General features: G+C 41.9%; 1 long non-coding RNA gene across 1 annotated transcript; it reads left to right on the top strand.

Moving 5' to 3' along the window:
* Positions 1-13,077: 13,077 nt before the first annotated feature.
* On the top strand, positions 13,078-66,838 carry LOC140689666 (uncharacterized). Its single transcript, XR_012064683.1, has 3 exons — positions 13,078-13,217; positions 36,101-36,325; positions 66,628-66,838. It is a non-coding gene; the product is annotated as an uncharacterized lncRNA (long non-coding RNA).
* Positions 66,839-72,089: the final 5,251 nt, after the last annotated feature.

The following is a 72,089-nucleotide window of genomic DNA, read 5'->3' as shown; positions in this document are numbered from 1 at the left end:
AATTTTCAATGTACAAATCTTGTAAATTTTTCTTAAATGTATCTCTCATTTTATTTTTAATGCTGTTGTAAATGGAAAGGCTGAGTTTCTTATGAGTGGGACTATATATCAATCTTCTTATTTCTAGTATTTTACAGCAAATACCCTAGGTTTATATTTGCTACATAAATCTATCCACAACTATTCCCCTCCCCGTGTTATAAGAAACCAAGACCCAAGGTAAGCTACCTGAACCCCTATGTGGAAGTGAGAAATGAGATCTTTGGGTGGGGCTTTGTTCAGATGATAATTAGAGCTTATTCAGGATGGCTTCTTCTTAATTCCTTTTAAACAACCCTTTTGGTGTATTTAGACAGATACATTAATAACATGCCCTTTTGATGTTCAGAGGAGCTAAGACTATCATTTTAAAATAATTTCTAGTGAGAGTGTTGTACTTGAAACCTAATTTGCATCAATCTTTGAAGATTTATGTTTCAGGAGCTTTGACTAAAGAACACCTGTCTTTATTCAATAATGACAACTAAATGCTCAAGCAACATGTAAGTGTTTGAGCAAACTGCCCCTGCCTCGCAGTGCTGGGTGGCTGCAGCTGTAAATGGAGTCAGCGCTTACCTCTCCCAGTACGCTTGTGCTGATCTGCTCAAAGGGATTCGTCCAAATGTTTGTCAGTAGTCTGTTGGACAACGTAATAAAACATTGATTGAAGGTTTCTGGAATGGAATCTATTCTTATTAATATTAAGTAAGGACATATTGAGTGCTTACTGTATGATGGAATTGTCCCTCAGCCTCACATGAATATTATTTCTCTTAAAACCTCACATATTTCCTTGTTATTCTCACTTTACATATAAGGAGACTGAGAATTATGTCTTCTCTCTTTTGTGGGGAGCTCATTATCAATGATGGTAAGTTGTAAGGAAAAAGATATTGATTCATCCTGAGAAAACATTTATATGAGAGTCAGCAATGAAGAAGATGAACACTGAAGAAGGTGATGATTTTTCGAGTGAGACAAGCCCTGGGTTGTACGGATTCAGCATCCCTGTTCTGGACACGTCACTTGTAGAAATGCGTGGAGGGTGAGGCTGGGCAGCCGCGCAGGGAACGCGGATGCCGGGTCATTCAGCTGTGCTCAGGCCCAGTGGGGCTTTCTCCTAAGGGCAGTGGACCGTCATTGACAGATTTTATGTTGGGCAGTGGGGTGCTCTCGTAGTTCACTTTTGTCTTGTAGAGTGCTTGGAAACATTTAGAAGGCTTGGCAGGAGGTGATGTGATGAGTCAGAGTAGGGTGGCTGTGAGGTGTAGCAGTGTTCAATTTTCAGCCGGTTTTCAGTCCCAGGCTTGTGGCTTAGTAGCCGTGTCACTTTGGATGACGCACTCAAGGAAGTGAAACAATTTATCTAATAAATTAAATCAGTGATGTACCCAATTCCCAGGACTGTTGTGGAGATTCATTGAGATAATGTGTGCACAGCGTGCAGCGTTGTCTCCAGCGCAGATTCAGTGCTGAATGAGTGCCAGTGAGTACCTGGTATGTCAGGTGAGGGTGGTGGGACTCGGTGACTTAGGATATCTGTGCCCTGAAGGAAGGGTCCATTCACATCTGTGAATGATGGGCCTGATTTGGGAAACGCAGGGAGACTTTACCCCCCGACTAGGTACCCTGGGCAGGACGGCTATGTGAGGAGCACCGTGAAGCCAGCTCTTTGCTGGTGGAGTTGGAGGTGCCATTGAGACATCTAAGTGCAGTGTCACGAGCTCAAAGAGGAGGTCTGGGCCCGGGCTGTGCACTTTCCTATAATCTCAACCCCTGAGGATGGCAAAATATTAATCACTGAACGTGAAGACATACTTTACAGGACAAATGAATAGTAGTAGCATCTCTGTCATCAAAGCTCACGTCTCTTTATTCATCATTCACTTTGATAATTGGGTGCTTACAGAGCTGAGCCCACCATCCGTGGGCTCAGGCTCCACAGGAAAGAGCTGGTGAGTCTCCCTCTTTTCCAGAAGAATACACATTTAGCTGGTAGACTTCTGTACCTCGCCAGACTTAGGATATGAGTTTGTTGGTTTAATTCTGTTTTCTGTTGACCATGTCCTGACAGGAGAGACATTTTACCTCATGGTTATGTTTCAATTAGCTGTTACTGAGAATTGCTGATCTGATCCATAGTGTATGTATTATATTAACTTTGTAGTGTAGTTATCATTTTTCTGTCTTTGCCCTTTAATTTTGTTTGCCCCTTCAATGTTCTATAGTATTTGGGGCTTTATTTTTTTTTAATTAAGAAATGTCTGTTAACAGTTAAGAGAAAAAAAGCAAAGAAAAAATACACATGAGAGCTAAATTTAGAAAATGTGTAGTTTGTTTTCTGTCTTTGCAATGGAGGTTTCTAGAAACTCATGAAAACCTTCATTACACAAGTTCCTTAAAATGTAGATTAACAAATAAAACCTTCCTTACTCATCTATCAAGCTGCACAGCTAATTGTCAAGAAATTGAGGGGAAATCCTCAGAAGCCAAGACAAACGAGAAAGCAGGGATTCTAGGAGATACGTAAGCCTTAGAAGCCCTGGGGTGCCAGTTGGCTCCTGAACTGAATTTCAGTTGCCTTGACAGGAGTGCAGGAGGGGAGCCCCAGGCCTCTCACACTGGGAGTTGGATGGCTGATCATATTATCGGCCAAGCCCTTACCGAGAATCTTGGTTTACTAAAGGGTGAAATAGGAAAAAAATAATTCCTCAAGGCAAGAAAGTAAGGAAAGTCAATTAAGTTGGAAGAGTGAAAAAATAAGAAATCCAAAGTAAGCATTTAATTTAAAGCTGTTCTGCCATGAGAGTGACCCCAGCCTCCTGGCAGAAAAGCAGAGCTACTCCTTGATTGAGAAGTTGTGTTATGAATGAATCAGTGAACAGCCATTCCGAAAAAGGCCTCCAGAGACTAGTGGATCAAGATACTGGACCGCAAACACATCTCTTCCAAGGTCTCATTTAAATAACCAGAAAGGATTTAAAGGAAAGTAGCCATAATCATAGTTCTATTTATTGACATTACTATATGCTAGGAATTCAGAGGTGACTATGTAGTTGTCTCCTGTTTTATGGACTTTACTTTCTTTTTGGGGAGACAAAGTGACATAGTTGGGTATCTTGGTGGAGGGAGGTATTAGTCTGTTGCAATTAGCCAGGGGAGCAGATTAGGAAAACAGTGAAGGGTGGGTGATATTTTTAGCTGAGGACAGTCTTGTTCACTTGGCTTTTAATTGCAGGCTCAATGAGCTGTCACTGTAGGGAATAGATCTTACGGAGGATGGACTTAGCTCAGGCCTCTTTGGAATGGACAAGTGAACCTGGAGAAAGACAGTCAAATCTGTGCAGACATTAAAATTCACTTGAACGTGCTCCATCCCTGAGCCAAAGATAGGACAAATATGCAGCACTTCTTGAGGACAGAGTAGTGGTTTTTAAGGTTCTCCAAGAATGAATCCCAGGGAACCGGGATGGCCAGTGGTCAATCTGAGATTTTGGTCTTTGAATGGTGTACCCACCAAGGGTATTGGCCTTTTATATGTTTCCATTTCTCTTTAATACATGTCTGTTGATGAGGACGTGGGCACAAGTGTTTGACACCTTGTCGAGGTGACTTTGGTTACCTGCCTAGAAGCACGGGAACAGTTGTGGCTGCGTCATACATCTTGCAGCCCATCCGTTTCCCCGTCTCCATGATCACGGCAGAGTGGTTCCTTGTTGACCTGTCCATCTCCTCTGTGACATCATAAACCATGAAAATACCGGAGCATATTAACTTGGCTTTGTTAAAATCAAAGAACAGATCAAATATGAAGTAAGATTTGCCCTTTCCTATTTCAGTAGTGCCATGGAGAAGGCAGTTTGTACAGCTTTTTGTAGTGTCCTGAAGGCTTTCTCTCTCAGCTTCTGGACGACTCTGTTAAAAATCCTTCATAGCTGTCTGGCCTGCTGGAAAAGCACTCCGCCTGTTTTGCCCTGAAGATGTGTTCTGTTTATAACTCATCTCTACTCCTTGGAAAACAACTCAATAAAACTCAGTTGGTTTTCCACGAGCCATGGGCAGTGGTAAGGTATACCATGTTATTATTTTATAAAATAAGAACAATAGTAATTATAATAATTAATAATAATAATAAAAATAAAAATAATAATAAAAATAAAAGAAGTCTTAAAACAGCACTGAGCACATTGGAGAGAGTCAGTAAGTGCTTTCGGGCTTAAATCAAAAGTGATGACTCAGTGATTCCATGGCTGCTGTATTTGCTAAGCTAGTTACTTCTTTGCTACATTACACATATTTTTTTAACTGAAAAATAAATACAAGCAAGTGGTTAAAAAAAATCAGAGTACAAAAATACACACGTGAAAAAATTTTCCCTCACCCTCTGTTCTTTCAGCCCTCTCTGGAGATGCCACTGTTTACTATCCTTTGGATGCTTTTCCAGATATGCTTTGCACATTCCCACCTATGTATGTAAATTCCTTTAACGTTTTACTTATTTTTAACTTAAAGGGATTTAAATCCTCAAGTGGCTTCTGTCCGGGTAATAGAACAGAACAAATCTGACTCCATATTAGATCTGTTCCTTTGACTTTAACCATGTGCTGTGTCTCCTGGGCTTCATCTTACTTGTAAAACAATGTTGCTTAGAGCCTAAAATATACAGAAGAGCCTATTCGGAAGGCTCTGAACTTTAAGGATATTTAACACTTTTTCATTCATTAAAAGATAACAAATTGCAGAACAGAAAATAACGTTTGTTTTGTTGGAGGTTTACAGGGATCTGATCCAGGCAGATAGCTGCAAGAACAAAAGAATCTAAAAAAAGGAATTCCTACACCAAGAAGTTTGCAACAACCAAGCACATAGGAAAGGAGCCTGAATTGGGACTTGGGGAGATGATTTTCCATGACATTAGTTTGCCATCTAGGTCTACAGAAATTTGCTATTCCATGCCCCAACACCTGGTCTCCCAACTCATTGGCCTGTCCTGCACTAAGGAGAATGAATTTGGAGTTGGTAACACTCCTATCTACCTAGAAAGCTGGGCACTGGAGCTGAGTGTTACGGAAACAGGCCAGCCATGAAACAAACACCACTCGGATTGTTGGAGTACTCAAATGTATTATGCTGGCGGGCTCAGACGGGCTTCGGTTCTGAAGTTCTGAGCACCTGCAAGACGTTCACATGAGGATTTAAAGGCTTAATTACAAGTAAGGGGGTATTAGCCAATAAGGCTCAAAGAACAAAAAGCAAGGAATCTGCATACTGGAGCTTATCAACTTGTAATAAATCACATTACTGACACTTGTTGAGCTTGGATTTATGTCTTAGCTTGTTAGACCAATAAACTGACACTAAACTTCAGATTTAGGAGTTAGCCCAGCAGAATTTAGATCAGTAAACCGACACTTATCACACTTAGATTTGTGACTTAGCTTGTTAGCCCAGCTGGACTTTTCCTTCACATGAGGACAGCTCTCCCACACCCAGGGAACAACTATGAGCCCTTGATGATTCCACTAGGGTGGGGTGTGGTTTACCCAAGAGGGATGGGGACTCTGCACCAACACTCAGGTAGTCTGCTCTGTCTGGGGCTCTGATCTTGTACCACCCCGCTCCCTGCCAGCCCACCTGTGACAGTGGAGCTAAGGCTGAGATCGTGCCTGCCTGTTTCCCGGCGTGTAAAAGGGGAATATATACTCTTCCCAAGGTAGTTCTGAGCGACAACACCTGCGGGTGCTTGGTTCCCTGAGCAACAGGAAACACAGCTCCGCGTGGGGCAACGGGTGTGATACCCGTAGGGGTTCGGCAGAAGTATCGGATGGCGAGCTGGATCAGGGTGGTAAAACTTGAGCTGCGGGCCTTGAAGGGTTACAGAAGGGTACAGAGGCAGGTCTGCAGCCTCCTTTGGGGTGCCCCAGAGGTAAATCTTTTTCTCTCCATCTCCGCTATGACCCTCCCCTCTCCAGATCCCTCCCTTCTCTCTGCTCTTCCTGTCCATCTGTCTCCCTCCACTTTTCCCCTCCTCTCAACCTGCTCCCATCTTCTCCCTCCCTCGCTGTCCCACCTTCTCTCGCAGAACCCAGAGCGGATCGCTGGCCCTCCTGCGCATGCACAGTCGTTGCCAGCTGGTAAGCTGGTTGAAAGCTCCATCTTCGAGCTGGGGATCGGCCCAAAGGCTTCTCAGTTCTGTTGTCCGGTGGGCTTTTGGCTCCTGCCTGGGCCGGGGCCTCTGGCTGTGGAAGTGCAAGGAGGGGGGATCTCAAGAAAGGGTTCAGGCGGCTGAGGGAGGGCGGTCCGCCTGTTACAGCACCCCAGGGAGCCAGTCAGCATCTGTTCAGTTGAATTGCTAGGGCCAGGCCCCCAGGGCACCACCTGCCCTGGAGCCCCGGCCACAGCTGTCCAGGGCCAGGTGTGCACCTGCCGCCTCTCACCCAGCCGGGTTAACCTCAGTCCGCGGCTGACGTGCACTTCACCTCTCCCACCCAGGAGTCCTCTCCTCCCTGGCTGCCTGTCCTCGGCTGCCTGCCCGGCCCCGCCCCTGGGCGGGCTGCGTCCAGGGCACGAGGTGTCTGCGGACCCAGACGGGGCTGGGGCTGGGGCTGGAGCTGGGGCTGGCCTCCGAGCGGGGCTGCAGCCCACGTTTCCAAACCCACCCCCCCGCTTTCCCTGCCCCGCGACCCTGGGGCTGCACTGCTCTCCCTTTCCCGCTCCCTGAGGACCAGCTCAGTGGCGTGGGCACTGCTCCCTGGGCTGAGAGCCTCAGGCAGTGACGCCCAGCTTCTCCTGGTGGAGTCGAGAAAAGGGAGCATCAGTGCTGAGCGAGCTTCTGTCTCCTTCCTCAATGTTTCCGAGGAAGGTAAGTACCTTGAACACTTTCAGGTGTTATGATGGCGGTGCTTGTTGATGTCACGTGTTTTTATAGTGAGCAGGATTACAGTGGTGAAAGCAGGGCTTGGTTCAATTAAAAATGAGCTGAAGGCATGAGGCAGTGTCATCCTCCTTCCTTCCCTCTCCCAGGGTGAAACGTGTGACCATCGATTTTAAAAAGATAGTTACATTCCCTAAAGAGCCAAGCCCAGTTTGAGTGTGTTAAAAGGAACAGCACCACCAGAGGAGTTGGAGATCCAGGGACATTGCAGTCCTAAAGAGCTCCTGGCACAGTTTGGTTTGTTTTGGTTTTTTGTTTTTCTTAAATTGTGGGGCAGACAAGTGGTATAAAGGGAAAAATAACTGTCAAGAAATATTTTTTCATATAACAGCTTTATTGTGCTATTGTTCACACACCATGAAGTCCATCCGTTTAAATGGTACAATTCAGCAGCTTTTAGCTTATTCACAGTGGTGCAACCATTATTATTCCAGAACGTTTTCTTCACTTCAGAAAGACCAGTGGAAATGAATGACCTATCCACCGCTCCCCAGTGGTGGTTCTTAAGAAGTTTCTTGGCTGTTCCTGACCATAAATTAACTTGTTACATTCCATGAAAAATCTGGTAGGAATTTTAATCAGAATTGCAATGAATCTGTCTGTCAAAACAGGAAGAATTAATGTCTTTATGGCATAAACTTCTTCTACCCATGAATATATCTGGGACCATATCTTTTCATCTGTCCAGAGCCAGGCCCATGGGAAGTCCTCACTACTTTTTGGGCTTGTGAATGATGAGGTTCTATACATCGTTAGTTGCAACTGTAGCCTTTCACAGAAAAGAAAATTAACCTCAGTGAAGCCAAGTGATTCTCTGATGGTCAGAAAGAGTGACAGTCAGTGCTGGAGTGATCCAGTGGACTTGGTGCTTGGAACCAGAAAGCTCCACCACCTACAGCTAAGGGGATTTGAGTGTTCCTTTATTTTTTCTTAATGGCGTTGCTTTTATTTTTACTTATTTTTTTAAATTATTTTTTATTGAAGTGTAGTCAGTTTACAATGTTAGTTTCAGGTGTACAGCAGAGATTCAGTTATAAACATATGCATATGTATATACATATGTTTTAGATTGTTTTTAGTACAACTCATTACAAGTAATTGAATATAGCTCCCTATGCTATATAGTAGGTCCTTGTCATTTATTTTATATTTATTACTGTGTATCTGTTAATCCTCCCATTCCTGCCTGCTAAGCACAGTTTGCTTTCTATGTCCATGAGTCCATTTCAAGGAGAACCATTTTTCCTAGTAATATATGCTCTTTGACTGCTTTCAGTTTCAGTAATTCCATCTTACCTGTGGGCACTTTTCTTCTGGTGGACTTTATGTGGTTTGCACATGTGGTAATAGAGCTCTGTATTTGGGAGAACTCCAGGCCTCGTGTAGTCCCTGGTACAGAGTGCCCACTGAGTTGATGCTTGAACTGGGATAAAAGCACAGTAAATGTTGGAATTTCCATTATGGTTGAGAATTCCAGGTTTCTATAACCTGTTTATCCCACCTTAATATTGGCTGCAACCATACTGGGTAATTTGGTGGAATTTCATAGTATGGTGGTGTAGAGACAGGGCCTTTTATGCTTCTTCTCTTTCCTTTTTCTAACACTCATTCTCCTTTGCCTCCCAGATCCTCCCCCAGAAGTGCCCAGGGCTGGCTTGGTGCTGCACTGAGGGAATATTTGTTAATAAGGCCCTTTCCTCATCTCTTCTCAGTCTCCATTTCTTTCTCTGCACAATGATGGCTTAGACTAGATTAAGTGCTTTCAGTTTCTTTTAAAGCCATGGTCCCTTTGAGAAACAGAAAATGCAAATCTCTCCTCTCAACACAACCCTTTAGACTTTGATAATTTCTCCAAGGAGTGACATAGCTCTTTGTGGAAAATTGATGTGATTGTGATTCCAGGTGGCACAGAAAAGACTTCAGAGATTTATTGCAGGGAGAGGGCAGGAAAGGGGCAGTATGTCACACTTTCTAGTGTGAGCATTGGAGCAGGGTCTTGGATTTAAATATGGTGTCTGATGTGGCCTCTCTCTAATCTTGTACAATGTGATAAACTTCTCTACCTCAGTTTCTTAATGTGTCAAGTTGGGGTGATAATATTTTAGGGATTTTGTGAAACATTATACACAGAATCCATTTTTGTCTCGGTAGAAACAAGAGCTGCTAGGGATTCAGGGATTTGTTTAAAAAAAAAAATCTTGTCCATAGCACTGTGTCGGTGTGTATTTTGAAGTTCCTGGAGGGTGAGGGTTGAGTCTAAAGTCCATCGTGGGACAGGTGGCCCATAGTTCTCTTTGCCCCAGATTGCCCCCTCCTCCCCAGTCCTCTTCATCAGTCCAGGATGAAGTTCCCTAGTAGATTTACACAGAGGTCTTGTGGAAATGGCTTTTCATTTTATTGTTTCACCAAGGAGGGCTGCCTTCATGATCTCTGTGGTCAGGTTTGAAGGGCTGCCATAATGATGTCTGGTCAGGTGAAGGCTATGCAATTGGAAGTTTCTATTTAATAAAAAGTAAAAAATTACAAGTAGAAAATTAGAACAAGGGTGGTGACATGGGCTCTTGGATGTGGGCACTGTTAGCTTTCTTAGCTTCAGGTGCAGTGGCCTATTGCCACGAGGACCCATCCTTGTGCTCTGAAGTTGGAGGTACCATGGGTTCAGTGGGAATATTAATTGAGTGTATCTCATGGGCTGGGCATTGTCCCATTTGTACTGTGTGTCCCTTATTTGAGACAGTGAGCTCACTTAACCTCAATAACCTCTTTAAAAAATTAAACATTTTATTTTGAGATGTAATGTAGATTCACATGTGGTTGTAAGAGATTATATGGAGAGGGCCTATAGACACTTTGCCCAGTTTTCCTGAATGGTTCCATCGTGCAAAGTCGGGGTACAATTCATTACTGACTCACTAACAATTTGAGGTTTGTGTTATTGCCCTCATTTCTATTCATGATTAAACTGGCACTTAGAGAATCACTCAGGACTGCCAGGTCACCCACATGTTTAATGTAGAGACAGATGGAACGTGAGCTTGGGATTTGCAGGCAGTACCATTATGATGGTCTGTGGCAGGGAGCAGCATTCACTTTGCTTGTTTATTCATTCATTCAACAAACATTTATTGAGTAACCTCTGAGGGTCAGATGCTTTCATAGGGTTATCTGACTCTTCAGCAGTACTGAGAATCAGGTAATTTTTTTTTAATCTTAGAAAATTAGCTCTTAGAATTTATAATCCCCCCAAAGGAAATATAGATCATAACAGAGCTATAGTAAATTTGCACAGTCACCTCTTTTTATGCAGGTGGTACCCTAGGCATTTTACATTTGAAAACTTCCATAATCCAGATATATTCTTGTAAGGCAAGGATTTTTTTTTTACATTTTTTATTGATTCATAATCATTTTACAGTGTTGTGTCAAATTCCAGTGTTCAGCATGTTCAGCACAATTTTTCAGTCAGCAAGGATTTTTTTAATTGAAGTAAAGTCAAGTTTACAATGTTGTGTCAATTGAATTGTGTTTTTTGAATTTTGAATTAAAATATATTTTTTGAGGAGGGTAATTAGGTGTATTTAGTTGTTTCATTTTTTAAAATTAGATAGTGGGGTTTGAACCCAGGACCTCGTACATGCTAAGCACGTGCTCTACCACTGAACTGTACCTTCCTCCCCAAGGCAAATTTTCTTATCCATTATTATGAAGCTTAGGGATTCAAATTAATTGGATAGAAATCTAGATCTTTTGATCCTACTCTAGTCCTTTTCTTTATCTTCTGCTGGAGAGTGTTGGGGAAAACAAAGCCTTTGTTCATTTCTTTATTCAGCATTTTTGAGCAGTGACTTTGCATCAGGGACTTGCTCGGTGCTTGGAAACAGAAAATAAGAAATGACCTTTCTCTGCAGGGGCAGGAAGCCGAGGCCAAATCTGGGTAATGTGATCCGAGCTATGGTAGCCATGAGCAGACTCTGAGGACAAACTGTATCCCCGGATTTGCTTTGGATTCCCTTGCCTTCTGGCTGGTACACACCAGGTCACTGCAACCCAGTGAGGCCAGCAACCCACAGCACAGTATGTACCTCAATCTCCTCTCCCCTCTCAGCAGGACCTGCAACATGAGCATCCCTGACTACGTGCAGTGTGCTGAGGACCACCAGACACTTCCCGTAGTGGTCCAACCCATGGGGATGATTTCAGAGGAGAATTTCTTTTGCATCTATAAGCGAATCTCCTTGGTAAGCCGTATCAGCCCGTGCGGCTCCCAGTGGGCACTCTGTATCCACTACAGGCACCACTGTGCGCCCGAGAATGGTTGGAGCGGCTTCCAGACACACCGCAAGGTCGTGGGCCTTGTCACCATTACCGACTGTCTCTCGGCCAAGACCTTCGAGAAGCTCAACGTGCAGAGGAGCTGTATGGCACCGCGCTTAATGACTCTCAGCTCTTGGTCTCTGTGCTGCATGGGGAGGTAACCGAGCAGCCACGCACCGACTTGTCCTTCAAACTACGAGGACTGCAGGGTGGTGGAGAAGAGGATCGAGGACTTCACTGAGTCACTCTAGATCTTGCCCAAGTCCAAGAGGCTGGATAGGACCCCTAAGAAGTCTGGGGACAAGAACCCCCTCCTCTGCATCCCGTTTGAGAAGGAGGACATCATGGGACTGGACACAGACAGCAGGTAAGTTTACCTGGAGGCCAGTCCACCCTGGCTGTGTTCCGGATTGCTTCCCTACATTCAGAAAGGGATCAGCAAGGAAGAAGGCTGTCTTGTAGCCAAGGATGGAGGGAGGTGAAGCCCGCCAGTTTACAGACATTTCAAAGTGAATCCGCCTTTATTTCAGAGAGTTCCTTTTAGGGTTAGTGTGGACACTTAATCCCGCTTTTCAGCCAGGACCATGGTGGGACCCCTGGAGTTGCTGTCCAATAGATTAGCCACAGCCACTGATGCTAGGAGCGCTGGGGAGGAGGCTGGTCTGAGCTGAGATGTGCTGTAGGTCAAATGCTCATCAGACTGTGAGGCTTGTTTAGTAAAAGTATATAAACTATCTCGTCACTTCCTATATTGTTTACATGTCAAAATGATACTATTTTACATACAGTAGATTAAGTAAGATCTATTCTTAAAATCAGTTTCTAATATTTGTTTTTTGTTTGTTGGTTTGTTTCTTTGTTTACAGTTTTAAATGTGTCCACTGGGAAACTTCATTTACACGGCTCTCATTTCATTTCTGTTGGGCAGCCTGTCCTGAGACAGTCTTATCCCTTTGTTTATAGATGAGATGCTGAATCCCGAGAGACAGAACGGGGTGATGGCTGAGCTGAGGCTGGAGCCAGTGTCTCCTGACACCGAGGCCCAGCACCTGTTCGGCTCAGGCCCTCTCTTCCTGCCCTACAGCTAGCATGCAACCTTAGGACATCAGAAACACTGCCAGGGACTTCCAAATGAACTCCTTACGAAGGGAAAGGCTTATCATGGAATATGGGACAGAGCAGGGAAATGTTCATCATCACTTTGTCCCTGTGATTAAGTCAACGGCCCCACTTTGCCTTGGAAGTACAGACGAGCTCTTCTTGGTTGCCTACCCCACCAACTTCAGCTCTGATTCCCCGTGTATCTATCGTGCTATTCCTCGGGCAGAAGAGGGTGAGATGCCTTTGCTGACAGGTGGTCCCCCTTTGCTGGGGAGAGTGAGGGAAACTGTGTCCCCCCGGCCTACGGCCTCGGGCCTTGAGTCTGGAGAGCGCTCATGGCGGTCCCACAGGTGACGGTCCGAGAAATTGGCACGTGCTGCCGGGCCCGCTGTGAAAGCAGTGCTCTGTGATTCTTGAACTTACCTAAGATCAAATCCTACTTTCTGGTTGTTGGTAAGTTGGAGGAGAAAATGCTAGAGAATTGATAAAAGAATGTCCAGACCAGCCCTGTCAGTGAGAGGCACATTGTACCCGTGTTCCTCCTGAGAGAGCCCAACTAGCAAGCTCTAGATGAATTTCCTGTTCCTCCCGGACATCCCTCTATGGCTTAAGGAAGGGGCAAGGCATGTCGTGGCCATGATCTGTACTTGTCCTCACAGGGCCCTGTGATCTACACGCCCGCACTCCCCTTCTGCTTCTTGGAAATGAGCTGTCATGTTTAGGATCCTGGGTACTGCTGGTGGCATAGCTGCCAGCACTGTGCTACACCGAGGCTGGTTCCGTTCTCTTCACATGTCACCTCCTGCTGAGGCCCCAGGCATCAGTCAAGGTAGGTGCAATGGTACAACGTAAGCAGCGACCACCTTCTCCCCCTGGATAGGCTGGTGGGTGAGCAGTGGAAGCCTGGAGCCCTGCCCCAGCCCCCAAGCCAGTGCCTTTTCTTTTGTCATAGGAGGCACTGGTGACATTTTTGCTCAGCAACTGCTTGGCTGTAAGTCTGCAGACCCACCAGAGATTGCCAGCTTGATTTTGATTTTTGAAGTCTGCCCTTGGGATTTGGCAGAGTAGCTGGATGTGTGCTTAGCCCATAGTGGTTGATATTGTCACCACTGTTTACCCAGAATCTCGTGTACCAGGCATGGCTCTTGGCGTCAAATACAGCAGCGCATTAAACCTCCCTCCTTGTGGGTCTGTCTGTTCTGGTTCCATAAGAGCTTAGCCAGTTTCTTAACGTCAGTGAGATAACGCAGCCAGTGAGCTCGGGTCAAGCACATTCTCCTCCAGTCACTTTTACTCCATTGTAGCTTTTACTATTCCACAGTCATTAATTTTTTAAACAATGCTTTGGTGCAGGAGCAGAGCCTAATTCTCTCCTGCTACTCTTGGTGGAAGTGAGTAAAACTGTCCAGCCTGAAATGCGACCACAATTTGTAGCTCAAAAGCTGCCTAGATGCATGTAGGTGGAGTTTTGGTTTGGGGCGCTGACCACGTCCCCCGGCAGCATCGCTTCCCTCAGGCCCCTGCCTTCCCTGGATCAGGAGGTGAGGGTGGGTCTCACCGTCCCTGCGTCCCTGGCCTCACACACTCACGTAAATTCTTGTACATGCTGTAAAAATCATTTTTGTTTTTGTGTGTTTCTAATTTTCTCTTGTTCCTCTTTTCCTTTTTCTTTATTTCTTTTTCTCTTGTACTGCCCAGTGAGCATGTTGTTGCATCTGAAAATGTGGGCTGTTCACACCCTGCATTGGAAATAGCCAGATTGCCCTCCGTACTGTCTCCATCTCTTTAAAAAGCAAAAACTTAATGACTGCCTTGATCCATGTATTATCCTAGTCATCGTTTTATTTTCTAGATTTTGGAATTTTTGCTTTGTTAGCCCATCACCCACTGGAGTTTGATACCTGTTAAAATCCTTACTTTGAGGAACCTGTTTGATCCTCCTTATATTTGGTGACAAATGTGCCCTTATTAAATTTGTTTGAGTGTTTTGAAGAAGTGAGATGTGAATTGATTTAGGTGGTTGCTGAGGGATTCTTTTCATGGAGTATTTAAACTTGGAAAGTCAAATTCTGCAGGATCTTGCTCGATTCCTGCTTTTATACAAACGTGCTCAGCACGTGGTTCCTGGCTGTCGCTGTGTGACATGCGTGATGGCGCTGCCTGGCTGGCGGTCCCTGGTGGGGAATGGGCCGGCTCGGGGGTGAGCTGCTGCAGGGGACGCTGTTGGAGGAAGCAGTCATCGTTTTGTTATATATATATATATTTTTGCATTCAACTTCCCCGTGCCATTTATTTTACTTTGCCTTCAAAAAGGGGCAGAATTGGGTCTAAAATCCATGCCACTCTTTTGTTCCCTTTACGAGGCTGGTTCTTCTGAGTATCAGGACTACAAAGCCTTCTCCTTAGTAGCTGGCTCACCTGGATCTGGTGGACACAAGGACCGCTAAAGGGGACCGTAGCTTCCTCTCTGCTTCAGCCAGTGGGCATTCAGAGCCAGGTCTGTGGTTTGCCTCAGCAGCTGTGCAGGCCTCCCTGCCCCGGCCTTTACTTTTAACCCATGGTGGCCGTAAGTAGCTGTCTCCGTGTCTGTTGCAGCTGACGTCCACCACTGTCGGCCTTGTTGTTAGTTTGCGGTAGTGAGCCCCCAACACCCCAGTCAAACATGAAGGAAGATGCTTTGGCTGACCTAGGACCTTGTATTCTCACTCCTACCCTGGTACATCTCACCCAGGGGAAGAGTTTCACCACCACCATCCTGCTGTCCATGAGGCCTTGTTTCTCCTTTCATGCTCTGGTCCAAATGTGGACACTTCATATTTCACTGAATTTCTCTCGCTTGAGACAGGTCAGAATATGTGAATGAGTCCATCACATTCTGTGTGGGGAGCAGAACAGATGTAAGTGTCACAAGTAGATGGAGTCCAGGCTGTCCGGGTTGACAAATGCAGGCTGGGATCTGTGATAGCTGGGCTATGCCCTGGACACAGGCCTTTCCCGTGGCTCCCGATAGCCCAGCGGTCAGATTGAGAACAACCTTTCCTGGTATCCTCCATCCTCATCTGACTGGCAAGTGTGTCGGCTAATTAGGAGCTCCCCTAGACCTCGGGCCCTTCAAAGCTCAGACCACAGGAGAAACTAGAGTCCCTTCTCCTGGGCCTCCTTTGTGAGAATCCAGTGCCTTCTGAGGTGACCCGTGCCAGGAGATGCCTCCCCCTCCAGGTAGCACCCTTCGGTGGACTGTGACCCACTGCACCATGCTGTGAGCTTGTGGGGTTCTGGCCATGTTCCTTGCAGAACCAGACTTGAGATGGGCTTAGCGATGGAAATAATAGGACTGATTCCAGGGCAGGGCTAGGGGGAGGGAACAGGGGAAATTGAATGTGACCTCAAACACATAGGTGGGTGCTGGGACTGTTACTAAAATGGGGAGCCTGGGAGGTACCTGCTAGGAATCGAATTCCAGAGTAAATGGTGGACATTTGTCATTTTTAAGATGCCATTTGTCATTCAAGTTAGGACTTCAAATAGGCACTCGTGTCTATGAGCGTGGGGCTCAGGTGAAGGAGCCGGACTAGAGATTCACGTTGGGATTCGTCATTCTTATCTAGTGTTCACAGCCTTGCATGTGAATTAGATCATCTCAACAGGTGCAGACATAGGCTGAGGGAGGGCAGGGCTGTGCCTGTGTTGGAGGAAAGCCCAGACCATGCAGCTTTGGTGTGTCAGTCAGCGGCGTTTGCGATTTTCAGAGCAATGTCTTTTATCTTTAAGGGGCTGGGGTGTGGGCAGGGCCAGCCAGGAAGAAATCTGAAGGGAGGGCCTTGGCCAGGTGTGTGTCTTGGGAAGATACACAGGCTGCAGTGTCTGGGAGGGTAGACTTCTTAGAAGCTGGAGTTGGAGTGGAAAGTGGGGAGTGGGGAGAATGTAGACACACTCACCTGTCAGGGAGGGGGGAGTCCTTGGGAGTCCCCATCCTACCGGACTCGCTTTCCCATGAACAGAAGGCAATAATACAGAGTATCTGAATTGAGGAGGGATGGGTGCTGGCAGGGGAGCCAACCTGGAGAATGGTGCTTGGAAAATTCTGCAATAGTCTCCCTGAAAATGAGAGAAAAAATACCCAGAATCTAAAGAACATTGATAGTGACTGGGGAGGAGTCAGTTTTTCTGGCCTCCTAAGGGTAAGGCATGTATCCAGGGGTACACAGAAGATACGGGCAGTCTGTTCAGGGGGCTTCACCCTTACCAGGGGGAACAGTGCAAGTTTAAAGGGGGAGAAGGTCAGCGGAGGTAAACTAGCCAGGCCCCGTGTCAGGTACCAGTCGGCCGCCCTACTTGCTTGTTGCATTCACATCCATGCCTCCCAGGTGGGCGGTGGCAGCCCCGTTTTGCAGATTGGGAAGCCTTCTCACAGGGGTTAAGGAATTGGTCCGTTTAGTGGCTAGTAAATACTGTAGCAGGATTCAAGCAGGGCCTTGTCAGACTTCAAGGGCAAGTTTTCTCTACTAATTCCGGTACCTCCCTGTTATACCTGGAATGGTGAAGTGGGTCAGTTTTGGAGCCTTTCAGAAAAAGTGCGATTTAAGTGCCTCAGGACTGTTTCACAAAGCTCAGCGTTCTTTGATGCTTCTGAAGCACTGCAGTGCTTTTCGCCCCACAGAGGTAAGGTCTTACTCCTTTGACGATGACATGGTCGCAAATGACGTACAGGTGCAAAGTCAGACTTAGCAGCTTCTGAAGGGAAACTGTCCAGTTATCCCTTCAGTGGCTTTCTTCCACGAGATGTAGCTGTGCTGCAGCGTAAGGCTGAGCTTTACTTATGGATTGTGGGTTTGACATCCAAAGTTAGCATAAAACGGTCACATGAAGAAAATCGACGTTGACAATTTATTTTTGGGTTTCATTAGTCGAGATATACTATCAGTTAATGACCCATATAACAAATGAAATAGAGTACAGAACATTGCATTTCTTACTTTCTATTTAGAGTTCTCTTACAACATAAGGTTGCCCGCTTTGGAACATCAGCTTCACCAACACGGCACCTATTAGTGTGTTGGTGTGATTGCATTTACACAGTGAATATAATCTGGGCTTCCTCAGCCCCAAACACTCCAGTGCAGAATCACGGGCTGTAGCCATCTCTTAGTCACGCAAATACTTCTAAAATTATATGATGCCAGAAAAGAAAGAAGAGAGAGAGAGAGATTGCCTTTATCAAACTTCCTTTCAATTCTAACTGCAAACTGTTTTTGAGCAGCTCTGGTTTCCTTTGGATATGAATATATACATTTCTTTGCATGTAATCTGGGCTTTGGACTAGAACACCAAACTCTTGCTGTCCACAAGTCACAAAAATAGGAGCCAAATTGCACAAGTGTGAAATAGTTTATACTTTTTCCTGAGAAAGTATCCTTGAATTTGGGACTTGGGCTGTGATTTTTGCTTTTTGCTTCCCCCACCCCTCTTGTAATCTCTCACTCCTTCCCACGTGGCCCCCAAGATTTCGTGGTCTGAAAGAAGCGTGCAAACACCCTGTTGGTCACCATGTACTGCTGCTGTAGATGGAGCCCAGCCAAGACCTAAAGGACATTATCAGAGAGGACTTCCTGGAAGAAATTGGCCCTACATTCAGTTGTGAGAACAGAGTAAGTGTCAGCCAGGAGAAGGAGTCAAGAATGTGGCTCAGGTCACAGGTGCAGCTTGGGCAGAGGCCTGGAGGCTTTTGGAGTGGGGACCCGGGGAGAATGCCCTGTGTGTTCCAGGGTGGAAGTTGCCCCTGCTGGGGAGGACACTGGAGAGTGTCTGGGGTGGAGGGCTTTGGAAGAATTTGGGTTTTACTAGAACTGACACAGTAGGCAGTGAAGGGTGTCATTAGAAAGTGATCGTCAGGAAAGATACTTCTGGTTTTGCTTCTGATATTCTACAGACAGAAGGGTCGGAACGGGCGAAAGCAGGTGTCTTTCCCTTTGAGACCCACCCCGTCTTTCATTTATTCATAACACGAGCACTTCTGTGAGTCTAGGTGAGAGAGGTTGTAGCCACATTAGTAAGCAAAATGTATTTGCTTCTTGAGAGCTTAGCAGTGTCAGAAGTTGACTTAACCTAGAATGTTCTAGGAACAGAGGAACAAATTGTGGAGTTTGGACGGAGGGAAGGCTTCCTTGGGAAACAGTCAAAATGAGCCTGGATGCAAGTGGGAGTTAGAAGCAGGTCAAGGGGCCCATGAGTTCACTGGGGACCTGTGTACTGAGGTGAGTCTAGGTGAGCAGTGACTGGGGTGGGGCTAGAATTCCACCAGGGAGACTCTGAAAGGTTTGAAGTGGGGCTGATGTAATCAAATTTGTGATTTGTGAAGGCTGCCGTGGCTTTGTGTGTGTGTAGCAGGGAAGGGGGGAGGGTGCCACCAACTGGGGGACATTAGAAGACCATTCACACGCAGGGAGAGGGGCGTCGGGGCTGCTTGGGGATGGCAGGGGCAGTGTGGATGTAGGAGTTCCTTATGGGGAGGGCTTGTTAGTGGGGCCGCCATAGAGGCACCTTGTGGCTGGAAGAAAACTGATTGAGGCCACCAGGTGGACTTTCCTCTTCTCTCCTTCCCTGCCTTGTGTGATGATCCTAGCTCAGCCAACATTTGGAACAGAAGAGCAAATTTCCAGGGTAGCCCAGGACGTTGTTGAGCTCGTTCGAGTGAGATCTGATACGATTTAGGTTTGCGTTCAGATCTGGATGTTCACTTAGCTAGAAACGTCCTGTCATTGCGATATCCATAGGGGTCTTTATTCTTGAGAAAGATTGCTTTCTTGGTGAGAGGAAATTTAATACAGCTGTTGTCTTTTTTAAAAAAATCATATCTTTTAAGAACTTTAATATTCAAAGTATAGGAATATATAAAATTGTTAAAGTAAGTCTTTGGTGTAGTTTCTTTGCTTTCTGAGCTAATGTGGAGTTAGAGCCTTTGCATTACTTAATAGCACATCCTTGTCAGTATTTAAAGGGCTGTTAGTGAGCGCCCCAGGCCCCACCTCCCAAAGAACCGTTAAAGTTTGCTCTAAAATAGTGAGGTCATAAAGGTCTTGTTTGCAGAAATCAAACAGTAGGTTTATAATACGCAGCATAGCTCCATTTACAAAATAATAATAAGTTCAAAATTGAGAAAGTGGAGGATAATTGATTTTTTTTTAAACTGAAACATAAACTTTCTTGTGCTAATGCTGCTACTGGAAATTTTGGAAAGAAAAATCCTACTGCAATATCATCTACGTGGAATTCATATATGAGTTTCACGTTTGAAAAGTAACTGCGCAGTGGTTTTCAAATTCAGGAGCATTCCAGCTCAGTTATTGGCAGTGATGGTTGCTGATTTTCAATGGAAGAGCCTAAACTTACCTTCTTAGCTTTTTTTTTTTGTAGTGAGAGGGTTGAGTAGTGCTTTGCCAGCATGATTTTGGGGCAATTTGAGGGCAGATGTCGTGTACCAGCAGTGAGATATTTCCATGCATTTTATTTTCCGGACATCACCAGGGCACATGTGGGGTTTGTGCCTGCAGCTGCGATGCTGTAGTACTCCCTGATCCATCACCGTTATGTCCTGGAGCTGCTCCGGTCAGTGAATGATTTTCTGTCGCTTGGAGGTAATGCGGTCTGATGGAGATGATCAGATGTGCAGTTAAAGTGCTATTACTTGAAATAACAGTAACCTAGAAACATGGCTCTAACATTACACGATGAGGGAGGAGAATTGGCTGAGCTGCTTGCAATGGGGAGTCTTCTCAGGTGACTCCCTCACCGTGATTCCTGCAAATATCCGCCCCAGGCCTTCACGGAAGCCCTGCCGAAGCAAGCACACACTTTGCTCAGAAACGCACTGAATTTCCTTGTGCCTCTGTTTGCTGGCTTTTTTTGAAAGCACATCTTGCCCTTTGCTTAAATGCCATCCATGCTAGTCACCCCTTACACTCATTGTTCTGGACTTCGTCCATACAGAACTGCTGAATGGATGAACAGAATATAGTATCTCAATGTAGTGGGACATTATTCAGACGTAAGGGTGAATAAAAAAGAAAAAAAAAAAGAGGAAAATGAAAAAGGCCACCTGTTTTGGGAAGTCCACCCTGACTGTTCAAACCGCCCTTTTCCCTTTGAAACCCAATCACTTATGCTCCACTCTACTCTTTTTGATAGTAATTACCACCTTCTAATAATTTTTAACGTTTTCAAAAAAAAAAAAGAGAGAGATGCTGATACCACTTCAAAATGGACAAGCCTTGATAACAGCACGTTAAGTGAAAGGAAGCAGACACAAACGGCCACATATTGTTGATTTCAGTGATCTTAAATGCCCAGAATAGGAACATGCAGAGGCAGAGAGCAGGTGATGGTTGGAAGTGGCTGGGTGGAGGGGGGTTGGGGAGTGACTGCTAGTGACAGGGGGAATCTTTTGGGGTGATGAAGTGTTCTGGAAATAGATGGTGATGAGGGCTGCACAACCGTGAGTGTGCAGAAGACTGCTGATGCTGTCTCTGGGAGGGCCTGTTGTAGGGCTGCTTTATTTTGTTCTCATCCTGCAATGTGAATGGTCATCTTGTGCTGTGGCCGTTCTACTCCTGTGAGTGGTGAGGCTCAGAGACTTTGCAGAGTCGTTTCTTTTTTTCCCCTTGCTGAGTGTAAGCAAAAAAGGTTTAAGCCTGAGAAAGTGCTCCATCTTCAGAAATGTCTTTTAGTTTTGCATGGTGTAAAAATCTTGAGAGCTTTTAATCTTTGAGGCCAGTCTGTGGGGGGAAATTGCCCGTGAAGCCTGGGTGAGACCAGGAAGAGCCCCGCTTCCCTCGCAGACATGGGTGGGGATTTCACCCCCGTTCAGGCAGTGAGGGGCCCAGACCCGTGAGCGGAGTTGACAGTCGTGAATATTTAAGTGTTTCCGCTGCTTCATCTTGGATATTAATTTCAAGCTGAGTCAGTTTGTGGTGGCAGCCTCATCCTACATCAGGAATTTATAGTATATGCTCTTTGAGGTGAAGACCTGACAGACTTGATAATTTAACAGTCTATCTTGAATTGATATCTCAGATTCCTTTGTCAAAAGCAAAACAGCAAAAATACAGACGTCCTTTAATGTCAATGTGGCCTGGAACGGGTTTAGTCTCTGTGCCTCAGTGGCCTTATCTGTGTGTGGGGAAGATGATAACAGTGCTTCCCTCAGAGGGGCTGGTGAGGGGAGAGTGAGAAGCACAAATGGAGGACATACACGAGATGCTCATGAATGACAAAATTTAGTGCTGTTAGCCTGGTGAGGCCTCAGGGGCAGAGATGTCAGAACAGAGCAGTACTATCCGGAGCTCAATCCGTGTTGGCAGCTGTTATGATCAGTACCACCACTGTGGATTATCAGGTAGTTTTAAGACTTGGTAATATGAATTCATGAATAATGTTAGAAGACTAGACATCTCAGATCCAGTTTACATAGTTCTCAAGATTTCTTATGAGAAATGGATGGTTTCTCCCTCATTTTAAATCTGAGATGAGTCTCTAAAAAATTCTGTATTCCTCCATCTTTTTTCTTTAATTTGCCATTTTTTAAAAAACAAAGTTTTTAAATGGAGTTACTAGGGACTGAACTGAGGGCCTCATTCATGCTAAGCACATACTCTCCCAAATGACGTATAATCTTCCCCCTGATTTTTTTTAAACTTTACTTTCTTAGTATTCAGTGGTTAGAGGCCTCTAATTCTTTTTCTGGAGACTTGTCCATGAATCTGTAGGTCTATAAATAATGGACAAAACATAGTTTATTAAAAAATCAAAAGAATATTCTGCAATCCATACAAAAAAAAATGCTCATGGACTTAAAATGTTTCTCCTTTAAGGTGATTTCTCGTTTTTGGTCTATCTTTATTTATTAACAGCCATCCTCATCATCATAATGACCAAACTCACTCTGAGTGGACACCTACCTAAGGCTAAAATGCTTTCCTCATGTTTTTCTTCATAGCAGGTGTTTGAGGGTAGGTATCAGTGTCTCCTTTTTTGCAGCTGAGGGATTGAGAGATTGAGCAACTTGTCCCCAATCACAAGCAGCTTGTGGTGGCTAGCTCGGTGCTGAAACCCAGGCTGCACAGGATGCGTTCTTAATTGCTCCTCTAATCAGCCTCCTGTTGAGTAGTTACCCGAAATCCTGTGACTCCATAAATGGCCGATTTTAGTGATCTCAGCCTGATGAGGCCTTCAAAGGAGAGACACCATTGAGAATGTGAGACAGAGTGGCATAAATTAAAATTGTACATTTTCACAAATGTTTAATTCTCAGTTAATTACTTAAAAAGTTAATTTCTTTTATTTTAGTGCTCTGTAAGCACTGAAAACAAAACATTAAAAATAATTATAGTACAAAAGAGAAGTGGGCTTTGAAAGTCCAACCACTGATAATGATGTTACTTGTTTTTCTCTAGTGGCCCTTATTGTCAGAAACACTTACAAAGACTGAATTGGTTTTATGTAGTCTTAATATGGAAGAAAAGATTGTCAGTGAATACTGTAAGTAAAATCTTTACTCTTTTCTTTCCTGTTGATGAATATGTAAGTTGTTTTCATGGCTTAAGTACATTTCCTCATTTGTGAAATTGGAGAAATATCGTTTACCTTGTCTGACTGTGAGAGTTAGACGCCTTGTATACAAAGAACCTAAGAGGTGCTTAATAAAACTGTACTGTCACAATGACAGATATTTTAGAAGGATCAACTCTGAATACTAAAGAATTTCGCTTATTTCTGATGCATATTCAATATGTATATATGTGATGTTTGAATATGGTTTAAACTAACAAGGATTCATTTTTTTAGGGTAGTATGAAATTTTAATGAAATCTGTATCATTCTAGTGAGACATGGACTAGTTAAATTACCTTAATCAGATGACCTTGAAGATTATTTACACAGAATATGTATTGTTACAACTTCGAATTCATGTTGCCGTGTAACCATCCACTCAGAAATTTAAATTCGTGTGATTGTGACGAGATCTATTAAGTTTAGTAAAATCCAAATTGATCATTTTCAGGGAATAATCTTTTCTTATTTGTGATTAAAGAAAATTTTGATTTTTTTTCCTGCACTCTTAACAGGTTTAAAATATCAAAACATTGATAAGACATGTCACTTTTTAAATAGAGATAATAAAGCTCATGCTGTTTTATTATGTAAATAAATGTTTTTGTGTTTCAAGAAACTTGTATGATATCCTGGCTATCTGAGAAGTATTTTGTAAGATACTTAGATAACCTACTTTTGGAAAAAATACAAACGTGACTTTTATGAATATAGGCTTAGTATAGATCTGTTGGTTTTTGTACAGTGCAAGACATGAGGCCTAGGAAAGCTTTGCTTCCGATTGCCAGGAGGACAGATCCCATGTCTCAGTTTCCCCTCCAGTAAAATGAAGTGGCTGGACTGTATTCTTTCCTCTTCTAAGATGAGTTTCCATGAGCCTATGCCTTCTGTTTATGTTCAGGAGTATTAGCAATATCAGATTAAATACTGAATACCCCTCCCTTCCCCAGAAGCAAAGAGCAGTATGTGCTACATAAGCTTTTAGTTATCTGATTCTCGTTTCTGATCCTACAGGCAATTTTTGTGTTGCATCTTTCCCGGCAACCTGGAAGGTCGTTGTAGCCATAGGTGGTGCTGTTGCACGTTCTAAAGTCTTAATTTTCCTGTTTGTAAAAGAAGGCTTAAACAACGTTATTTTATTTTGATTTATTTGCTTAATGCTTCAGAATAGCCCAATGTCCATTATGTCTGTCTACCTGGAAAAATTATTCTGCTTATATCTCAGTTTTTTTCTGTCATGTCACTGTGAACATTTCAGACTTGCTGTGCAAACAATGGCAAAATTGGACTTGCACTTCCAGTGTTAGAAACCAGTGAGCCGGGATTTTATAAAACAGCTAGAAGCGGCCTCTGGAGCACCTTAAAGCTGAGAATTGTATTGAGTTCCCTGAGTATTGACCCCGCCGCTGTGCGTTAATTGGTGGTAGGAGATTTCGTACATATATGAAGGTATGTAGTTTTTTGACTTGGGTTTGTGTGCACGTGCTGCCACTGAGCCACGTGAGCCTGAGTCAGTTTGTTTTGAGTTTTTCCCTCATCTGTTAGATGGGGACATTCGTATCTGCTTTGTTGAATTGTGAGAATTAGAAATTATGTAAAGTGTTTACCACAGTGGCTATGTCAAGAGGGCTCATAAATTTTAGGTGCTGTATTGGGTGAAGCCATCATTTGAGTCTTTGGCAATTTCTAAGAAACAGGAAAATAAGAAAAGCTGGTTTTATGATGAAAGATATTTGAGGAGGTTACATAGTTCCTATATGCATAATTAAGCATCAGCAGAGTAAGAACTGTTACACAGTCGCCCTGAACCAACGTTAAGCCACAGAATTATTTGTTACTTCATATATGTTGGAGCTTAAGGTGATCCAATACTTATACACATGTTGTCTCCAACAGCCAACTGAGAGATGACACAAAAGAGTAGACAGGCGATAAATGTCTTGTTACTGATGAAGCCAAGTTCTCCATGAACTTTAGGGCTGTGGGAAAATCCGTGTCATGATACTGTGTCCCAGAATTAGAGATTCACTCTGTCCCATGTAGCTCTGGGCCACAGTGAGCCTTCCCTTGAGAGGACCTGCCCCTTCATGCACAGGGCTGTCCTGCCATGGAGCTGAGCATGCCAGGTGCTTCTGAAGGGTGGCCAACACTAGAGGGAAAGGAAGGGTTACAAATGCCCTGCTTGTCTCCCCGGACTCACACCTCACTCTGTTAGTGTGAGGAGGGCTAACTGTGGACCAGGGGCCAGGGGTGTGAAGGGAGAAGCACACTCCATGGCCCAGAGGAGTGGTTAGGGGGCATCACCTCCCTCTGTTTAAACAGGTGGTGAGATGGAAGAGAAGGGTGCTCCCCAAGAGTTTATAAAAGTAGAAATAAGGATTTTCTTTGGGAATTAGACTAGCCAGGAAACACATAAGATGATTAGAAGGGAGACTTGTAAATCACTTTGATATTAAGTTGACATTTGTTGAGCACCAAAAATGTGCTACGTTCTTTTCTGAGTGTTTTACAGAAATGAATCCTTCAATCTTCTCAAAATGCAAGTAAGGAAGGTTTGATTGTTATCCCAGGTTTACAGTGTTTAAATTGAGACATGCAGAGGTTAAGTAAGTTGTCCAAAATCACAAACTAGCAAGTGACAGAGCTGGTATTGAAACCCTGGCTGTCTGGTTTTGAGGCTCCCAGAGATGGGCTTTGGGTGTTTAGCGTTATCTGCATCCCAGAATCTCTGTACCTCTGTGCATCAGTTAGCCCAGAAAGGACAGGGAAAGGAGAGTTACACAGGTGTTCATAGTCGTGTCTCGGCCACTGTCCACGGAGAGTGCACCGTGATTGGCGTTAATTGTTTTCCAGGCAGTATATCTGTTCTTACAACAGAAATTTAGTCCATTGAGTTTATCTTGAAAGCCTTACTGCTCTTTTTCTGTCCACGCTTGCCATGTGACTGCCTGCCCGTGATTGGGAGGTGGAGGAGAAACTGTACTCATGATTGAACTCTGATATTTCAGTCTGGTTCATAGTTTCACATCTTCTGTTACATTAATAAGTTAAGTTTCTGGTTTTCTTGCATCAGTGTGTCATGAGTTTGGTTAATGTGAAACCAGTCCATGGGAGCCCAGGGGTGCTGATGGTATAATTTCTGAGCACTTTTTGGCACTTCTACCCATGCAGACCTGGCTAGAGGATGTCCGCTTTCCGCACTGATTTCCCCCAAGAACAGGGTCCTCTCCCACCCCCGGATGTGAGGCTAGGAGCTCTCTGATTTAACCAGTCAGAGGCCAAGTCCACCAATTAGAAAATGATGAAGTACCTGGAAGTGGGTTTAATAGAAGAAAAGGTCTTCCAGGTAGTCCGATGGGCTGTTAAATTCCGTTTGGTGAAAAGCTGTCCACTGTGGTTGAGCTTCTTCTTTGCTGTTGAAAATTCTGGAGTAGATGAAGGGACTTTAAAAAGCAGAAAGGAATGATTTCAGGTGGTACGTCCACACCGGTGAGAAGTGATGGATGACCGCCTTTGTGAGGCATAGGCAGAGTCTTACAAACTTCATAAAATAACTTTAAAAGCTCTTCATCTGAGTGCACTTTACATGGGGTCTAGTTCATCACTGGTCACACTGAGAAGGCAAATAATTGATGATGGCAGAAAGGACACGGAGGCATCAAAAAGGTCTCAGTCATTTTCCCTTTTTAAATGATTCAGCACAGTGTAATATATTTGAGCTGGTTTTTCACTGGACAATTTTTAGTGTTTTCTGGGACTCCCCAGTGCCCCAAACTTCCGTGCAGCTGGGTGTCCCCTCAGTGCAGCTCTGTCAGCGCTTGCCCTGGGCTGACACGGTGTCACGGGGAGCAGGACGGTCAGCGTCCCCGGCTCCTCCGAGCTCCGTCCCCTCATCCGCAGCGCCGGAGTTCTCATCCGTGTCTTCTTAGTAGGGTTGCTGAGAATCACACGTGTTGGTGGTCAGGTGTGATTTGTGGTTGTCTCTGTGATTGGCATATAGTCAATATTTGATAGAAACACTTTTTTTTAGTATAATTGTAGCAGCTAGATTGCAGTGGTTTTTAGTCTCCATTTTTTTATAACTTTATTCTTATTTTTATATATACACTTGTTTTTATTTATGTTTTTCGAGGTACTGGGGACTGAAGCCAGGACATTATGCATGCTAAGCTGGTGCTCTACAACTGAGTAATACACACCTTCCTTGTCTGCACTTGAAAATAAATATTGCTATACACAAAATAGCTCTTAAACCCCATCATGGGACCTAGTCACTGTATAGACAATTGAAAACGTATGCTATTTCAATATGAATAAATGTTGTTGAGACATAAATTTCTGAATCTGTTAATGTGTTTAAAAACGATCATAGGTAGTGATAAACAAGAATCTTTGATCCAGTAATTCTAAGGGTCTGTTTTTTCATCAAGGGAAATTACATTCTGCAGAGAAGGCTAATTGGGTCTCTTTGGTATTTGGATGGTGTAGCAGATGATCAAGGCTTTCAAAAGGTGACAGTTTTGTATTTTAAACTAACTAAAAAGTTGTCTTCTAGAACTTGTATGTACTAAGCTTGTGAAGTGCCCAGTAATCCAGGGGTAAGTGTCTGTGTGAATGTTTGTGTGTGTGATTTCAGGAAGGTAGAAATAAGTTCCATATAGACTTCGGATACCTTTCTCCTCCAGTTTGAGGTGTAGGCATATATTTACACAAATAAATTGGTATTCTTTTGTCATTTGGCATATTGGTGGGAATAAGAAGTTCTCATAATTGTTTTAGAAGGGTTGGGGAGCATGAGCTTAGAAAATGGGAGGAGAAAGAGGCAAGGAGGCAATTCACACTTTATGCAGGATATGAGAAGCAGTAGCTTTTCTTTTCTCTTTTCTTCTAAAGCAAACTGGCACTGAATTGTAACCAACTATTACTCAGAATTGCTTTTCTGATCAGATACAAGTGCCTCAGATTTTTCAAGGCAACATGAATGATGAAATGTGTTTAAGCAGTTATCTTTAAAAGTAGTTTTATTTTTCAAGTAAAAGGCTATTGCCTGTTCTTTCTTCCAGTGGTACAAGAAATTCTCATTGATCTATGCACATGATCTATGTGCTTAGTTTCTATGGCTTTTTCTTTTAAGGGCTTCTTTTATTGTGGTTTGAATGAATGTTTAAAATTTCTGGATTTTGATCTTTAGAACATGCTGATTTATCAGAACTGTTAAAAACCTGATTTTTGTTTGGTCCTTGTTTGTTGGGGCAACCTATTGATTTCTGTTGTTGGTTAAAGAGGGAAATTCTTCCTCTAGCCTGCAGATCATTAAGTGAATGGTTAGAAGTGTGCCTTTAATATTATTTGAATGCATTGATCATGTTTGTCCAGTGAATTTTGAATTGACTCATTGTAATGACTTTGCTTTGGTTCTGTGGCTTTTGCTCCTCTGCACAAGAATTTGAATTCTCTGTTGCATTTTGTATACGTGTTCTTCACAGGGGAAGAAATTTTGTATTTTTTACAGAGGTGGTTTTTCCTATCCCCTCTGAATGCCTTCTGTAATTGATACAATGAAAGTCTGTTATTGCAGTGCATAATTATTTCATAAACTATGTTCTGGCATAATCAGAAACAATGACAAAGAATGATAATAAAAAATACGTAAACCTTCCTTCCTTTGAAGAATAGAAATCAGGTGGTCAGGCTCCCTCATGCTTTGTGCCTGACACACTTACTCTCATGTCATTGTATATCATGATTCGGAGATGGAATTGCTTCAGGTTTATAAATTTTTTTTTTAAAATTTGTGTTGAATTCTTTCTCCAGGCTGATGTTTCCTGCTGGGTTTGTGGAAAGAGTGGAAGGGAAACAAATGCTTTGTTTTGTTTTCAGGAGGCCTGAGTTGATGAGAAAAGTGTTGAGGTTGGGCTGAGGAAAATAGTGACACTCCCTCTCCTCCCGGCTGAAATTGATAAACAAGGAAATCAATTAAGTTTATCGGTATTTGACTAATAAAAGTTAGCGAGCCCAAGTTGGCTAGATATGCCCAATGGAAATTACTGAATTCACCTGCAGAATGAGGTGCTTTATCAAGTAGAAACTGCTTAGAGCAATCAGAAAAATCAGTAATATGATGAGATAAAAAGGGATTATAATAACTTTTATTTCTGAAACTTTTCTATGGTATGTTGTGTAGAGCTAATATTAAGTTTCAAGCACCAGGAGTTAAGAGTGTGGGTGGTTCTGTAGGATCGTTATTCACTGATGTGTCTAGACCCTGCTAGAGTGGCTGAAGCTGGCAGGAAAAGACCGACAGCCAGGATTTGTCATCCTAGGGTGTCCTCCATAATGGTTCCATGTGGGAGCCCATGATTGGGTTAACAAATTGTAACACACCCCAGCCGCCTGTGAACTTTAAGAAGAAAAAAATATGCTTAGAAACTGCTTTGCAAGCAAGTGCCTGTGCATCCTCACTCCAGTCTCCTTGTCTTAAAAAGCAGAGACAATGTTTGCTTGCATAGTTGAGGTTTTAGATAGCACTCTGCTGGTTGCAAAGTAAGAACCGAGGCCCTCAGCTATAAACACTGGGCTTGTGTGCTGTTAGAAAGTCTATTATCCCCAAAACAAGGACCAGGCTGGTCTGGTGGTCTGCTTTGTAATTCACATATCTAAAAATGTATCTTGTTCCCCTCACCCCATTACTTCCTTAAAATTAAACAAATCCTTTTTAGTCATTGTGCATTCTACAATCTCTGCCTCACCCTGTCTTTCCCGGAGTTCCTCCTTACTATCACACAACTGTTACTGAATGTTTCCTTTGATTATACACAATAAATATGGGAGCATTTGAGAGGCTCTTGGAGTTGGCTCCCTACTCCCTCTCGATTTCTTGACTTTTTCCACAGAGTCTTGAATAATCATTATGTATCGGTAAGATTTCTGCCAGCCAGAACCCACAGTTCCAGGTGAGAACGATGCAGGCTTTATTTCTCCTACCAGATGGAGAGAGAGAAGAGAATTGAGATCTGCTCCCTCGTGGTCCCTTCTTGCCCCAGGGCCACTGCAGTCCACCTGCAGCATTCTGGTCTCTGCTCAGAGGGCCTCTGTCCCAGGACTGACTGCAGCCTTTTCTTCCCTTGTCAACATTTGCTGTGCCTTTCAGAAGTTGGTCTCTTCTCTGCAATACAACACTGGCAGATTTGATGGTGGTCAGCGTGCTGGTGGGTAGTCCTTTGGGGACTCCCAGGAGCCATGCTGATTCTCCTGAGTTTCACAATCGCGGTTACAGAACAGTCGAGCACCATAGGAAGCCCATTCACGTGAGGTCAACACAGCATTGTATCACTTTCATTTTATTTTTAAATTTTCAGTGGAGAAACTATTTGTAGCAAATTGTTCCAGATTTTCAGCCACCTACTTTCCTCACCACGATTTCCTTGTTGGCTCTGGTACTTGTTTTATGAACCAAGTTTCTTCTCTGTTCTTTTGTAGCTGCTGGGCTTGCCCAATACTTGATCTGCATTTGAAGCAGAATGTTTCTTCGTGATGTCAAACTGATTTTCGTATTTCTGAATATTTCATGTACACTCAACAACTGTTTCAAGTGAAATGCTCTTGTCCAATTCTGGTTATCTCACATTTGCTGATCTCCTGCTATCATGCTGAAGACAGTTTCTTCTTCCTATAACAAAAGTTAGCAATTTGCATTTACTATGGAAGGTACTGGCCCGAGGTGCTTTTTTTCTTAACAGTTTTAATACACCCATTAAAATGTACAGCGGTTTTTACTCTATGCCCAGAATTGTGCATTGCAGTCAATATTAGAACATTTTCATCTCCCCAACAGGAAACCCTGTACGCATAAGCAGTCATTCCCATCTTCCCCATCCTCCCCCAGCCCCAAGGAGCCACTCTTCTCTCTCTGTGGGTTTGCCTGTGCTGGATATTTCATGTAAATCGAGTCACTTCTTGTAAGTGGAGACGTCTATTGTGACCAGACTTCTTTCACACTGAGTAGCGTTTTCAATGTTTGTCCAGGTTGTGGCCTGGGTCAGTGCTCTATGCTTCACTATTGCTGAATAATATTCCACTGTATGGCTGGGCCCCACTATTTACCCATTCATCACTTGATAGGCATTTGGGTTGTTGCTGCTTTTTGGCTGTGATGAGTACTGTTGCCGTTAACATTCCTTTAGGAGTTTTTATGTGGACATTTGTTTTCAGTTCTCTTACATGTGTGCCCAGACAGAGAATTCTGGTTCATTCAGAAACCAAATGTTCAACTCTCTGAAGATCTGCCAGGCTGTTTTCCAAAGTGGCCACGCTGTGTTACATCCTCACCATCAAGGACTGCGCACTCTGCTTCCTCTGTGTCCTCATTAGTGCTTGTCATTCTTTTTTTTTTTATTATAACCTATTGTAGTGAGTGTGAAGCGGTTTCTCCTAGTGGTTTTGACTTCATTTCCTTTACAGCTAATGATATTGAATATAGTTTCATTGTGTTTATTGGACATTTGTATATTTTCCTTGAAAAATACCTTTTCAGATCCTTTATTCACCTTTCAATTGAGTTGCTTTTTTAGTGTTGAGATGTAGGAGTTTTGTTTTTTTTTTTACATTTGGAGATACAAATTCCTAATCAGATAAAAGATTTGAAAAAATTTTCTCCTGTGTGTTGTTTTTTCACTTCCTGGATGGTGCCCTTTGAAGCAAAGTTCTAAATTTTGATGAACTCCAATTTATCTCTGTTTTCTTTCTTCCTTGTGCTTTTGGGGTATTACTTAAAATCTGAATTATTTTATTTAAACTTGTATATCTAAAATGACTTAATTCGTAGGACCGTTCTAGGAGATGGGTGTGGTTGTTGTCCCCAGTCTATGGATAGGAGACTCAGATGCAGAAAATTTCACCGAAATATCAGTGTCACAGCTACCCAGTGCTGTGGGAATTCAGACCCTCATGTTTGTCCCCAGCAACTGTACTCTTCACCACCATGCTCCACTACTGCCTGGAATCGTTAATGAAAACGTCTTTCCTTTTTTGATTTCTTGTTAGTTTGTTTTCTCATTGGGGGCCTCATCTCCTCATTTTCCTTTTGGAAACCAGTGTAGGTTTATTTTAGGTCTCATGTAGGCAGAAGCATTGCTATCACTTAACTTCTTTATTACTCACTCTCCAGTGATGATTGTTGCTAGTTGACCTAATCAAGTCATGCTTAAGTCTTTCCTGCTCATGACACTAAAAACAGTCATGACTTACAGAATGCTCAATGAAGGAAGTATTTGATTGATTTTATTTTGCTACCCAATGAAACCAATCAAATAAAAACCCCGGTGTTGTCACAGATTATAAGCCCTCCAAAATAGGGTCACTGATTCCTTGTGTTTCATTGGTTCGGTGACAGTGTCTGGATAGTGCCTTTCAGTCCAGCAGTTTTGTGAGGATACGGTGCTCGTGAATCATTGTAAGGACAGAATTTTGACAATACACTGTGTTGTTTATTTTATAAGGGAATAGATAATATAGAAATACTGCTCAGATCTATTTTAAAATTAAGCTTGGAATTTTGAGAAGAATTGAAGGAACCATGCAAAGATCTTTTTCACTAATTTTAGATCTATCTTAGACATTTTGTGGTTATATAGCAGAATAACTTATCAAGTAGATTTGACAAGAGTAGTGATGTATTGATTACTTGTTTTAGTTGAAATATTCCAACTGGGATAAATTAATCAGTGCCTATATATGAACAAATATGTTTGTATGTCTATGCAACATGAGAGCAGGCTTCATATGTTTCTATATAATATATATGACTGTGTGTTTTAATCTGTCTGACAGTGATTTTATAGTTTTTCAGCAATTTTGTAACTTTAGAATTCTCCTAAGGAATTAACTCCCCTAATACAGCAGTTTGTACTGTGTATCCTGTCTTATGCATGGGATTCCACTGTCCCCTCAGTGAGGAATTTCCTCTCCTGTTGAGTTAGTAGCAGAGTTAAAGGAGCTGTGATTTCTAGGCCTTTGCTCTCCATGTGTTTGCAGTTGGCTGACAATTAGGATTTTGCCTTTCTTGAGATTTCATTGTTCAATTAGAATTTTTGAAAATAACTATTAGTATGTTTCACCGGTCTCCCTAGAAACTTGATGTGTTTGTGCTTTTCAGTTTTCAAATTATGAAAATTGTATATGCACACTTGTTTTTAAGTACTCCTTTTTCACTAGATATTTATTTACCTCTTTATATTTAAAATAATTTTTTTCCCAATGAATGAATTGGTGTGCATGTTTTAAAATATACCTTACTTTTTATTTTTCTTATTCTAACAGGTATATTCATGGTACAGAATTTAGAAAATAAGGATAAACTCAGTAATAACTTAAAAATGACCTCTAATCTCACCTGGAGATACAGTTGTTAGGTTTGAAATTGAGAATTACAAGTCCTCTAACGTTTTTCTTCTTTTTCAATTATGTTTTGGTTACTGAGACCCTCGAATTCCCATATGAATTGTAGCAGCAGCTAGTAAGTTACTGCAGAGGAGCCCGCTGGGATTGTGATCGAGACCACGTTGAGTATATGGATCGCTCTGGGGAGCACTGCCATCCCAAGAGTGCTGTTATTTGATCCATGAATGTGTGTGGTGTGTCTGTCCAGGTATTTAGGTCTTCTTTAATTTCGTTTCAAAAATGCGTAGAGTTTACATAGTATTATTTTACTTTATTTTTTTGCCTTTATACTGAGTACAAGTGTGCAAGGTACCGGGATCAGAATTGTATTATTGCCCCACCACTTGCTGCCACCATGGACGCTGTAGTCTTTCTTTGCCCTCTGTAAAATCTTGCACAAAATAGGACGTCAGTAACTCTCTCTTGAATGAATGATTATATGATTGTTCGATGATGCTTGAGAGTCCTTGTGATAATGTCTTTTTCCCAAAATTTCCCCTCTTCTTATCTATACCCCTTCTCTTCCTTCCCTCCAGCCTCGGTTTCAGCCTGCCTGTGGCATTGATTTTCCCTGTCTGTGGACTCTTCCTTTCACTAGTTCATGATAATGTTACATGTGGGCTGTGGAAACATTTTAGATGTCAAGAAAGAGCAAATACATTGCATGCTAGTATTTTTAGACTGTGGTATTCTTTTATTGAATGTAATTAAATAAAGCTGACCCCCTGAGCCCTCCCCTGAGCTCTTTTTACCTTCCTACAGTTGATACTGCTCTGGGTGCTGCATGTGCCTTTCCCCAGCCTTCGTTTTCGAGTTGAGTAAGTCACCATCACTGGAGCCCTCTCTTTAAAATGAAGAGAATATTTGCTCCTTCTCCAAGGTTGGGGACTTGGATGAGATGAGGTAACAGATAAAGAATGGAGCCCAAACTCATTCTGACACGTGCTCTTTCCGTTCTTTCTCCAGGGGAAAAGAGTACAGTTCAAAAATATAAAGATTGTGAGCTAATGAGATAGACAAAACAACCGAACATTTATTACATATCCTTTCATGCCAGAAACAAATGTATTATACACACAAAATGGACATAAAGTACGGTAGTACTGTGATTACAAACGTGGGTCCGAGTTCTAGTCCTGCTCTGAATTGACCAGTCCTTTGAGATGGAGAACTGGTAGGTCGGCTTAGCCTCTCACGGACTTGTTTTCTGTCCTGCAGAGACGGGGCTCGCTAGGCGTCACCCCCCCCCCGTAGAGGTGCTGTGGGGGATAAATAACGCGCGTTCACAGCCTGAGCACACCTGCTCGTTCCTCGTAAGTGCAGGATAGCATAGCTTTTGTGGTGACTGTTTTGTGACCGCCCCGTGTTGACTCTCTGCTCCAAAGGGATGCCTTGTGGTTTGGAGATGGGATTCTCACTTCTGTGAATACCCAATGATTGTGTTATTGGGCCCTGCTGATTTTAATCTATTCATTATAAAGTACATATTGTAGATATATTTTTCAACCATGCATGCTATTTTTCTTTTATTATTTATAATTCTACCCTCTCATCTCTTGGTGTGACTTTTCATGGAATTCAGGAAACAGTCCTAAGCTACCTGCCTCTTCACAATTCTCCGTGGTGGTTTCCTTCCCTGACTAGAAGAGAGTTGCATAGGAAATTTTCTTTGTTCCCCTTTTCTTTCTTCTTTCTGTTGACCTTTCCTTCAGTCCATTTACTTACCCACTGATTCTTCTGACTTCTTCCATAACGCATTTCAGGCAGCTTACAGAAAAACAGATACCAAAATAAACAGGTAAGAAAATGGGGCCAAGTTCAGACAGTGAGGCTAAGAGGAGACCCTGTGTGAGGGTTGCAGGCATGAGACACATGCCTCTGCCCTGTGACTTATAAGATCGACAGCAGCAGTGTGCCTCAGGCTTCTAGCAGACACAGGGAAACAGGGTTTGTGGGAGATGCTTACTGGCTGTGAAATTAATAAGTGGCTGAGGAGAAGCCCAGCCTTTCCATCTACTAAGGCTTAGGAGAATATTTTGAGTGTGTTCCAATACCAGAGTATTGCATCTTTTCTTTTGTGAGAGTTCTATGTATAGTTGGTTACACTCTATACCTGGAAATTTCTCCAAAACTGCTTCCCACGTGAGTCCCATGGCTCAGGAATGGGGTGGTTCTGCTCATTGACGGGTGTTCGCCAGAAGCAGAAAATGACAGCCTCCAAGGAGCCTGGGATTTCTCAGTAATGTTTTGTCAGTGCTGTAGATTTCAGAAAATGCTTTCACCATTTCTCTCCATCTGAGGAGGCAGCATGCTCTCTTACCAGCATCAGGAGCTCAGGGCCACGGGATGGTGGGGGCTGACTGCACTGACGTCAAGACAGCTGAGCTAGTCACTGCAGGCGTGGTGGTTTTACATAGTGCATTTCATGTTCTTTAATGGGTTTCAACAGATAGTTAATTAACTGAGTTAATTAACATTTAATAAATATGATGCTTTGTCGAAAAGACAGTTATAGGCAGAATATAAGTTGTGAACACTTTAAAAACAGTTCCATTACTGAAATTTCAGTAGGGAAGATTCTTTATCTTATTTAAGCCTCTCTTTTAAAGTAACAAAGAAACAAGACAGGAAAAGCTGAGGATGATTTCTGTTCTTCCTCTCGGCTTGCAGGTGCCCTCACCCACAGTGGCATCCATCCAGACACCAGCACTGACACTGGCCGTGCTCAGAAATGCCTCAGCCCTGAAGACACAACTGACAAATAGAAGGGGGCCGTGCCCTGTTACAGCAGGTGCTCTCACTTTGTGGGTCCTTATGTAACTGCGTGGTGTTATTCAGGATCGCCCATTCTACACTGTGTGACGCTGCTGTAGTGTCTCCTAGTTATTTGTTTCGGTAAGTACTCGTGCATGTTTATCAATGTGTTTTACTAGACATCTAAAAATGCTTTTTTCAGATGGAAAATAATGTGTATTTAATATAAAAGTCTGAAAAAAGGGGCAGAAGTGTCTATCCTGGTCCCACTACTCAGAGATAATAATTAACAGTTTAACATCTATTTTCTGTTCTTTTCATCAATGTGTATTACCTCTGTCATAAAAACCAGCGAGCCCTCTATGCCTGATTACTATGTGGAGACCTCCATTTTCCATTTGGCTTATTACACATTTTTCTACAATATTCTATCTCCCCTGGCATGATTTTTAATGACCAGTATAGCATTCTGTCTTGTGGAGGCATCGTCCATTTTACTTTGGACTTAAATAAACTTTTAAATTCCAAGTATACTTAACTGATATACTGAAAAGAGAACTGTGGTTGTACCGAAAGGTCCCTACATCCCTTCCCCGTTTTTCCTGAGAGTAAAAACTGCTGACAATGTGGAGTATATATTTCATGACCTTTATGCCTACGTCATATATATATACACATACATACAGACACGTATATGAGAAATCTATGTATATGTGTGTGTGTATATACTTTATTGAAAAATAAAGCCATACTATATGTTTTCTGCAGCTCGGTTTATTCTCTCAGGTGTATATCATAAACGTCCTCCCACTCCAGACTCACCCAGTCCTTTCAGATAGAGGGGTCTCCTGATGTGCAGGTTTGGTCTCTTGTGCAAGGACAACTTTGGTGGGAGAGTGCTGTGGACAAGGCCTTGGGCCACGCTGAAACGCTGGCCCCTTAGTGCCCACAGCTCGCCTTCATTTGCCGCATCATTGTCTTGATGGTGGACACTTAAGTTTTCTCCAATTTCCACTGTCAGAAAGTATGTTTGACTGGCATCCTTCTCGTACAAACATTCCTGTGATATTTTATGAGTATTCATTTAGTTAAGGATTCTGAAAATTTAGTCCCTGAATGTGACAATTACATGCATCACAGGCCCTTTCAATTGACTCTAGGAATTCCTTCTCCAGTGGGGAATGAAAAGGTGTAGAATAACTTATGTAACCAATTCTCTATCGCTGGATATGATTTCACTTCATCTTTTCTTCCCACCATTGTATACAGTGCTGTGTAAATGCTCTGATGAGTACATCTTTTTGAACTGATTTTTTTCTAAACGAAACGATTCCTAAAAGTAGAGTTGAGTCTGTGTGTACACACGTTTTTCAGAGTTTGCATATCCATTGACATGTCATCCTCCAAAAAGATCTCACACAGTTTTTTCTCCCACAGATGGACACTTGCTAGAATATCTTTGAAAAATATTTGGCAATATGATGAGCCAAAGTGCTTTTTCATTGTTTTAGTTTGCATTTGATGACCAGTGAAGTATTGAGTATTTTTCACTCATTAGCCATCTGACTTTTAAAAAGTGAATTATTCCTTTTGTCCTTTGCAAACATTTAAGTGAGGGAGCTTCTGGTTGTTTTGTGACAGCTCTTTGTATGTTATCAACATTAACCCCTTGTCTTCATCAACATGTATCACAGAGCTCTTTCTTGTCATTTCTTGCCTTTCATTTTGTTCCGTAGATTTATTTTTGTTGTGGCCCAAACTAATCTTAAGATAGTAAATGTCTACTTTTTGGTTTAATCCTTGATATTATTCTTAGAAATACGTTCTTATAATGGTATAAATCTCTTCTGTAGGTTTTCTTAATCTCTAAGATGGAGATGATAACAGTACTTGTCATAGTGAGGAGAAGTGGAATTTATATGAGCAAAGAGTTGTATTTGCTTTTATTAGTACTTTCTAGTATTTACATCACTTTCTGTAATTTTTCTTGTGGTCAATATGACTGGAATAGAATTTCTTTTTCCAGGTGATTCTCTGATTGTCCCAGGACAATTATTGAATTCATACTTTGCTCTTTGATTTGAAACCCCACCTGTAAAAAATACTTATGTATACTACAGTCTCTTTTTGAGCTCATGGTTTATTTCTGTCAATCTTACTTTCTTACTCCAGTGCTATATCTCATATATTGTAAAAATTTATTTAATATATGACAGTGTGATTTTTTTTCATTCTTTCTTCCATCCCTAATTTTCTTGGCTAGTATAATGACTTTATTATTCCTGAAGAATACTAAAATACTTTTTTCAAGTAAAAAAAAAAAGATAAGGGTTAACATAGGATATTTTAGTAAGTTTTGAATTATCTTTAGGAGAACATACATCTTTACAAAACTGCTTTCCTCCATAAAATATGTTGATGTCTCTAAATTCACACCTCTTACTTTACCCCACAGTACAGTCCTGTACTTTCTCCATGTATAACATGGGCATTGTTTTTGCATTTATTCCAGATTATTGTTGATGTTTTTGTTAATTTTGTAAGTGAGAATTTTTTGCTATTATATTTTGTAACTGTTAAAACTGACACCTAGGAAGGCAGACTCGGTTTGTAAATACTCACTTTGTAACATGTACTTTAAAATTGCAAATATTAAGTAATTGTTACAGAATCCTTTTTTTTCTGTTTTTAAAAATTTGTTTCCAAGTTTCTCAAAATGGTCATGCTAAGTAGTATAGGTGGGGAGACAGATGGAGCGAGGTAGTGGGGCTCATGTACAAACTGTGAGCAGTTTCATGGCTGCATTTTCAGTGGAAAAGCCACGGAAGATCCCAGGTCAGACCAGGGGTGGTTTTGTATGCACTTGAAAGCCAGCTTTCCTGCATGTATGGTGAAGCCTGGTGGGCGAGGCTGGTAGATGATCAAGGTCGAATGGAGGTTATTGGCTGCAAAATGTGCTGTGTCTGAGAACTGGAGACCATTGCCATGGGAAATGCTTGGTGCCGGGAACAATGCAGGGGAGCTGGGGAGCCTGTGTGTTAAGGATTTTCGAGCCCTGGGAGTGGGAAGTTCAGACTCTGCATTCAGATCTGAGTTTGAATTCATCCTCTTTAGTTTACTGGTCCTCTGACTTTTGTCAAGTTATATACCCTCTTTCAATTCCTGTTTTCTTGTCTCTCAAAATAGGAGAAATACGGCCTGCTGCTAGAGTGTTTGAGCAGGGTAAATAATTTGTGTCTATAAGATGCCACGTACATTCACAATCTCAGTGAGAAGTGGGCTATCGCCTCTTCTTCTGCAAGTTAGTGCTTGACAAGACATGGGGGAAAGCTAGTCCCTAATTTGTGTGTGATGCAAGTAGGAAGAAAATTAACGTCTTGCCTTTCCCTAGCAATATTCTTACTCCTTTGCTTCATTTAGCTCTTTCCTTTTTTCTTTCCCCTTTCCCCTCCTCCACCAAAAGTGAATGAGACTCTCAGAACACTAGATTCAAATTACTTTAAATGTTGGCTCATCCCCATGAAATGACAGTGACATTAAAAAAAACCTGTACACATCCCAGACTTGATTGTATTAGATTTACACACACACACACACACACACACACACACAGAATCAGGCTACATCCCACTTGCAGAGGGAGAAGGACTACTTTTTCTGAGTTTTCATTCACTGAGTGTGAGGACAAAGTCTCTTACGCAGACATTCACCAGTCTTCGTGCATGGTGTTTTTAATTGGATTTCTGCTTTGTGGCCATAGATATAGTCTCCTAATAGAAGAGAGAAAGTGGAGACATAGAGATTCTGGTGAGATATTGGTGTCATCATATTTGAGTTGGAAAGGACTTAAGAGAGCATGGAGTCGTAACTATTTATGGGTGAGAATCCATGATGGTGTAACGTGGACAAGAACCTGGGTCTTCTGCCATCGTGTCCACGCGAGTGAAGAGACAACTGGGCAGGGGATGGCAGGGATCCTTCTTGCTTGAGTTCCAGGGTCTTGCTAATTTTCATTGCTCAGCTGCCTTTAGTTTATGTCCATGAGGCCTCTCATGGGAAGGTCACTCTGTCCTGACAGAATGAGTTTCTTATCAGCAAAAAGCTATGGACCCACTCATATTTCCCAGAGTTTTCTGCTGACCTGCTGACACTTTATATAAATGAGAACTAAGAAACTACTAAATATAAAATCCTTATTGTTATCATTTGCCCTCGAGCTCCATAGGAATGGGGTGCTGTCTCAGGCTGTCTAAGGCTAGATCTGAACAAAGATAGGGTGATAGGTTGTGCTGCTGGACCTCCACAGTCGAAGAGTTTTCCACCTTAGTTTTTAGAATCAGGCAGATGAGTTCAAATCTTGCCTTTACCAGTTATAATCTTTGTGATGTGGGGGAGAAACTGTTCTTTTTTGTGTCCAATTTTCTTTATCTGTAAATAAGTTCAGTATGTATTTTAAGGTTTCTGATATATAATTGAATGAGCTATTTCGCTCATTTATAACTAAAATAGTGATCGTGTGGTTCTATGCTGGTTCTTTGGTACTTGATTACTAAGGGACTCAGCAGTGAGAATGGGGGTGGGGGACCCCTGGATAATAGAGCTTATATTCCAGGATATGCTTGTAAATCAATGGATGTGCAGTGGATTTTTATTAAATATCAACTCCTTTCCTAATCTGCATTGATTGTGTATATATCTTTATACTAATATATGAACAATTTTTATTGCAGTTTAAATCTTATTAGTATTTACAATATGTAGATATAAAAAATATGTGAAATAAAATGATTTGACTTTTATTTTCTTTTCAAAAAGCAACAAAATAAAATAGAAAAAAATTTTGAAGGAGTAGAAATAATTTTATTTCCATGGAATCAATTCCGTAAAATAGGTTTTTTGGTAGTGTTGTTAAACAGCATGTAAAATTGATAGGGTGTGACATAATGGAAATGAGGAAACAGTGGAGACATACTACCTCCAATGCAGTCATTTTATTACCAAGTCCAAACTCGTTCTGCTTGCTGCATGACAAGCCAATAAATCGGGACATGAGATGTTGGAGTAAGGAATAGTGACTTTATTTGAAAAGCTGGCAGACCCATAAGATGGCATACTGATATCCAGGAGCACTCTCTTCCACAAGTCAGAATTCAGTCTCTTTTTACAGTAAAAAGCAGCGGGGGTGTGGTTGGTTGTTGCAAACTTCTTGCTGTACGAATTGATTGTCCGTGAAATCCTTTGTTCTTGCAGCTGTCCATGTGGGTCAAATCATGGTGTCCCCGTAAAACCTCAAAAAAAAAAAAACAAAGGTTATTCTCTATTTTGCAACTTGCCGTCTCTACTTAAGTGTAGAGGAGCTAACATCCTTAAAGATCAGAGCCTGGAGAATAGGCTCTCCTGTATATTTCAGGCTAAAGGCAGCTCTCTTTTACAAAAGGTGCAGAGATAGCAAGTATGAGACTAGAAATCAGGGTACAGGTTTAAAGCCAAACGAACACAGCTAACATGGAGTCAAATTTGTTTTTTCTATTACAACTTCTTTTTCCACCTCATAAATAATTTTAGTAAGAAACATGAGCAATATTTTTGTTTTTGCTTCTTAATAACGGATGAGTGCGCCAACTACAATTTTGTGAGCAGGGATGCTGTGCGTGCCTTGGGGTCACAGCAAACTCTTCTTGGGGATGGCCAACCCTGCAACATGTCTGATGCCCCTTGAGTGTTGGTGAGGGTCCCCCTAGTCAGGGGCTCTCTTCAGGAACCAGCATACGGGCATTGACCGCTGGAGACCTCTTTTTCAGCTGCAGGAAATTTTTTCAGATACTGTGATGGAAAAATCACTCCTGCTGGGGATAATCAGGGAAAAAAACGAAGAGGAAAAGGGCTGGGAGTAGAGTAGATGAGAAGAACAGAAGATCAGGGAGCCTGGGGGCCTGGCAGTGGGGCCTCGGGAGAGAGAGGAGCAGAGGTGGGGAGGGGCCAGGCTCCAGAACCAGCTCCTGCACCTGTCCCCACACCCAAACCACACAGCTTTTAATTGGGCCCAAGACTCTCTCTGGTCTGGATGTCACCCTGGGCAGAACCTTAAGAATCGAAGGTAAGGGGTGAGTAGCACTCACCTAGGGGTTCCCTGAGGACTTTGGTCAAGTCCACAGTGCCTTTTCTAGCCATGTGCCTTCACCGGTTGTTTATCTCAGGATCTGAGAGGCAGGAGCAAGGAACTCATGGAGAGATCTAGGAAGACATCTGGCTGTGTTAAGAGACGACAGTCACAGCGACACGAGGAGTGAAGACACATGCAGCAAAGTAAAATAACTTCACAACTATTGCATCAGAGCTGCAGGTGTGAGAGAGCCTAAGCCTGTATCAGAGTGCAGGGGACAAGCGGAAAGGAATGGTAAAATTAACACTAACAATTGAAATTTTGTTTAATAGCCTGCTACTGTTAATTGTATCACTTGAATGTATGCAGGTGTATTTCAATGGGCATTTATAGGTTCACACAACCACACCAGCCACTCTTGCTCCCATCTAGGGTGGGCTTTCTCAAGCACAGTGCCCCTCCTGCTTGGGTGGGCCAGGCTGCGGGTCCTCGCCTGGTGCCAGGCTGCTACAGGAAACTGAGTCCCCGAGGCACGGCCTGGGAGACATGACAGGAATATCTTTGCTCTTGAATGGGGGCCTCCTTTTCCCCCTGCAGTGCAAGAATGCCGGTGAGTCAGTTAGAAGCATGCATCCAAGTGGTCCTACCATGTCATCACCATCTTGAAGTGGTGACTGAATCTTCTGAATTTCCCCAGAATGTGGTTTACAATCACCTATGTCAAGTGAGTGTGTGTCCCCTTACAAGTGGAGGAATTACTGCCGTTTCCCTGGAACATACTCACCACTAGTCCATCTGATTTTTCTGTGCTAGGATTCAGTATGGCCTGCTAAAAATTCTTCAGTCAGATCTTGAAACCCTGATGAAGAGGATTATTTACTGCATTTCTTTATATGATAGGATTTTACTTTCAAAATTCAGAGTTTTCGGTTCTTGGAGGAATTTTTTCGGGAGTTGGAGAAACAACTTTGCTCTTACCATCTTTGTGACCTGTTGCTATATGCCTCTGACCTGTCTTCGGTCACTTGTGAGGCTGTTCCATTTGTGACCCTGTCCGGGTTGTTCATGTTATAAAACATAAAGTTTGTAAAAGTACAGTCCCCTTTACTTGGAAGATATTCTACAAATACTACCTATATCTGGGTGTGGTTTTAAGAAGACAGAACCATTAGAACATGTCCTTGAAGGTTGCTACTGCAAAATCCCCAAATCAATATTCTAGCTCAACATCTAAAATCTTTCTAATCTACCTTGGATTTGTATGGATAAGTGAAGCAATTTCCTAAGAACTCAAGACCAGGTTTAGAATACAGGCAGGTGTAGCTCAGCAGGTCCTCCCAAGCTGATGCTCTGCCAGAGGGAGGGTCCGAGGGAAGAGGGTGTGTCCTGCCCTCCCTGAGCTGACATTTTCATAGCAAAGACCTTCACCAGGTGAATAAATTGGAGTTTCTTCTAAGAAGAGTGGGTTTGAAAAGAGTCCAAAAAGCGCGGAAGTGACACAATCCCATTTGTCTCAAGTAGGGGAGAGCGGCTGTGGGGCCACTTGGGAAACTCGTGAGTCCAGGTGGGCAGTGTTGGTGGCTTCCACTTGAGCGGTGGGATGGTCAGTGGGTAAAAGCGAACAGATTGAAGGCATGTTTAGATGGTAAAAGGAAAGAATGAATGATGTCTCTTAAGGTAGGATGGAGTAAGACCCAGGTTTCTGTGTGGATTAATGAGGTAAATGATGGTCCTGCTGTGCTCTGAGGAGCGAAAACTGCAGAGGGATTTCTGGGGGAAAACTCATGAGTTCAGCTGTGGGTAAAGTGAAAGGTTGTTGGATGTGTTGTCCGGAGCTCAGGTGAGAGCCAGTAGTGAGTAGAGGAGGGGAAAGAGACCTTCAAATCATTTTGTCTTGTGAACATACAAATAAGTCTGAGTTATGACACACTTAACACTTCTGTATTTTGGATTAAAACCCAGTTACATTTTGCTATATTGACTGCAGGGGTTCTTAATTATTTTTTAATAGAAATAAAATAAATGGAAACAAAATATTGGAGTTAATGAACATCTTAGGGTTGATGTGTGTCCTTGTATTTATTTTGATACCTCATCTGTTTATAACCAAAATCTACAAAAAGTTAGCTTGTTTAGCATAAGAGTTAAACAGAGGGAAGTGACACACACTGTTGGGGGTTGAAGCTGATCTTCTTGGCAAATTATGTAGCCTCTCTGTGCCTTAGTTGCATCTTCTGTGACTGCCCCCTGCCACCTCATCACAGCTGATTTTCTAGACTAGATATTGGGTGGGAGGCTGCTGAAGTGAGTAAGAATAGGTAACTGCTAGGGATACTGAAGAGAGAGACAAAAACAGATTAAAGCCGATAAACTGAGTACAAATAACCACAAAAAAAGAAAAAATCCCGCAGTGCTTTGAGCCACTTACCATAAGGGAAACAAAACCCCGTGGACACAAAGCTCTTGAGCATGTGAGTATTGTGGGTGGGAGGGTTTCATCAGAAAAGTGTTGAGAAAAGGACTTTTGGTTTCCCTTGACGTTTCCAGTAAGGATGGGGAGCAGAAGCAAAAACCCCCGGTTCACAGTAGAAGGTGCTGTTTTTTGCAAAACTGACCAAAGTTTGGAGACCATTCATCAATGGTGCTGGCAAATGAAGAGGCTTCTGGATTTGGTGGGGCACTTACTGTGACTTCCAGGTGACCTGCTGGCTGGGGGCTGTGAGGCGGGCAGTAGGTTTACAGGGTGGCCCGGGCATAATCCCTGGGTCTGAGGCTGCTGGTCTGATTAGCAGACCTGGGCACCCGCAGTCCTAATGGGGCAGCTCGGGATGTGCCCTGGGACACCTGCCCTGCTAAGGGCAAGAAGAGGGCTCCCCTGAGGGGGTGTCCCTGCGGAGAGTGGAAACGTCCTTCTGCAGGGGAAGAAGAGCCTCTGAGCAGGGGGCCGGATGCACAGGCAAGACCAGCCTGAGCACGGAGGTTTTGGGAAGCCAGAAGTCATACAGTCGCCTGAGCAGCCTTGTTCCTACCATAATGGAGGGAAAAGGTGCCGAAAAGTCAGGCTAGGGTCAGACCCTGTGGTGGGTTATGAGTGACAGGAAAGGACTGGTCAGGCAGGCATGAGAGAAACCTGTGGGCCTCCCAGCCGGGGCTTCACGCCGGAGGGAAGAGCAGAGTTATAGACTTTGCCACTTATTAGCTGTGTGAGTTTGAGCAATATCACCCCACCTCTCTCTATATATATCTTCATTTGTAAAGTGACAGAGTGACAAGCTCGTGTCATCAGAAGGCTTAGTTTAGCTCTGATCCTTTTGTCCAGTCCTGCCAGTGCTTCCCTGCAAGGTTCTGCTGCGGCTGCTGTTACCCTGAGATGGGAGGGCGTAGAGGGACATTGTAGCACCCGAGGGCAGGAGGGGGGTGATTTAAAAATAGACATGTAACCGCCTGCAGCTGCAGACCTGCAGTCAGTTTTGTTGACGGTCGTGGAGAGGACTTTGGAGGCCTTCGCTTCATCATAAGACATGTTTTCCCTTGGGGACCGGATTTGACTTTGCAGATTAATGTTGAAAATTTGGGCTTCTGGCAAAGCTGTTTTCAGAAATGGGTATATAGCTAACATATATTATAAAATAAATTGCTTTTATTTAATATGTGGGAGTTTGCAGCAGTTGGAGCATTTCTGTTGGCCTGGTCTCCACGGAGGACATTAGGGTTCAGCAGAGCGTGCGGGAGGGCAGGTAGCCAGCCCTGCTGCTGTGGGGGGTTCTCCCCAGCACGGTGCTCTGCTGAGTTGACACTTCTCTGAGTTTGGTTGCCAATTGAGCAGACAGCAAATTAATGAGTTCTGGTGGGATTGTATAATGACAGGAAGAAAGAGGAAACCGTTGTTTTTCTGAACTAGAACACGCGTTTGGTTCTTGATTCAGTGTGTTCCATTACAGAATTGAGCTGTGTCTATTCTGGGACTTCATAGAAAAAATCTTTCAGACTAAAATTTAATAGTTATGTTTCATTTGGCGGGAGGGCTCGAGCCTGGAAGGCAGCCCCTCAGATCACTCTGAGGGACTGCTCCCAAGAGGCATGGGAGGAGCTAGGATAAATAGTAGCTTTACAACAAAGACCAGGTACTTGGAACAATAAAATATTGCTTGTTATCTAAAGAAAGCCAGATATCTCAAGTTCAATTATTTAGTGCTTTTCTATGTATGGGATGAAGCAAACATATGGGTCATTGAATTCATTTCTTTGGCAAGCACCTAGCTATCTAGGGCCAGTATCCTGTCCTTCCTTATTCTGAGTCCACTCAGAGGGCACCACTGTGAGTGGCTGTGAGGCTGGGCTGCAGGCATGTCCTCACTGGGGGTTGACAGCAGCCGCTGATGGCTTGGTTTCAGCATTTTTTGTTTACTGACATTGTTGTAGTACTTTCATTCACATTGTAGTATTTTCATTCACAGTGCTCCCTCTTTTTCCTAAATTCGACCAATATTTTGAGAGACATTTCATGACCAATTTTGTCCCACGGTGCTAGGATGGCTCAATCCTACTTCACGTGAAGAATTTTCTGAGCTGCCATTCAAGGTGTTAGGTTATTTATCAGGCCCTGTTGATACTAAAAGTTCTCTGGATCGCCTGTCTTACTAGTCTATTATGATCCAGGAAATGTTTACCCTTCGTTGCTAATTCCCATACCTAGAATCACAATATTACAATTATTTTATGCAGGGTTATAAATTTTATCTATTTCTTCAAGATGTTTAGCCATCATCAATCTTGTAGGCCTAGTTACACATTGGGAAATGTAACAGACAACAATTTTATAAAATAGACAGGATGTAAGCAATATAGCTAGTAACGTTAATGAAGTCACGAGTAAGAATTTAATAGTCGAAAAGCTATATTTTTGGGTTAAAAGTTTGCTTGTATTTCTGATTGAGTTTGAGTGATCTTATGAGAAATTTCATATTTATGGTCAGGGTCAGAGCAGGTATTAATTGGCCAGGTGAGGTCTCTCACCTTGTAAGATCAACAGTTGCCTAAACATAGCTATAATTTCTTTTTAAATAACGTTTCTGAGGGCTATCTAGTTTGAGTGTTGGAGTAAGGAAACCCACCAAGGTAACACAGAAGTACTACACATAGGTAATTTATCATAAACTTAACAATTGGAGTAGTTCATAATCAAAATTAGGAGTAATTGTCAAAGTAATTGTTATACAAGCTTGGTCTGGTGTCTTGGGTCAGCTGTCTAACTCAGATCTCATCTCCTTCTGATCCTGGCCTGGTAGCTTTTTCTCCATTTGGGCATTGTTTTAAGGTGAGCAGTGCTCTATAGGCCAGTGCACTGCAGGGGCTGTTTCTGATAGGAAATGAATCCGAAACTACGTTTCCTTCAGCTTTTGTGTGTATGGTCTAGTTAAGAGTACTTGATAAAAGTTCCTTCCATTCAGGTTGGACACAGTTGTTTAAGTAATGCCTGTTCCAGTGTGTATAATCCCCTGGCTGAAGGTCATGGGGCACTGGAAATTTACCCAAGGATAGATTACTGAGCTTCAGAAACAAACCTAGTGGACCCTTTTCACAATTCAGTTAAATTGTACAGCAATGTGACATAACAGCAAGGAATGATTTGGGAAGTGTCTTAGTAAATATAGACCTCGATTAACAGAACTAGAATTTAATATCCACCAAATTAAAGTCTTTTTTTCTCTCTAAAGTTACATTCATTTTTCTCAAATATAGCCAAATCAAGATTAATTTCTTTACAAGTTAAGTCTGATTATTTGATCATATAGGGTTTTTTAAATTGGCTGTGTTGGAAGTTTTAATACGGTGTCTCAGGGTAGAATGTTAATAAGATTTGCTAAGGCCAGGAAAGCCACGTTAAGGGCTTGTCATGGATTTCTGCCTCTTTTCTCTTTAAAATCCTTAAAATACCTTGAGATTCCTATATCTGTTAGGAGATGATCTTCTTCATTTGTTTGTTAGAGCCACTGGGGACCTAAGAGTTTTTAGTCCCTTGAGCGATCATATAGAGAGGAAATATAACTGTTTCAAGTCTGCTTACATAGGTAAAATTTATCAAATTTCTGTGATTCATAACTAGCTTAAGAGGAAGAGATTCTTTATGACTCAGAAACAGGTTGAAACCAGTAGCATTTCAAACGAAATAAAAAGTTATAACCATATTCATCAGTTTACTCAGTCCCACATAACTAATTCTTTTAATCAGAGTTTTCATTACACATTAAAAATTTCTTACCCTGTTTAGTTCAGTGCTATTGTTTGAAATTTATTAGAAATCAGTAAATCTCCATGAAGAGCAAGCATTTTCAAAATCATCAGAAGAAAACAATTAGCTGTCTATATATGACAAAAGATTTAAAAGCATGGTTAAACACTGTTACACAATAATCTATAAAGAAACCTGGTCGCTATACCCAGAATTATCACTGGTAACATTTCAGATATACCAGAATTTTAGGGATTCCATATAATTTCTACAATATCTATATTAATAATATTTTCTCATTCAATATAACCTTAGAAAATTTATGATTCATTTGACAATACCATGTTATTTAACATGGCAAATGAAACTTACTAGTTCAAAATCTCTCCTTGGGATGTTTCAGGGGCCTTCTGTAGCATCCCAAACTTAACTGGAGATTAACAGAACTTTCATTAGAAATTGATACATGGGGAGCTTTTAAAAACATTTCAGAACACTTGGTCAGATAAACATATAGGTCATTGTAAAGCAGTACTTATTCATTAACAAGAAAATACGTCAAAGGTAAAGGCAGAACAGATCAGCTAAGTGGTATAAGAAGTTTTACAATCTGTTACTGAAGGTGGACTAACATTTTAAGAAAATTTTTTCCTCTTAACAGAGAGAAAACCAAATCTATTCTTGTACCAGCTTACTTCTAAGATTCATTTACTTTGCCCAATTTGATTTTAAACTTAGCCAATTCTAACCATGTACAAAACTCTTTCCTCAGGTTTCCTCTTCCACAAGCCTTCCACAGATTTCTATACTCATATTAGTGTGTCCCTTATTTTCTCTTCCATTCAGAAGTAGCCAGCTTCAGGAGAAATTCACTATGTTTCATTAACAAAATATAATTCCATTCTTATATCTTCCTTTACACATTTATATTACTTTGATAGGATACTGAGATCATTCCCTTAGTAATAGAGACTATTTCAGGGTGGCACCAACCATTTATTAATATTTCTAAACACCTTTAGTTTCACTGAAAGAGGAAGTTAAATGTTAAGTAATTCATATTTCAATCTTATTTTATCTGAAAAGGACATAGCTATTTAATAAAATCCTATCATTTAATTTAATTTAGCACAAATCTAGAATTTAAAGATACCAAACATTTACAGATTATCTTAAGCATACATTTAAAAAATATATTTTAAAAATTTACCCAAGACTCTCATCTCATTTGCATTTAATTTACTTAAAATTTTACCAAACCACATTACAGTTATTTTTTTTTTGACAAATCTGCAACAGATATAACAGGATCTTATTTGACCTTCATTAAACCTAGGTACAGTAAAGGTATTATAGATAAGATGGATGATTTTAAAGATGTCTATATTTATTAGAACATACTTAAACTAAACAATATCAAATATTACCTTAATATTGAACATTTTCCATTTCACATGACGCTGAAAGTCAACTTGTTCAGTTTTTATTTCAAAAATACTTAATTTTTAAGCTCTTATTTTTTATGTCAATTGAGCAGAGCTCTTTGACTTTGATTTTTTTTTTTAGCAGTAGAAATATCTCACATCTATAATGTGTACACAGGCTTATAATCAGACAAAAGCTAGAGATCTTATAGCTAAACTTTAAAACTTACTTATAAGATAGGTATAATAATAGTTGGAGTAAGCTGAATTTGCTTGCTCAAATCACTAAAGCTTACTATTTATGAAATTGACAGTTAAGATTGCTTGACAATGTCTGAAGGACACGTCAGAATTCTGAGTTCTAGAATGCCAAAAATTTCTTGGCCCTAAGTTCTATTTCATTGAGCTAATTAATTAGGCTCAGTCCTAGGTCACTGTTTGCTGTATTTACATTTCTGATCAGCAAGACAAAGATATGCTCTTCCAGTTCCCCAGAAAACTGCTCTGTCACCCAGACCCAATTTTATGTCCTTAATTGGCATGTTTTTATCAATGAGAACAGCTGTAAACAAAGAATTCCATGTTTTAAAACTTTAAGGTTTACTTTATCATGTCTTTGAAAGCTTGCATAAGGCATTTAGCAAGGTCTCTTTTCCTTGAGTTATAAGTTAAACCCAGGGTAAACTTTTATTATATTTTTTATTAGCCACTGAATATTAGTTTTCAGTTTTACATTATATTGGACGGCTCATGTAACTCTACTGGTTTCCTTTACTTTGTTCAATTAATGTTTTCTGAGGGACAGATATGGGCCCAGCCTTATAATACCAAGAAGGGGAAGCGTTTTTCCATTGAAACATATCTATCCCACAACATAATTAAGCAAAAGATTTATATAAAGACCATTTAAATATACCAACTTTACAAAATTTATCTCAATTGTATTAAATCTTATACCTTTCATTTTTATATTTATTAGGTTTAATCAATAATTCTTATTTCTAGAAGGAATGCCAGAAGCCTTTTTTTGGGGGGGCATTGTATCTAATTTTATAGAACAGTCTCTAGGATGCCCAAATTTCAGCCAAAGAGCTTAGGCCATTTTCAATTTTTAATTTGATTAATTGGTCTGTTGTCCCAATCATTGTTCAAGTATTTCAGTCTATACATACATATATTTTAAACTGTGGTAAATAAAACGGACTTGTTTGAACTTTAATGTTGGGGGGCAGTAGGTGATCTCTTTGGCACCTTTTTTTTTTAACTTTACATAGTGTTGTATGAAAACCTTGTATCCAAATCCAAAAATATCCATTTTATTTACCTCATTCAAAATAAATATATAAAAATATTTATCCATTTGGGATAAGCCCTGATCTTTTTTTTCGACATTTTTACGATACATTTTCCAGTTATTCAAACTAATTAACATTAATTATTCAAAGTTTATATTAGCATCTCCAGAACCATTTATTGGAAAGGAAAAACACAAATGTAGCTTTTCAAACCAGTATTTTTTTTTTAACTAAGTTCTTAGGTTAAACATTAGATATACTTTTCTACCTTTAAACTTGATTTTAATAGGTACCAATAAAACAGATGTTTATAATGAGATCTCTTTCAACTTTCACAAATTTAAAAGTTTTTCCAAATTAAAGGATCCATCATTTGGCCATCAATTTATGTATATATATATAAATATTTATATATATATATAATATATATATGTGGTGATTTTAAAACAATAAGTTGAAGAGGCCCTTCCACATGAGAGTGGGGGCGTTGCCTAAATAAATTTCAAAGTTTTACTCTCCAAAAGCTAAAGGCCTTTGTGGTCCAGGCTGATGCAACAAAATTTAAGATGGTAAAATATCTGAATATTGGTACAAAGAATTGCTTAGAATCCAATTTATTTGAGTGGCCACCATATGTACAAAATACTTCTACCTTTTGTATGGCAGAGTCCAAGGTTCCCTTTAAAAAAAAGTACACATATATACACATACATACACACACTTAAAACACCTAGAGAAAGATAAAACATTTACATTTCAAGGACACAGGAAGAGAAATCCAAGTCACCCCTAAAGGGGATTTTGTTTTTATAATTTCAGAATTCCAAAAAATGTTTTTATCAGGCCTGGTTAGTTACTTTCAGAGTGAGTTTTTTTTTTCCTAATTCCCAATTAATGTTGTAAGTTTTGTACGTATATAAACCTGGCTGGGGTAACAGTTGGAGGCTGGCAATCTGTCATTTCTTTTTATTTCTTTTCTGTTTTTAATTTTTTTGAAAGTTCTATTCCCCATTGTAAGGTCGGGTTCTCAGAATAAATTTGCTAGTAATATTTCCCGCAGGAACAACTCTATGGCATGAAGTCTTTGCCTCTACCACTCCTGCAAGATTCTCTGTACCTGAGAAAGCTGTTTCCAGCCAGGAGGAGGGCCTCATTTTTGGAGTTGAAATGTTCCTCATAAGAGATTTACTTTTATCCTGAAAAATTAAATGGAGGTAACCAAATTGAGGAAAACATTATAACAGGCTCTTACTTAACCACTCAGTCCTGAACACAGTGTCTTTCAACTTGGACCCACTTGGGACGTCTCCACTGGGTGAGTATTTTCCTCATATGTTTCCACCAGCCCCACTTCAGACGTCTCCTCAAGGTGGGTTTTTCCCGTTATCATTCAACCAGGCCCCACCCAGTATGTCTCCACTGGGTGGGTAATTCACCCCAGTTTCTTTCAACTTGAGGGCCACGTACCTGGATACACCGCCAGAAAAAACTCAGGATCATCAGCCAGTATGTGAGATCCGAGAAACAGGAGAGAGACACCCAAATTCATCTGGACTCCCCGAGGAGGCTGATGGGCACAAAGGGCCACTGCTGGTACCAAGGCTCCGGTTACTCGGAGAGTTGAGGTGGAGAGAAGTCTGCTCTGGATCCCTTCATGGTGTCCACAACTGTTGACTGAAATACATGTGCAGCCTAAAAGTTAAGAGTTATGTTTTATTTGGTGGAAGGACTCGAGCCGGGATGACAGCCTGTCAGATCTCTCTGAGGGACTACTCCAAAGAGGTTGTGGAGGAGCTAGGATATATAGGAGCTTTACAACAAAGACCAGGTTGTTGGAACAATAAAAGATTGCTTGTTATCTAAGGAAAGCCAGGTATCTCATAGTCAAGACTTTAGTGCTTTTCTATGTATGGGAGGAAGCAAATATTTTGGACTCATTGAATTCATTCTTTAGACAAGCACCTAGCTATCTAGGGCAAGTATCCTGTCCTTTCTTATTCTGAGTCTGCTAAGTGGGCACCATTGTGTGTTGCTGTAGAGGCTGGGCTGCAGGCCTGTCCTCGCTGGGGGGTGGCGGCAGTCGCTAATGACTTGGTTTCAGCATTCTTTGTTTACTGACATGGTTGCAGTATTTTCATTCACATTGTGGTATTTTCGTTCACGGGCTGATTATGGATAATCTGAAAACTTGGAAAGCAACCGAGATGGAATTACTGCTGGTACCTTCTAATTTAGTAAGCTGTGTGCAAATATAAACTTGGAGGAAGCATACAAAACGATTTAGTGGTGTAGGGAAGGGTTTCTGCAAATTAAAGGAGAACGCAATGCAGAATTCCTTAAGTCCAACTTTCTTTTCTGTAGTGGTTTCTGGGAACAGTTTATGGTAATTAACCAACATTGACAAACGGTGGCACACATTGCATTTAAGAGCTGGCCGGCTGTAAACTTGTGTATTGGACAGGTAGATTTCATAGGCAAGTGGTCAGGTGGATGGGAGAGAGATGGAGCCAAGGCCTGGGCCCAGATTCCGGTTTAAATCGCCATTTCATCAACATAGGGCCTTGGACTAGAATGTAACCTCTCTTAACCTGTTGGTGAATATGTGAAATGGGCGCGATAATATTCGTTTCTTCCTGGGATTGTTGTAAATTCTAAAGAGTATTATAGCACACATGAAGCACTTAACACACTTGCACTAAGCAGTGTTCACTGTGTGCGGCCGCCACGCTTGGCGTGTGTCAGAGCCGTAAAGGCAGCATATGTCTATTGAGGACGGACTGGTAGCCCCTTGGCTAGGTTGTGAATTTGGTGATTTCCTTTAATCCTTGAAACTCTACGTGACATGGGCAGTTATTTTCATGGACAGATGATGAATCTCAGGGTAAAAAAGACTGTTATTTGCCCAAAGTCAGACCATAATTTTGGGTGCAGGGGCCTCGGTTCAGCATGGGCCCCTGGGCCTTCTGCCCTCTCCGTTCAGCACCAGAGCCAGATGTGGGTTCAGCTGTCTCCCAGCCCAGAATATCCGGCAGGCCACAAGACACACCTGGCCCTGTGCTGCTTGAGCAAAAACTCTGGAGGAGAGGCAGTTAGAAAATGGATAAACATAAAAACAGACGACTGCAAACTGCTATCAGCTCTGAGAAGGAAAGGATCACGTCTCCTCATGCAGAGCTGGGAGCTTTCCCGTCGGGGCTGCTCTGGGGGCGTTCATCTCAGCTATACAAGCTCTGCTGCTGCACCAAGGCAGGAAGGCAGGGCGCGTGTGGCCAGGTAGACAGGACCTTGTTAATCATAATCACTCCCCATTCAGCTGCAGCTGTCACGGGCAATTACCTAGTAAACAGATGTCGACCATAATCATCACGCACTTTCCTTGGTAGTTTTATTGGCCCCACCTTTGAGATGAGGTAATTGAACCTGGGGAGTTTGCTGCATGCCCGTGATTTCCTTGGAAATACCCCCACTGGTCTTTCCACCTAGACTGGTGTGGCTGTCATATCCCAGCCATGTGAATGGCATCGTGTAGCTTCACCCAAGCAGCCCAAATGACTGACATTGATTTTCTTAATTCGTAGAAAATGCTATGTCACAATAAGAGTAAAAGGTAGTAAGAAATTGTTTCAAAAACTAGAAAAAAATCCAATTCTTCCCCAGCTGGGGTAGCGTACCCTGTGTCACTCACCCTGCTCACTTCCTGGCATCTCCTCCCTGCCGACTCCGCATTCAGAAGCCACTCTTAGCCTTTGAAGAACATTTTGCCTTATGACACAGTTGACTACGACCTGCGACCTCTCTGTCCCTGGTTAACTCTCTCTTCAAAGCCATTTTAATTTTATGCAGGCTCCTCCACTCAGATGTAAGACTAGCCTGTTTAAATTTCTTGATGCAGCTCCTTAATGAAGATCTTGGGAAGGAAACCCAGCCAAAACCTGGGAGGTATGCACAAAGTGACTGCAAACCCAGTATTTTGTGAAAGTCAGAATCAGAGGTGTGGGTGATTCAGGAAAGGCTATTTTAAGGTGGAAAGGGGAAAGTGAAAGGACGCAGGGTGTGTGAGAAAGAAGCATCTCCATCCCAGCCAGCAAGGCACCTGCGTTCAGGATGGTGTGTGGAGAGTGCAGACTTCTCAAAAAGAAAGAAGTGGTGGGATGGGAGGGAGAACAGTTTGGTACTTTACTGGGGAGGGAAAAAGTGGGTTGAACATTTCCTGGTTGAAGAAAAGGATTGTGACATGTTATGCTTGTATTTTGGAGAGAAGCGTTTTGTGGGGACAGGCCAAGGAGAACACTCTCTGGCTGGGGTGTCAGCACAACAGAGAAACACAGAGAACCAGGCCGACCCCAAGTCCCCTGCTGGGGGAGAGGCTGCCCGCCAAATGGAGCCCTGTTGTCTGCTCCTGTCCCTTAGCTGGGGTCTCAGAGCTCCCTTCATAACCCAGTCCTTTTGATACAAGAAAAAAAACGTGGGGCATGAGAAGGGCTGTGTCCCAGGATTTGGTTTAGCCCCTGGGATGTGCCCCACCAGATTTTGTTCCTTTTCTTCATGCAGTAAAGTATTCAAGAGCAAGCCAGTGTTGAGTAAAGATAGATTTATTCAGAGAGATACATTGAAAGGCAGGAGAAACATCACGACGTGTGGGGGTTTGATGCTCAGATTAAAACTAGGTACACACTCCACAGACTTGAGTGTGGGCCTTCCCCAAAGAGGGAGCGAGAGGGATTCCCGTGAGGTTAAGCTGTGTTGCTGGCTTTCTTGGGCTTGGTGGTTTCATATGCTAATAAGTAGAAGGACCAGCCTTAGGGCAAGGGGCCGGGATTCCCAGCGAGTTACCCATTTCCCACCCTGTGACCTTTTGTGGCCAGCCTTGCAATTGCCTTGGTGCCTGGGGCCGGGTTATTCACAATGTTACTATTACAATGGGTGTTTAATGAAGCTCAAGCTCTGCTAGAAGTTAAATCTCTTCATCCTGAGCCTCAAGGCCTATTGGGGGTTGAATCCTTCACCATTTTGTTGTTAATTGCTGTGGCCTTCCTAGAATGTCTCTGCTCTGCCCCCTTCCATCCTGTCTCACTGTGATGACACAGAGAGAGCAAAGGCCGGGCCCTGCCTGTGCTCCTGCATTTAACAGCGGGAGGTGTAGGATGGGCTTATGATGACTCTGAGTGGTAAAAAGGATGTTTCAGATTTTCCCACGTGAGACATGGGGACCTGCCAGCAGCCACCGCACATTTATGTCACGGGCATTATCTCTTGTGTTGTTACGGAAACAACAGGCCAGCCAAGAAACAAGCACCACTCGGAGGGTGGGAGTACTGAGATTTACTATGCAGGCGGGCTCAGAGGGGCTTCTTTTCCGAAGCTCTGAGCACCTCCAAGACGTGCACATGAGGTTTTATAGGGTTAATTACAAGTATGGGGCTAATACCCAATAAGGCTCAAACAACAAAAAGCAAGGAATCAGTACACTGAAGCTTATCAATTTGGAACAGATCACGTTACTGTCAATTGTTGACCTTGGATTTACGAGTTAGCTTGTTAGCCCAGTAAACTGACACTAAACTTCAGATTTACGAGTTAGCCCAGCAAAACTTAGATGAGTAAACCGATACTTATCACACTTGGATATGTGACTTAGCTTGTTAGCCCAGCTGGGCTTTTCCTTCACTGTGTCACTTATCTTTTCTATTTTTCTTCTTTAAGTATTTAATCCAAATGTAATATCAAATTTTTTTGGAAAAGAATTTCTCTTTCTTTTCTTTGGGGCTATTTTGGGGTGGTAGGTAATTAGGTGTATTTATCTGTTAGTGGAGGCCCTGAGGCTTAAACCCAGGACCCCGTGCACGCTAAGCACACGCTCTACCACCTGCCCCATCATCATTTTCTTTCTGCTTTAGCTGCCAAGAATCTTACAGCTGAATTTCTAGTCGGCCTTTAACACTTGCCCTGACTTCATGGAATCCATTTTTATGACTTTATCTCCCCCTGGTATCATTTAAGTATTGAATCTCCATTTTCTCTTCACTCTCAGTTTTGCCTTTTTGTTGTTATGGTTGTTAAGCTGTGTTGAAAAAATTGATTAATTTCTCTTTTAGCAGGAGGCTCTAAGTAAACAAATATGTAAACAAACAGCACACTTAAATGGTTTTATACATTCTAAGCTGTTTAGTAGTTACTTAAAAATCGAATTGGATATTACAGTGATAACATTTTTAAATTAGTTTTTAATTTTTTTATAAAGATATAGCTGATTTAAAATATGATATAATTTTCAGGTGTACAATAGATGCTCCATTTATATTTACTGAAAAACTTTGGCTGTATTCCCTGTGTTGTATGATACATCCCTCTAGCATGTTTACATTTCATGTTGCAGTTTGTATAAGAAATTTGGGTAACGCAGAGTTTGGGACATGGATGTGTCTGACCCAGGTTCACGCAAACCCTGACTGTCAGAGCTCAGGCCTTCACTACTGTCTGCAGGGGAGCGAGTGGAGGCAGCTCTTGTCAGCGCTGGCACCACCCTCTGAGTGGCAGTGACAATACTGAGTGTGGACGTGCAAAGTGTTGTTCCAAACTTTACATGCATTTCTGCATTTAACAATTAAAGCCCTCCTGTGAGGAAGTGTTTTATGTTTTTAATGAATAATACATTTTATTTTGATATTGATAGAATTCAAACCTACGGAAAATTTACAGGAGTAGTACAATAAACGCTTAGATACTGTTCACCTTAAAGGGCACTATTTGGCCTTTTGTGTCTGGCTTATTTTAGTATAAAGTTTCAAGGTTTATCCATATTGCAGCCTGAATCAGTACTTTATTCTTTTTGTTTGATAATATCCTTCTTCTTTTTTTTTTTGTTTTTGGTCTATTTAAAAATGTTTTCATTAAAGTCTAGCCAGTTTATACTGTTGTGTCAGTTTCTTGTGTACAGCATAACATTTCAGTTAAATACTAACATTCGTGTATTCATTTTCATATTCTTTTTGAACATAAGTTACTATAAGATATTAAATATATTCTCCTGTGCTATACAGTGTAATCTTGCTGTTTATTCTATACATAATCAGTATCTACATATCTTGAACTCCCAATTTATTCCTTCCCACACCCTCTCCACTCTGGTAACCATAGTTTGGTTCCTGTGTCTCTGTGTCTGTTTCTGTTCTGTAGATAAGTTTATCTTTTTGTTTCTTTGGCTTTTTTTTTTTTAGATTCCACATGTGAGAGATCTCATATGGTAATTTTCTTTCTCTTTCTGTCTTATTTCACTTAGAATGACATTCTCCAGGTCCATTCATGTTGCTGCAAATGGCATTATTTTATTATTATTTTATGGGTGAATAGTAGTCTATTGCACAAATATACTGCAACCTCTTTATCCAGTCATCTGTCACTGGACATTTAGGTTGTATCCATGTCTTGCTATTTTAAACAGTGCTGCTGTGAACATTGGGCTGAAGGTGTCTTTTTGAATTACAGATCCTTTTGGATATATGCCCATGAGTGGGATTGCTGGGTTATATGGGAGGTCAATTTTTTGTCTTTTGAAGAACCTCTATACAGTTTTCCAAAATAGCTCCACCAAACTGCATTCCCACCACAGTGTAGGAGGGTTCCCAATTCTCCACAGCCTCTCCAGTATTTATTGTCTGTGAACGTCTGAATGATGGCTATTCTGACTGGTGAGAGTTGGTACTTGATTGCACTTTTGTTTTACATTTCTCTGATAATGATATTGAACAGTTTTTCATGTGCCTATTGGCCATTTTTATGTCTCATTGGAGAAATGTTTCTTTAGGACTTCTGCCCATTTTTGAATTGAATTGTTTGTTTTTCTTTCTTATTAAGTGTACAAGCTGTTTACATATTCTGGAAATTAAGCCCTTGTCAGTTTCATTTATTGCAACTATTTTCTCCCATTCCATAGGTTGTCTTTTAGTTTTGCTTACTGTTTCCTTAGCTGTGCAAAAGCTTGTAAGTTTAATTAGATCCCACTTGTATATTTTTGCTTGTATTTCTATTGCTTGAGTAGACTGCTCTAGGAAAACATTGCTGAGATATATGTCACATGTTTGCCTATGTTTTCTTCTAAGGGGTTTATAGTCTCTTGTCTACATGTTTAAGTCTTCATCCATTTTGAATTCATATTTGTGTATGCTGTGAGGGAGTAGTCTAACTTCATTGATTTACATGCAGCTGTTCAGTTTTCCCTACACCATTTGCTGAAGAGGCTGCCTTTATTCCATTGTATGTTCTCACCTCTGTCAAAGATTCAATGACCAAATGTTTGTTGGCCTATTCTTGATAATTTTGTTTATCCATTCATTGATGGATGGATATTGTTAGTAACTTTTGGCTACTCTGAATGATACTGCTATGAATATTGATGTGAAAGATTTTGCGAGTATATGTTTTCATTCTGTTGGCTGTACAGTTGGCCTGCCACATCTGTAGTTTCCTCTTCATGGATCGAGATGGCTGATTGTTAAGGGACTCGAACATCCTTGGATTATGGTATCCAGGGTGGGATGTTCCTGAAACCAACCCCCAGAGGATCCTGAGGGATGACTCTATATGTAGGAGTGGAATTGCTGAGCCATATGACTCTAAACTTTTGAGGAAACACCAGGCTTTTCCAAAGAAGCTGCAGCATTGCTTCTTTCCAACGGCTGCGTATTGAGGGTTCCCATTTCTCTGCCTCCTGACCGACACTTGTTATTGTCCATGATTTGATTATAACTATCCTAGTGAGTGTAAAATGAGACCTCATTTTGATTTAGATTTCGCTAGTGATGCTGAGCATCTTTTCATATGCTTATTGGCCAATTGTGTATCTATTTAAATCCTTGGCAAATTTAAAAATTGGGTCGATTTTCTTTGTATTGTTCAGTTGTAAGCGTTTGTTTATATCCCAGATACTAGCCTATTATTAGATATATGATTTGCAAAATTTTTCTCCTATTCTGCAGACTGTCGTTTCACTTTAATTTTTTTAAACAATAAAACAATTTCTTTATAGGGGAGGTAATTAGATTTATTCTTTTTTCTTATTTTTGGCAAGCACGCACTCTATCACTTGAGCTACCCCCTTCCTCTTTCATTTCACTTTCTTGATTATGTCCTTTGTATCAAATGGTTTTAATTTTGATGAAGTCAATTTTATCTGCTTTTTTTTTTAATCACTTGTGCCCTTGGTATTGCATCTAGGAAGCCATAGCCTATATTATGACCACAAAGATTTATACTATGTCTTCTTTTAGAAAATTTATACATTTAGTTTTTACGTTTCTGTCTGTGATCCATTTTGAATTAACATTTATTTGTTATATAAAATACAGGGGTCCAGATTTCAGATTCATTCTTTTGCCTGCAGATACCCAGGTGTCTCTGCACCATGTGTTGAATAGACTATTCTTTCAATGGAGTGTTGTTGGAATATTTGTGGAAAACTGACTGTAAATGTAAGTTTTCCCCCTGGATTTTTTATTGTGTCTCATTGATTTATGCATCCAAACTTATGCCAGTACCATAATGACTTGAGTACTATAGATTTGTAGTAACCTTTGAGTGATTCCTCCAACTTTGCTCTTCTTTTTCAAGTTTGTTTTGGCTGACCTGGGCCACTTGCAATTCCATATGAATTTTGGAATCAGTTTTTCAATATTTGGAAAGAAGTCAGCTGGAATTTTGATAGAGATTCCATTAAATTTGTAGATCACTTTGGGGAATCTTAACATTTTTGACAATATTGTCTACCATTTCATGAACATGGGATGCCTTCCATATATGTAGATCTCTTCAATATTTTTTGGTGATACTTCAAAATTTTCAATGTACAAATCTTGTAAAATTTTGTTAAATGTATCTCTCATTTTATTTTTAATGCTGTTGTAAATGGAAAGGCTGAACTTCCTAAGGGTGGGACTATATAACAATTTATTTATTTCTAGGATTCCTACACAGCAAATACACTACATTTGTATTTGCTACATAAATCTATCCACAATTCTTCCCACCCCTGTGTTATAAGAAACCAAGACCTAGGTTAAGCTGCCTGAACACCTATGTGGACTTGAGAAATGAGACCCTTTGGTGGGGCTTTGTGCAGATGATACTGAGAGCTTATTCAGGATTGTTCATCTTAATTTCTTTTAAACAATCCTTTCAGTGTATTTAGTCAGATACATTAAGAACATGACCTTTTGTTGTGCGGAGGATCTAAGAGTAAAATTTTCAAATGATTTCTAGTGTGTGTGTTGTACTTGAAACCTAATTTACATAAATCTTTGAAGATTTATGTTTCAGGAGCTTTGAGGGAATAATACCTGTCTTTATTCAATAACTACAACTAAATGCTCAAGCAACATGTAAGAGTTTGAGCAAACTGCCCCCGCCCCGTAGTGCTGGGTGGCTGCAGCTGTAAATGGAGTCAGCGCTTACCTCTCCCAGTACGCTTGTGCTGATCTGCTCAAAGCGGTTTGCCCAACAGTTTGTTGGTGGTCTTTTGGACAAAGCCATAAAGCATTGATTGAAGGTTGCTGGAATGGAATCTATTCTTATTAATATTAAGTAAGCACATATTGGGTGCTTACTGTATGATGGAATTGTCCCGCAGCCTCACATGAAAATTATTTCTCTTAAAACCTCTCATATTTCCTTGTTATTCACACTTTACAGATAAGGAGACTGAGGATTAAGTCTTCTCTCTTTTGTGGGGAGCTCATTTTCAATGATGGGAAGTTGTAAGGAAAAAGATATTGATTCATCCTGAGAAAACATTTTTCTGAGAGTCAGCATTGAAGAGGGTGACCAGTGAAGAGGGTGATCATTGTTTGAGTGAGACGAGCCCCGGGTTGTACGGAATCAGCATCCCTGTCTGCACACGGCACATGTAGTGCTACATGGTGGGTGAGGTGGCACGGCTGCACAGGGGATGCGGATGCCGGGCCATTGGGTTGTGCTCAGGCCTGGTGGGGCATTCTCCTAAGGGCAGTGGACCGTCATTGACAGATTTTAAGTAGGGGAGTGGGGTGCTCTCGTAGATCACTTTTGTCTTGTAGAATGATTAGAAACATTTAGAAGGCTCGGTAGGAGATGATGTGATGAGTCAGAGTAGGGTGGCTGCGAGGTGTAGCAGTGTTCAGTTTTCAAGTGATTTTCAAGCCCAGGTTTGTGGCTCAGTAGCCGTGTCACTTTGGATGACGCACTCAAGGAAGTGAAACAATTTACCTAATCAATTGAAGCAGTGATGTACCGACTTCCCAGGACTGCTGTGGAAATCCAGTGAGATAACTTGTGCAGAGTGTGCAGCATGGTCCGCAGCACAGAGTCATTGCTGAGTGAGTGCCAGTGAGTACCTGGTAGGTCAGGTGTGGGTGGTGGGACTTAGTGACTGAGGATATCTGGGCCCTGAAGATGGGGTCCAGTCACATCTGTGAGTGATGGGCCTGAGCTGGGAGAGGCAGGGAGACCTTGCCCCCAGACCAGGGGCCCTGGGCAGGACGGCTATTGGAGGAGCACCGTGAAGTCAGCTCTTTGCAGGTGGAGTTGGAGGTGCTCTTGAGACATCTAAGTGCAGTGTCACGAGCTCACAGAGGAGGTCTTATCCCGGGCTGTGCATTTTCCTATAATCTCAATCCCTGAGGACGCCGAGGTATTGATCACTGAGCATGAAGTCATACTTGACAGGACAAGTGAATAGTAGTATCATCTCTGTCATCAAAGCTCACGTCTCTTTATTCATCACTCACTTTGCTAATTGGGTACTTACAGAGCTCACTTCATCGCCCTTCCCTGGGCTCAGGCTCCACAGAAAATAGCTGGTGAGTCTCCCTCTTTTCCAGAAGAAGAGACATTTAGCTGGTAGACTTCTATACCTTGCCAGACTTAGAATTTTAGTTTGTTGGTTTAATTCTATTTTCTGTTGGCCATCTCCTGACAGGAGAGACGTTTTACCTCATGGTCAGGTTTCAATTAGCTGTTACTGAGAATTGCTTATCTGATTCATAGTGTATGTATTCTATTAACTTTGTAGAGTACTTATCATTTTTCTGTCTTTGCCCTTTAATTTTGTTTGCCCCTTCAATTTTCTATCCTATTTGGGGCCTAATTTTATTTTTTAATTAAAAAATATCTGTTAGCAGTTAAGAAAACAAAAGGAAAGAAAAGATGCACATGATAGCTAAATTTAGAAAATATCTTGTATGTTTTCTGTCTCAGCGATGGAGGGTTCAAAAACTCGTGAAAACCTTCATTACATAAGTTCCTTAAAATGTAGATTAAGAAATAAAACCTTCCTTCTTCATCTTTCAAGCTGCAAGGCTAATTGTCAAGAAAGTGAGGGGACATCCTCAGAAGCCAAGACAAACCAGAAAGCAGGGATTCTGGGAGATACGTGAGCCTTAGAAGCCCTAGGGTGCCGGTTGGCTCCTGAACTGAGATTCAGTTGCCCTGGCAGAAGGGCAGGATTTGAGCCCGAGGCCTCTCACACTGGGTGTTGGATGGCTGTTCTTATGTAAGGCGAAGCACATCCTTAGGATCCTGCTTTACAAAAGGGTGAATTTGAAACAAAAGAAAAAATGTATTCCTCAAGGCAAGGAAATAAGGAAAGTCAATTTTTTTCAAAGAGGGGAAAAATAACATATATAAATTAAGGGTTTAGTTTAAAGCTGTTATGGCATGAGAGTGACCACAAACTCCTGGCAGAAAATCTTAGCTCCTCCCGGAAAGAGTTGTTGTGTTTTGAATAAATCAGTGGACAGCCATTCCGAAAAAGGCCTCCAGAGTCTTCTAGATCAAGATACTGGACCCAAATACCTCCCTTCCATGGTCTCACTTAAATAACCAGAAAGGTTTTAAAAGAAAGAAGCAATAATCATAGTTCTATTTATTGACATTTTTATATGCTAGGAATTCAGAGGTGACTATGGAGTTGTCTCTTCTTTTATGGACCTTAATTTCTATTTGACATAGTTGGGGAACTTGATGGAGGGTGTTGTTGGTCTGTTGCAATTAGCCAGGAGAGGAGATTAAGAAAGCAGTGAAGGGTGGGTGATATTTTTAGGTGAGGACAGTCCTGTTCAGTTGGCTTGTAATTGCAGGCTCGTTGAGTTGTCACTGGAGGGAGTTGATCTTATGGAAGATGGACTTAACTCAGGCTTCTTCAGAATGGACAAGTGAACCTGGAGAAAGACAGTCAAATCTGTGCAGACATTAAAGTCCACGTGAACGTGCTGTATCCCTGAGCCAAAGATAGGACATGTAGGCAGCACTTCTTGAGGACAGAGGAGTGGCTTTTAAGGTTTTCCAAGAATGAATCCCAGGGAACCATGATGGCCAGTTGTCAAACTGTGACTTTGCTCTTTGGATGGTGTACCCACCATGGGTATTGGCCTTTCATATGTTTTCATTTCTCTTTAATACATGTCAGGTGATGAGGACATGGGCATAAACATTTGATACCTTGTCGAGGTGAGTCTTGGTACCTGCCTAGATGCACGGGCACAGCTACTGCTGCGTCATACATCTTGCCGCCCATCGCGCTCCCAGGCTCCGTGATCACGGCAGAGTGGTTCCTTATTGAGCTATCCGTCTTCTCTGTGACATTGTAACCAAACAAAAGGCTGTAGCGTATTAGCTTGGTTTTGCTCTTTTCCATCCTTCTCTTCGAAAGATGATGACTGGTATTGGACCCAGTTACGTTTGCAGATGATTAACAAGTAGGGCTGTCAGTACAAACCTTGTAATCCCCACTGTGTGATCTAGAGAAGAAAGTTAAATTCTTTCCAAATTGTTTTGATGCACTTATGTGGGAAAATGATGTACGTTTGAATGTGTATTTACTCTCTGAATCATCATGGCTAGAGATGAATATTTGTAGACATGGAATGAGTTTTCTGTATTTGAACTGTATGGTCCCCTAAATTCTCCCCAGCTTTTTAAAGTCATCACTGGAGTGCTACCTCCAGAGTGCCCCAAAGTATCCACCACTGCCTGCTCTTCGGACACTGTGAGTTTCCAACTTGGAGAAGGCTGCTGGCTGGTGAGGCATTCTCTGGCACATCTCTGGTTGGCTGATGTGAGCTTACCACACAAGAATTGGCAGACAGTAACTAACCACGATCACGTCCATTTCTGGAACACTCATGGAGGATTTTACACCTATGCTAGTGGAATACGTTATTTCATTTAATTTTCCCAACAATCATAATTAGACTTTATCACCTGTATTAAAAAGGAAACTGTCAAAGCGACTGACGTGCAGACTTTGGACTGGAACACAGGTCTTTCTGATAACTGTCTCTGTTCCCTCCCCGGCCTATCCTTCCAAATGGCAAGGAGACTCTTCCTCAGTCTTGAGTTTCCCACTGATGTTACCACTCTCTTTGTTTCTGGAGAGGAAAACAAGTCTAAACTTCCTTTCCAGTTGGAAATGGAATGGAGAATTTGCGTTGGAAGCCGGGAAAGTCTGTCCTGTGATGAAGCGTTCCCCGAGCCACTTCCACTGGGAAGTCACGTCCCTGTCTGGGCCCCTTGCTCAGCCTGTTCACAGGTGACAGTGCAGATCTGCCAAGCAGTCCTCCCGGACAGGGCAGTGGGTTGGAAATGAGTTTGGGGATTTGGTTTCATTACATAGCTTCCTGAGGGTCTTCGCCTGGCACTTCGAGTGGGAGCATTCCCTGTCACACAGACTTGTGCTCTGGGCCCGTGCAGACCTGACGTGGCCTCAGCCTGAGGCTCAGGGCCCGTGGTGATGAGGAGCATTTTAGTCCATGGTCTGCCAGAGGCTCTGACACTTCTGGTCTGTGGGACTTTGTCCAGGATGATAATAATTCCTCCCCGAGTTTCAGATTTCCTTGCCTGTGAGCCAGGTTAGTAATAGTTTCTGAGATGATTGTAATGATTCAGTAACGGGTGCAGCATGTGCTGGCAGGTAGCTGGTGCTTAAGGAGAAGAAGTCGCAGTCACACTGTCAGCCTCTCACTGTGCGCTCTGTGCTTTGAGAGATTGTGTGTTTGGTGAAAGTCCCGCCCAAACCCTAGGGACTAGATGAAATGTTGTTCCTTTACTTTCCCTTCCTGTTCCTCTTTCCCTTCTTTGTGTCCCATGTTTAGGTAGCAGATTCCTCTATTTCAGGGAATAAGGGCATTTCTAGTAAAAGGACGGGCGGAACGTGGAGAGGTGGGGCCCGGAGGGAGTCTGGAACGTCTGCACAGCGCTGCTTCCCTGCGTTTCTGCATCCGGTCCCGTCAGTGCACGAAGTCAGCCTTCCTCTTCCTTCCTGTGTCATCGGGTCTCTGTTTTAAGGGAAAACCTTTTTTACGGGTCTTTTTTCACTGACATGTTTCGTTCAGATGCTTGTTGCTTTTCTCCCTGTGCTTCAGCGTTCCGAGGAGAGAATTCAGCAGTGCAGCCTCCTCTCCGAGCTCTATGAGTTGATCGGCTTCCACTGCAAGTCCGCCTTCTTCAAGCAGGAGGCCCCCGTGCGGCCCGCGGCCCCCGGCATCCCGGAGCCTGGCGGGAAGGCCTGCTACCGACTCCTCCTGCAGACGCTTCCTGGCTACAGTCTGTCTCTGGACCTGCAGGACTTCAGCAAAGGTGTTGGAACTAAAACATTGCATCAGTCCCATTAACCATGCCTGGTTTGGTCCCTGCTGTCCTGTCTCATCAGGGTGAATATTGATTCGTGTAGAAGAGGGCACAGCAGACTTTTTCTGTCAAGAGCTTGGGGGTAAATATTTCAGGGTCTGCAAACCTCCTGATCTCTGGTGCAGCTGCTCAGCTCTGCTGTTCAGACCCCAGAGCAGCCAGACAGTCCACACACCCACAGAGCTTTACTCACAGCGGTGACTGGGGCTGGATTGGGTGTATGAACTGCAGTTTGTCCCCACAGCCTCCTCACTATTGACACCTGCACCTGAGTGTGCATTTGTGATAATGGGTGAACCTACAATGACACGTCATCATCACCCAGAGCCCATAATTGACACTAGGATTTACACTTGGTGGTGTGCACTCTGTGGGTTTGGACAGATGTACAATGACATTTATCCACCATCACAGCATCATACAGAGTAGTCTGTCTTAGTGACCTTAAAATGCTCCGTGCTGCACCTCATTCATTGCTTCTTCCCCTCTAGCCTCTGACAGCCACTGATCTTTTAGTCTCTGTGGTTTTCCCTTTCCCAGAACACCATACAGTTGGAATCAGACAGTTGCAGAACTTTCCCAGATTGGCTTCTTTCACTTAGTAATATGCACTTAAGGTTCCTCCATGTCTTTCCATGCCTTGATAACTCATTTCATTTTAGCACCAAATAATAGTCCATTTTCTGTCTGGACCACAGTTTATCCATTCACCTACTGAAGAAGAGCTTAGTTGCTTCTGAGTTCTGGTGATTATGAATAAAGCTGCTATTAACATCTGTATGCAGATTTGTGTGTGGAAATAAGTTTCCATTTCGTTGAGTAAACACCGAGGAACACAGTTGCCGGATCATATGTTAGGAGTACGTTTAGTTTTGTAAAAAATTGCCAGACTGTCTTCCAAAGTATCTGGGCCATTTTACATTCCCACCAACAATGCATGAGTATTCCTGATGCTCCACATCCTCACCAGCATTTGGTGCTGTCAGTGTTCTGCGTTTTGGCAGTTCTGACAGGTGTGCAGTGGTACCACGCTGTTTCAGTTGGCATCCCCTTTATGACACATGCTGTGGAGCATCTTTCCATAGACTTCTTTGGCATCTAGATTTCTTCTTTGATGAGGTGTGTGTTCAGGCATTTTGCTCAGTTTTTAATCAAGTTATTTATCCTTCTTGTTGAGTTTAAAGAAATTTTGGTATATTCGGGATATCAGCCCTTTATCAGTGTGTCCCTGCCCTTCACCTGCAGCACCGGAGTTGTCCTTTGGGTCTCAGTGGAGTGTAAGCTCTTCAAAGAGTTTCCCTGTCTTCCCTCAGCCTAAATATTGTCCTTGTATTTTTCACTTTCATTGACTCATTTTGTTCTTTTTAAATAGCATTTCCCATAATTTGTAAGTACATTTAAAAAAAAGGGCAATGATTGAACACTGCCTCTCCCACCAGGTTGTGTGCCCTGTGAGAGCAGAGGCCCTGTCCCCATTCACCATTTCCCATGACAGCACATGGCACATTTCCATGTAAAAGTGTGTAACGTGGGGCCAAACCTGATGAGCAACTATGACGACATGTGTTGGCTACCATTTATTGAGTAGACTTTGTTTCTGATCTCAATTATTAAATCACATGAATAAAACTTGTTTGTTTTGAAAAATAAAACAACAAAGCACACCTCCATGTGATTGGTACATTCTACTTAGAATTCTGACCCAGGCAGGGATGTTCACCGTCATTTTGTGGAGGAGCTTGGGGAGGTAAAGTAAGAGAGAGAGATCAAATAAAGTAAAAATGATAACTATCAGTTGGCTTTATATTCACTAAGATATAAAAGTTACTTTAAACCCTATCTCAGCTGTTGTTCTGTTGTTTTAAACATTTATCATAGAATTAAATGGCAGCCCACTCACTAAACACTGAAAGGGAAATTGTGTGCTAAGGTCCTGAAAATAGTTTATGTCTATTTCTTGAAATGCACATTTTCCCTGCTGGTTACATAAAGTCGAGGCGGGAACAAAGCCTTTTGCTGTGTGTGTCTGCCGGCTTCACGGGCTGCTCACTGTCATTTTCATTTTCTTGTGTTGCAGTTTATGACGGTTTTCCATCAGATATATTTCTCAGCCTTTTCCTGAATGAAGGATTGAATTTTCCACAGGAAATCTTATGAAAGAGAGTGACAAGGCACATGGGTTTCCCAAAAAGGAATAGTTGATGTAATAAACTCTCACTATGGTGAACTTTTTAAATACAAGCCAGTTGAAAATTTTATCACTAGGTCATATGCCACAAATCTGTATTAAAAATAAAAAGATTCAAATTTTATAGAAGAATCGGTTTGAATCAAGTAGAAATTATGATTTGTACACTATTTGTTTTTAGGACTTATACTCAGTCTTATCATAATTGCCTGTGGTAGGAACTGGATCATTGTTTATTTATTTGAAAAAAATCCACTAGGTGCTATTTGCCCCATTCTTGTTGCGGCAGGGCTGAGGTTAGTTAAGTTGGGCCATTTAGGATTCTTAGCTAGGTTTTCCGGACATTGATTTCAGCCTCTTTATCTTTTTTACAATCGCATCTGTTGTGTCGGCCTTTGGTCTTTTGACAACGTGGAAATACTGCACGGATCTGCCTTTCCCTTTTTTCCTGTCTTTGTGGGAAAAGATTTCTGTAAGACGAACTACCAGGATATTAAGGATTTTGTGTGGGGTAAGTTTGGTCAGTTCTAAGGATTTCAATTTATTCGTATCAATACTTGGTATTCTGCTAATGACAGTAAAATTATAAACTAACTTTAGTATACATCAGTAAGTATAGTACAGTAAGCCCAACACCCAGATTAAGGAATTCACAAACTTTTCCATATTTCCTTTATTGAGACCTTTGTTCTTTTATTTGTCCTTTGTTGAAGTATTTGACAGCAAATCCAAGAAGACATGTCACTTTACCCTATGTACTCAAGTAGGCATGTCTGAAATATGAGGGCCTTTTCTTTGATCAGGTTTTTCCATTTGACCCATGTGCTCATTAAGTCCCAGCTGTATCAGGAATCTCACTAGGCATTAGGGATCCTTGGGGCAATGAGACAGTCCTGGCTCCCAAGGAAGTTAAGGGCTGATGGAAGAAACCAACACAGGAGATTGGGTGCCTCAATTAAGGTCCCTGCTGGATGACACCAATTGGAGAAAATTTGTGCACAATACAGTAGGACTCACAGAAGGGACTGTTCAGATTTGTAGGGCAGGCCGTGAGAGAGGCAGTCAGCAGGGCTACAAGAGGAGGAATCATTTGATCAGAATCTGAAATCCTTTCTGCCAACCTGTCTACCAAGCTCCCAGTGCCCATCACACACAATCCTGTGCTGTAACTGTTTTTGATTCCAGTTACCACATCTCCTTCAGGAAGGATTTTAAGGTCGAAAATATTTAAAATCCATAATTATTGCCAGAAGGGACATAGAACAAGGAACATAGAAACAACACAAATGTCCATCAGCACATGACTGGCTAAAGACGAGGTGATACATATATACAATGGAATAGTACTCAGCCATAAAAGATGCCATTTGCAGCAACATGGATGGACCTGAAGACTGTCATTCTAAGTGAAGTGGGGTGGAAAGAGAAAGAAAAATGCCACATGACTTCATTTATGGGGAATCTAAAATTAATAGCAATAATAATAAGACCACAAATGAACCAAATTTTATTTTGATTTCTTGAATATATGTAAGCACATCTGACTGTCCTTTGTGATTGGATTACCATATTCTGTTTATTATTCTTTTGTAGATGTCCTTATTCCTCTGGTAACTGTAATTTGAAAAATCTAAAGCTCTAATCTGTTCTTAGAAACAGTAATTAGTACATATATGTAAACTAAAAAATGCAGTATACTCTATACATGTATTTACATGCAATATGTGTATGTGAAGTTGAACTGTATTAATTCTACCTACTAAAACTGAAAAAGGAAAAAAATAAGAAATTTATTTTAAAAAGCACCCCTCTTTAGATATTAAAACGTTCATTTCTGAGATTCGGTGAAAGACAACATGGAAGTAGGTTTTTAAGATTTTCTCCTTGCGCCTCAGTGAGCAGCCTGGGCTGCACAGCTTGGCTGCCACAGTCACCCAGGACTTGCCAGCTTGCTCCTCACTTCTTGGGAGGAAGGTTAGCTGCTTCAGGAATATTTATGCTCTTAGAAGTTGCTGAAAACCCCACAGAACTTCTGTTTACGGAGTGTATCTGTCATTATACCCCATTTTAGAAGTTAGAACAGAAAATTTAAACCCAATAACTGACAAGCACACGCTGTCCCAGCATGTGGTCAAAGCAGTGCTGCCACGGTGGGGTTGTTTTGGTTCCAGAAAAAATGCACCATACACTCAAGAATGAGTGTGAACCCACAGATCTCATCTCATCAATGCTATGAAGAGGTGGGACCTAATGCCCCTAAAACAGTGCTGAAGTCTCCAGATGTCTCAGAACACACAGAGCCATGGGATCAAGAATCCAGTGTCTCGTGGATCATCAGCAGTGGGGACCGCGTCCTGGGTCAGGAGGAGCAGAAGTAGGGATAGCAGGCACACAGTCCTTTTGATAGCAAAGCTTTAAAGGTTTTGATCTGACTGAAAGTTTGGCAAAGATTTGCATTTAGACTAAAACATTTCCTCTCCTGGAGACGTTAGAAGGATAACACTGATTAATAGAGGATGATTGTAATGGATTAATTATGATACTGATGACATGGGCTGCAAACACTAACCCTGCACTCAGTGTAGACTAAGCCTTTTATGTACACAATTCATTAGGTCTCCACACCCCTGCAAGGTGGCATTAAGCACTCATACAACCATGAAACCAGTGACTATAAAACAGTCACAAGCCTTCCTCTCCAGCATGAGGTAGCAAAACCAGCAAGGATTTTCAATGACAAAAGCAAAAATCATATATTTTTGGGAAAGAAAGCAAATGAAACACTGAAGAACAATAAACCAAAAGAGCAGATGGAATGGAAAATTTTACTGAAGAAAGCAATGATTGATTCAATTAAAACAGGTAATGTCCCTGGTATAATTGAACCATGAATCCAAACTTTTGGGAAAGTGGGTTGTGAAATTACTGTCTCATTTAATATTGGAATTCCTAGTTGGACCAATTTGATATGCATCACTGGTGTGAGGTTAGATATTTAGACAAATAACA

This window comes from Vicugna pacos, chromosome 27 (genome assembly GCF_048564905.1).
Source record: "Vicugna pacos chromosome 27, VicPac4, whole genome shotgun sequence".
NCBI classification, from domain to species: Eukaryota; Metazoa; Chordata; class Mammalia; order Artiodactyla; family Camelidae; genus Vicugna; species Vicugna pacos.
This window is presented reverse-complemented; position numbering and strand designations above follow the sequence as displayed.